This window comes from Tenrec ecaudatus, chromosome X, assembly GCF_050624435.1.
Source record: "Tenrec ecaudatus isolate mTenEca1 chromosome X, mTenEca1.hap1, whole genome shotgun sequence".
Classification (NCBI taxonomy): domain Eukaryota; kingdom Metazoa; phylum Chordata; class Mammalia; order Afrosoricida; family Tenrecidae; genus Tenrec; species Tenrec ecaudatus.
This window is the reverse complement of record NC_134548.1, coordinates 109,057,274-109,129,362: the sequence shown is the minus strand read 5'-3', so window position 1 is coordinate 109,129,362 and position 72,089 is coordinate 109,057,274. Positions and strand designations below refer to the sequence as shown.

The following is a 72,089-nucleotide window of genomic DNA, read 5'->3' as shown; positions in this document are numbered from 1 at the left end:
TAAGGGCCACATGGAAGGGATGATAAATCCTGGATGCAGCATAACACTAATGAACCGTATACCTATCCCCTAGTTCTTTAATATTTCCTCCCCTTACTATTATGTTTTTTATTTGTTTTACCTAATTAATCATGTTAGATTTTCATATGTTCATTTGTATAAGTAAGATAATTTGAGGAGAATGGGGAGAAAATGGCAACCAGATAGGACTCATCCATCTGGAGCTCCTGCTGCCAGGCCAGAAAATTGGGAGGTAAGGCAAAGGAAACGGGGAGATGGAGTACTGAAATTAGAACTAGGATACAGGGTTTCTCCTGAACCCCTTTTTGAGTGGGATTTCCACTCACAAAGAAAACCAAGTGCCTGGTCTTGGCACAAGGGACTCCATTTTGTGTTCGGCGCCTCCACCTTAGCTCTCAGAACTCAACCCTCGCTGGCCTCCCCTCCCCTCGCTGAAAACCGCAAGTTCTGAGAACCAAACATCCCCAAAGCCAGGACATTCTTTGAAGATATGGTCACTCCACCTGTCCTTGGCATATAGATAAGATTAACGACCTTCTCCCTTCTGAAGCACCTGTGTGCGCAGATCCTCCCCAGCTTTGATCCTCCCCAGCTGTGCCTGCCAGCAGTGGGCATAAAAACGCTGCCAGAATTTTTTTTCCCCAGTGGGCTTCAATAGCTCAATACCCTGAGTTGCTGAACCCACCTGCTTCTAAAACTTTGCCAATTGGATCCTTGGTTCTGTTTCGCACCCAATAAACCTTACACCAAGAACGCTTTAAAGTGCTCTCGCTTTGCGGAGCCCGCAGGCGCTGGCTGTGTCTTTGCCGGGAATAGCGATTTCTGCAGGCAGAGGCCCAAAGGGGACAGAATCCCAGACAGAGAGGAACCTCACTCCGGAGCTCTCCGCATGGTTGGCTGCCTTGAGCCCAGGGCCAGGGGAGTGGTGGCGAGTAGCCATAATTTAGAGTAAAAGAAAAAATATTGTATTACCTTAGGAAGATCGCGGTGTGGGAGAAAATAAGCGGAAAGTTGGGAGTCCAGGGAGCAAATGTAGTTCCAATTGGCCGAGAAGGAAATAACCCCCATAAGAAGCTGGAATTAATCTACCACTTTACCCTCCTGTGGCTTCCCCCTCTGGGGACCAGCCTGACAGCCCTCAAATTGGAGCACATCACAAGCCCAAAAAGGGGGTTAAATATATACTATTGGTTTAAAACTCAAACCCAAGTCTGGTTGTTCAGCTCCAAGGAACACCTAGGCCAGGGCCCTCCACATAAATCAGCATACGAAGCAACCTAGTTAAGGAATGCCAGGACTCAGCTGCAGGGCCTGGCGGCTTTTAGCATAACAAAGACCCGCTGTAGCAAGAGTCAGCTTTAAACAGCAAGGAGCCTCAGCCCAATGATTGTGAGAGACAATTACACTTGAGTATACTCCAGCAGGCCAGGGAGATTAAAAAAATAAAATCTTCAGGCTCAACGGGCTTGCTTTTTAATTTTTTTGTCTCCTCTTTGTCTCTTTCTCGGTCTCTCACATTCTACTGCTAACCTCCAGACCACTCCTCTTAGCCTAGGACATTTACACCTGTGCCACACCCAGCTAGGTGAGCTCCACCAGTATAGCTAGATAGGCTGGGGGAAACCCTGCTGACTCCCAACGGGGAATACTCTGCTCAACTTCTTACTGGGCAATTCCTGCCTGTGTGCCTGGGGGCATAAGGCAGCTTGTCCAACACTCCTCAACACTCCAAGCTGCTGCAGGAACTTCTGCCCAACCTCCGCAACACCAAAGCAGGCAACTCTTCTGGGTCACTCCTCTGAGAGGGAAGCCACAGGAGGGTAAAGTGGTAGATTAATTCCATAGTGAAAAAAGCTATAGGCAGTTCGAAGAAGCATTCCTACAAGTCTCCCAGAGAGAGCCAGTGCTCTTTGACTCCCAGGAAAATGGCACCTGGCTCATCTAAAACAAGGCAATGCAAACAGCCATCAGCCCCAATGACCTCAAAAAGAAAACGGGAGAAACAAAAGGCAATGCCAGAAGATGTCCTGAATATAATGATATGCATAGAGGAAGCAGACATTGAGCTGCCACAGCAAGAAATTTTCAGAATGCTGGAGTCATAGAGGATATGAGGTAAACAATACAGAAAAAGGATGAAATGATAGAAGAGGTAAAAGCCATAAATCAAAGAGAAATACAGGGGGTTAGGGAGGAGATAACAAAAACCAGTAGCACACTCAGGGACCTCGAGAAGTGACTAGAGGAATCAGAGAACCGCATCAGTGACTTGGAGGACAGCCAAGCAGACTTTAACAAACGCGAACAAAAATCTAATAAGATCATGAGAGAAGCTGAAGAAAACTTAAGAGCTATGTCTGATGCTATGAAGCAGAACAACATTAGAATTATTGGCTTACCGGAGGAAGACACAACAAAGAAGTCATCTGCAACAATAGTGAGAGAATTCTTGGAGGAAAGCTTCCCCAGCTTAGTGAATGAAAACCAGGCAACCATTCAGGAGGCTGAAAGAACCCCAGCAAGACAGGATCCCAAGAAGAAGTCACCAAGGCACATAATAGTTAAATTATACAACTTGGAGGAGAAGGAGAAAATTATGAGAGCAGCTAGGGAAAAACAAACAATCACATATAAAGGTTCCCAAATAAGAATATGCTCAGACCTATCAGCAGAAACTATGAAGAAGAGGAAAGAGCAGGATAACATATTCAAAAAATTGAAGGAAAACAAAGCAAACCCAAGTATACTCTACCCAGCCAAATTATCGATCAAGATAGATGGAGAAGTAAGAGTCTTCCCAGACAAGGAAAAACTCAAAGAATACATTAGAAGAAACCCAGCCCTACAAAAGATCCTTGCCGACCCAGTATGGGCAGAAGAACAACACTCACCAAGCATAAATAAGAGACCACCACAGAACAATCTCACCCAGGGGCCATAAAAGGAAAAATAAACCTAAAGATACCATTGACTTACATATAGAAAGACTTCAAAGGCAGCTGAGGTAAGCTTTTTTTTTTTTTTTTAAAGGCAAATGGGGCATAGGGGAAAAGCTACGGTATACAAATATTCCTGGGGTGAGGACCAGGTGGTGTGGCGGGGACCAGACCAAATACAGGGATACACAAGGTAGACAACTAAAAAAGGAGGTGGGGAAAGGAAAAAAATAAAAATAATAAAAAAGAAAAGGGTAGAGGGGGCACAGGGCACTAACCCACCCAAAGGGAGGATATTGTTTGTGTCTCCACAGGGAAAAAGGGACCAGACTTCAACCCGATGCTCCAAGATGTGAATTCAACATGCTGGCGTGGAGTGGGGAACCAGTGGAGAGGTCTGGGAGGCCGGCCCAAACCCCAACTACTAAGGGGACATCTGCCCCTCCCCTCAGAAGAATTTATATCAAAGGACGGCACTGAATCTACAGCTCTGGAAAAGGGACATATCTGATCAGAGCACATGGGAACTGATGAAGGGGGAGGAGGAGAGAGTGGAACACATCATGGCCCACCTGGCCAGGAGGTCAATGTTCCCAATTAGAACAGCCAGATGACAGAGAGGACCACTTGGCTGGCCCCACTATGAGACACGACGTTCCTCACTGATCCATAGCCCTACAGGCGACATCACCGGAGACACAGTGAGGGAATTGCACCAGATCAGATCCACCACACCGAGGCAAAACATCAAGGGAGTGCAGCGGAACAGAGAGAGTGGAGCGGCTAGGTCCCCAGGGAAAACTGAAGGTGGACTTTGGGGCCAGAGCATGGTGCCCCAACAGACTGGACTGGAAAACACTCCTAAGGGCCAGCAGGCGGTCCTTGAACTAACTACAAGCTCTTCTTTCTTGTTCTGTTATATTTTGTTTTTGTCATTGATTTGTTGTTGTTTTACTGTATATTGTTGCTTGGTTGTGCTCTGTCTTGTTTCTGTGCATGTTACTATCTCCACAGGTCTGTCTAAATGAGATAGGCTGGATGAACAATCGGAGGAGAAAACAATGGGACATATAGTTCTGTGGGGACATGGGAGACAGGGAGGTGGGGGGAAAGGTGGTGGTGTTAAACCCAGGGTCAAGGGAACAACAAGCGATCCAAAATCGGTGGTGAGAAGGGTGTAGGAGGCCTGGTTGGGAATGATCAAGGGTAATGTAACTAAGAGGAATTGCTGAAACCCTGTTGGGGACTGAGAATGATAGTGGGACAGGAGGGAAGTCAAAGGAAATAGAGGAAAGAGCTGAGAGGCAGAGGGCATTTATAGAGGTCTAGATAAAGACATGTGCATATGCAAATATATTTATACATGAGGATGGGGAAATAGATCTATGTGCATATATTTATAAGGTTAGTATTAAGGTAGCAGAGGGACATTGAGCCTCCACTCACGTACTCCCTCAATGCAAGAATACTTTCTTCTATTAAATTGGCATTCTATAATGCTCACCTTCCCGGCACAACCACTGAGGACAAAGTGGCTAAACAACTAAATGTGGTGAAGAAAGGTGATGGTGCCCAGCGATCAAAAGATATAGCATCTGGGGTCTTAAAGGCTTGAAGGTAAATAAGCGGCCATCTAGCTCAGAAGCAACAAAACCCACATGGAAGAAGCACACCAGCCTGTGTGATCACAAGGTAGCAAGGGATCAGGTATCAGGCATCAGCAGAACAAAAATCTTACCATAGTGAATGAGCAGGGAAGTGTGGAGTGGAGAACCAAAGCCCATTTGTAGGCCACTGGACATCCCCTTACAGAAGGGTCTTGGGGAAGCAACGAGACAGTCAGGGTGCGACATAGCAATGATAAAAAATACAACTTTCCTCTAGTTCCTAAATGCTTCCTTTTCCTTCCTCCCACTGTCATGATCCGAATCCTACCTCGCAAGCCTGACTGGACCAGAGGAGGTACACTGGTACAAATGGGGACTGGAAACACACGGAAGCCAGGGCGGATGATCCCCTCAGGACCAGTGGTATGAGTGGCAATACTGAGAGGGCATGTGACCTCCTCCCTGGGGGACATACAACAGAAAAGTAGGGGAAGGAAGACGTGGGACAGAGCAAGATATGACAAAATAATAATTTATAAATTATCAGGGATTCATGAGGAAGGGGGGAGGGGGGAGGGGAGAGGGAGGAGGAAAATAAGGACCTGATGCCAGGGGCTTGGGTGGAGAGCAAATATTTTGAGAATGATGAGGGCAAAGAATGTACAAATGTGCTTTACACAATTGATGTATGTATTGATGTATGTATGGATTGTGATAAGAGTTGTATGAGCCCCTAATAAAACTTTTTTTTAAGATAATTTGATACATGAAAGCCAAGATAGAGAACTCTTCAGAAAAAGTAACAGGAGTAATGGTTCTCTGAGGGTACTGGAAGGGGGGCTGCTGATAGCACTGATGAGTGGATAACCACATTCAAGGAGAGCAAACAACAGAATTGTAGAAAAATGGATATATTGGATGGTGTAAGATATGGCAAGAAAGGGGGTTCCTGGGAGGTAGGGTGGGGAGTGTGTTCGACAGGGTTCTCTAGAGAGACAAAACCAGATTGCAAGTAATTACATATATATATTTATATTTATAAAGATAGATATGTATATAACACAAGAAATGAATTGTTATATTATAAAGCAGTACAAATGGCTCAGAGCAACTCACTCCCATGACAGAGTTGTGAGACCCTGGCAGTCCTGTAAGTCTTGAGGGCTGCCAGTTAGTCCTTCAAAGAGAGAGCTAGGCTATATCAGCACAGGCAGCAAACAAAACGGCAGGTCACCAACCATCAGCCAGGTCAGCAACCATCAGTCCCCAGCTCCAGAGATGTACATTCCAATCGTGTGGCCTTAAAAGGACCTCAACTTACAGCGACACAGTCCACCAGCTAGGCATCCCACAGGTAGTGTAGCCTGTAAATTGAGGCACATAGCAAGCAATGCAGCCACACATTGGCCCGATGATCAAAGAGCAAGAGACAAAAAAGGCGAGGCTCATCGCGCCATTTATCTCTCCGCCCTTCAATTAATCCGACTTGTGTTCATCAGCCAAGCTGGCATAATAAACTATCTCAGGGAGGAAGGGGATAAAGGGGAGCTGATATCAAGAAGTTCAAAAACATAGAAAATGTTTTGAAACTGACTGTGGTAGCAATTGTATAACATAGCTTGGTGTGATTGAACTGTGGAATGTTGTATCTGTAACAGCTCCCAGTAGAATGATTAAAATTAAAATTTTAAAACGGAAAGAAACACTGGCTGATGCTGTCCTCATGTCTTCCAAAAGCAGCAACAGCACCCCTGAAGAGTGTATGGAGACAAGTGAAAGGCCCCAAAAGGAATAAAAGCAGAGGCCCCAGGAGTCTCCACGGAAAACGCAATGGAAGATCCATCTAGCTTTGCTCTCCCCAAACTCAAGAAAAAGAACTTTTTTTTCAAGGAGGAATTAGATAATAGTAATTTTGAAGAAACAGCTGTCCCCAAAGGAAATCAAAATCTCTCCCTAAAGCAAAGAGTAGAAATGTTCCAAAGAAAAATAAGAAGCTCTCTTCCAAGGAAAAACAGTGGATCTCAGCAAGAGCAGTAGTGCCAAAGAAAAAACACTTAAACCAACTCGCGAAGATTGCAATGGACATTCCCAACCCATCTCAATAAAAACAAAATTCAGAGAGAGAGAGAGATTAGAGTAAGGCTTATAAGCAACTTTCAATACGCAGATGGCACAATCATGCTTGCTGAAAGTGAGGAGGACTTGAAGCACTTGCTGATGAAGATGAAGGATTGAAGCCTTCAATATGGATCACAACTCAATGTAAAACAAACAAACCCACGGCAATCCCAGTCTATTCCAACCCTGTAAAGAAAACAAAAACCCTCACATCTGGACCAATAGATAACATCACTATAAATGGAGGAAAGATTGAAGTTGTCAAAGATTTTGTCTTGCTTGGATCCACAATCAATACTCATGGAAGCAGCAGTCAAGAAATCAAATAGTGCATTTAATTAAATAAATTTTCTGTAGAAGATCTCTTTAAAATACTTAAGAGCAAGAATGTCACTTTGAGGACTAAAGTGCACCTAACCCAAGTCATAGTATTTTCATTTGCCTCATATGCATGTGAAAATTGGTAATTGAATAAGTCAGACCAAAGAAGGATTGATGAATTTGAAATATGCTGACAAAGAATATTGAAAGTACCATGAACTGCCATAAGAACAAACAAATCTATCTTGGAAAAAAGTACAGTTAGAATGCTCTTTAGAAACAAGGATGTGTCTTCTTTCTTCAAATAATTGGAAAAACTAATTACCAACTTCATAAGGAGAGGGACAAAGCCCAGAATTATCAGAGAACTCCTCACGAAGAAGGACAGAGTGGGAGGGCTTGCTTTATCTGACTTTAGCACCTATTATACAGCCACAGTGGCCAAAACAGAGTGGTACTGGTATAACAGAAGATACTGAGACCAATGGAAAATAACTGAAATTCCAGAAATAAAATCATCAGCATACAGACAACTGATATTTGATAAGGGCCCCAAAAATATCAAATGGGAAGCCAATATCCTCTTCAACAAGTGATGCTGGAAAAAATGGATATCTACCTGCAGAAAAATGAAGTGAGACCCTTACCTCCCTCCGTACACAAGATTAAACTCAAGCTGGATCACAGACCTGGAGGTAAAACCATAAGCTATTAGGGCCATTAATGAGGGAATTGGGACAAACCTGAGAACCTTGGCACAGGCTATCAGAAATAGGGAAGATACAAACACAGAGGAGGCACAAACTGACAAGTGGGACATACTGAAAATAAAACACTTGTGTACATTGAAAGAATTCACCAAGAGATTAACAAGAGAGGCCACAGTCTGTGAAAACATCTTTAGCAATGACACATCAGACAAATGCCTGATTACTAAAATCTACAATACTTTTCAAGCTTACAAGGAGAAAAATACTAACTGCCTACTAAGGAGGTGGGCAAAGGACCTGAACAGAAGTTTCACAGGAGCAGAAATCCGAATGGCCAATAAACATATGAGAAAATGTTCCAGATCATTAGCCATAAGAGAAATGCAAATTAAAAGAACTATGAGATACCACCTAACACCCTCAAAGATAGTCCAATTCAAAAAAGGTCAAGTATAACATGAGTCCACTGAGGTGAGCTTAAAAAGCAAAAGGAGCCCTAGGGGGAAAACTGCTATATGCATACATTCCTGAGGTGAGTCCAGGTACTATGGCAGGGGCAGACCCAATCCAGGGATACAAATGGCAGCCAACTAAAAAGAAGAGAGAGAGAGAGAGAGAGAGAGAGAGAGAGAGAGAGAGAGAGAGAGAGAGAGAGAGAGAGAAGAAGGAAAGATATGGGTAGCAGGGTAATGGGGCACTAACCCACCCAAGGGGAGGGTATTGTTTATATCTCCACAGAAGAGGGAGAGAGGAACCAGATTTTAACCTGAAGGACCAAGATGTGAATGCAACATACCGGCCTGAATCAGCAAAATAATACAGAGGTCTGTGGGGCTGGCCCTAATCCCAGTTACATGACCCCCCACCTCCTCACCCTCCCAGCCTAGAAGAATGTACTTCACAGGACAGCACTAAGGCTACATACAGCTCAGGGAAAGGAGCTTGTCTGATCAGAGCACAGGGGAGCAAACCACGAGGGAAAGAGAAAGAGAGTGGAACACATCCTGGCCCACCAAGCCCCTAGGAGCATATTCCAGCTCAGAGCATCCAATACACAGAGAGGACCATAGGGCAGGCCCCAACACAAGACACGATGTCCCTCATTGACCCATAGTGCGATAGGTGACAACACTGGAGACACAGTGTGGGTATTGTGCCCAATCTGACCCCACCACACCAGGGTGAAACACTAAGGGCAGCAAGGGGAGCAATGAAGTCCCCAAAGAATACGAAAATAGACTTTGGGGCCAGGGTTTTTTGCCCCATCACAATCGACCAGAAAACACTCATAAAGGTCAACAAACATACCTGGATCTATTTATAGGCTTTTCTTTTTGTTGCTGTTATTTGCTGTTGTTGTTTTGGTTTGCTTTTTGTTTTTGTGCTTCTTATTGTTTTTTCATTTCTATCTAGATAAAATAGGCAGAATAAACAATCCAGAGGAGAAAACAATGGGGCGATGTTTCTAGTGGGACACAGGAGACGGGGGTGGGGGAGAGAAGGGGAATGCCAACAAATCCAGCCACAAAGGAACAACAAGTGATCTAAAACCAACAGTGAGGAAGGCATAGGATGCCTCGTGGGACTTGATCAAGTGCAATGTAGCCAAGAGAAATTACTGAAAGCTGAATGAAGGTCGAACATGATAGTGGAACAAGAGGAAAGTAAAAGAAAATAGAAAAAGAACTATGAGGCAAAGGACATTTTTAGAGGTCTAAATACAGGCATGTACATATGTAAATATATTTATCTATAAGGATAGGGAAATAGATCTAAGTACATATAATTGTATCTTAAGTATTAAAGTAGCAGACAGACACTGGGCCTCTACTCAAGTACTCCCTCAATGCAAGAACACTTTGTTCTTATAACCCGGCATTCTGTGATGCTCACCTTCCTGATATGATTGCTGAAGACAAAATGGGTGCGTACGTAAATATGGTGAAGAGAGCAAATGGTTCCCAGCTATGAAAAGATAGCGCCTCTGGTATTAAAGGATTGAATATAAACAAGGGGAGCCCACATGGATGAAGCACACCAGCCTGTGTAATCATGAGGTATCGATGGGATCAGGTATCAGGCATCAAAAACCCACAACAAAAAATCATATCATTGTGAATGAGGGGGAGTACAGAATGGAGACGCAAAGCCTATCTGTAGACAATTGGATATTCCCTCACAGAAGAGTCCCAAGGAAGAAACAAGCCAGTCTGGGTACAGTATAGCACCAATGAAACATGCAACTTTCCTCTAGTTCTCTAATGCTTCCTCCCTCCCCCAATCATGACCCCAATTCTACCTTTCAAATCCAGCTAGACCAGAGCATGTACACTGGTACAGATCAGAGATGGAAATGGAGGGAATCCAGGACAGATAAACCTCTCAGGACTAATAATGCAAGTAGTGATACCAGGAGGGGCAGGGGAAGGTGGTGGGAGAAAAGGGGAACCGATCACAATGATCTACACCTAACCCCCTCCCAGGGGGATGAACAACAGAAAAGTGGGTGAAGGGAGGCAGTGGTTGGTTTAAGACATGAAAAAATAATAATTTATAAACTATCAAGGGTTTGGGAGGAAGGGAAGGTGGGGAAGGTGGGGGAAATTGATACCAAGGGTTCAAGTAGAAGGAGGGTGTTTTGAAAATGATGATGGCAACATATGTACAAATGTGCGTGATACAATGGATGGATGTATGGATTGTGATAAGAGCTGTAAGAGGCCCAATAAAATGATTTGAAAAAGAATCAAAGATGGCAACATTTTGTCTCATGTACTTGGGGCATGTTATCAGGAAAGACTGACATCAAGCTTGGTAAAGTAAAAGGGTAATGAAAGAGAGGACGGACACAGTGGCTGCAACAATGGGCTGAAACATAGAACAATTGTGAGGATGGTGCAGGACCGGGTGGTGACCTCAAGGAAACAGTTACAAGAGAAAGTAATGGAAGCAGACCCACTATAATCAAGATTATTATAAGGAATTTAAAGAGGAATATTAAAAAGGACTTCTGGAAATATGGCAGCCTAGGCAGATGCACTGCACAGACCCTCTAAAATAAATCCCTGAGAGAACAGATAAGGAGGGAAATCCTGGATCCCTGATTCTTTTTGGAAAAGATAGATAAATAAACTGAATACTGACATAGAGAGTTGAAAAGCATAACTGATACCCCAAAGAGAAACAGAGAGTTGAATTCATGGCTGGCCTGACACAGGCCAACAAAAATCACTCTGCCTACTGTGCAAGGCCCACTCCAGTGGCTTATAACCAGAAAGTTGGGATCTCCTCTTCTCCCACATCACCCCCCATGAATAGGTGAGACAATCCCCTACCATCACATACTTAGCAACCAGTTACAACCCCCATGCCAACACCTAGGTCTGTTGAATACCTACTGAGAATAATAAGCAAAATGGGAACACAATACCTCAGGGTATAGCCTTAATAAATCATAGTGGGATGTGGCTGGAGGTGGGGGAGTCAGCCCCCCACCATGAATCACAGGTTCAATAGACACAATTGTACAGTTGAGATATGCAAATATTATATTAAAGTCATCGAGAGTCTGAGAGATAGAAGAGTCAAATAATGGAGTCAGATACATTTCATGGTAGCATCGCTCACCTCAGCCCCACTTGGTGGTCCACGTGGAGAAAGGGGGAAGGGAAGGAGGACAAGGGAAAACGGAACAGGGGAGTGAGGACAGGAGAGGAGAGGGGGAACCTAGGAGAGACCAAGGCAGGAACCCAGAGAGCTTCTCTACTGCTAACCCAGGTCTATACACCTTTGGGGGAGAGCATGCAAGCCCACTAATTACAGGTGAAGACATACATCACAGGAAGGGGTTGCACTATAGGCTATACAGCAATGAGAGGGGGGCAATCTAGGGATATACACGCAATAAGAAGAGGAGGGATTGGGGGTATACATGTGACAAGATGGACGGATCCTAGATTCAGATGGCATAATAACTTTGGATGTCCTGGAGCGGGTTTGATCTGTTCTCTGGATCTCCATAAGAACCATTATCAGGTGTGTGTGTGGGGTGGGGGGCGGGGAGGGAGAGGAAGAAGGAGGACTTGATGCAAAGGGCTTAAGTGGAAAGCAAATGCTTTGAAAATGATGAGGGTAAGGAATGTACAGATGTGCTTTATACAATTGATGTATGTATGGATTGTGATAAGAGTTGTATGAGTCCCTAACAAAATGTTTTTTTTTTTTAAAAAGAACCATTATCAGTAGGGTGTAAACTCCACCTACAGGAACCAAGCTAATGGTCACAAGCCTCAGGGAGAAGTAGTCCATTGTCCCCAGCAGCAGGGAGCAGCGCCCCACGCCCCACCCCATGGGGGGAGACAGTAGTCTGGCAGGTGATTGCCTCAAGGGAAATAACTTTTATCATTAGCTGCAAGCAGTGTCCTAAGTCTAACATATTTGGGGGAGAGGACTTGGAAGAAATCTTTGTTTCCCACAATGGGCTCCTCCATGGCTCTTCATACACCCCTGAAAACCAGCAAAGTGGCCAGCCGCCACTCTCACACACCCGACTACTGACTATCCTCCCTCTGTACACCACCATGGCTCTAGAGTACAGATGGCGAGAAGGGGTATATCCGGAATTGAGAGGCATGGTCTTGAAAAGCAAACACCAGTGGCTTACAAAAAGAAGAGTGACTTGTGGCTTGAGTTTTTTTGGTTGTGATTTGTTTGTTTGTTTCCCCTTCTTTGCCCCACCTGCCTGGAGACAACTATCTCCATATGACCTACCCAGCCCCATACCTCCAAAAGGTACACTTATTGGGCAAGGGCCATCACCTATAGAATATCATCTATTCCTCAAATAAACACAAATACTAAAACTCCACAATGTCTGAGAAAAAACATGCTAAGATACAGTGACCCCTTTTGCAGGCGAATCCTGGCCCCTCCAGCTTATTGAAAGGAGCAATGGCATGGTGGCACCACAGCGATGGAAAGAACAGGGGAGAGGGAGGGGAGAGCAGCACAGCAGGTTTATTAAACCGTAAAGTCAGTATATGCTGGGACAGACACTCTACTGAAAGGGCCAGAGGGTACTAAGATGCTCGTGGAACTGACAAGCTTTCTTTTATGTTTGGCAGGGACCAGATAAGCTCCTTGCTGATATTTTTGGTTCTTTTTTTTTTTTTTAAAGAGGCATGGCTAGGACTGAATGACTGAAAGGCTAGGACTCAAGCAGTGATCACTGATTGGCTGGGATTCAAGTTGTGGTCCCAAATTAGCTGAACTCAAGCAGTGGTCACTGATTGGCTGGGACTCAAATAGTGTTCCCTTAAATGCTGGGAGTCAAGCACTGCTGCTTAAACTCAAGCAGTGGTCGCTTATTGGCTGGCACTTAAGCACTGTGGTAGTTATATAATTTCACGTAAACTTGAAGATATATAAAAGTGTAGGAGTGGTATTCAACCTGTCAATCAGGTCATAGCCTGATGGTGCCTCCTTGTGGGCGTGGCCGTTCTCATAAGGAGGGCCCCTCCTATCTCTCTCTGCCTTCATTTTACTGCTGGCTGACCCTCTTGGATAGCAGGGACCTGATGCTTCCACTACCATTGGCTCCACATGACCTTGCACCCACCAACCTGTGATCTTCCTGCATTCTGCACCTTTGCTCATGACTACGTGAGTCTGAAGGGGGATTTATGGACTAGCATCAGGCTTATGGACTTGAGTTAGACTGGGCTCAGATGTTTATAATTTCTTCCTGATATACAGCTCTTTCCTACACATATGAGTGTCCCTAGATTTGTTTCTCTGGTCAACCTGGCACAACACATGGTACAAGGAGGGGGGTACGAGAGAAACAAATCATGAAGATGGAGAATGGGTGCCTGTCTGACCGCTGCCTCATGGTAATTTTATTCTTTGGCTAGCCGGAGGTCAGATAGGGCCACACTGTTTATTTGATTTTTTTTCTGGAAAGGACATGAGAAATGAAGGTTTTGAGTCCTAGAGGTTGTCCTTGGTTATTCCTGTCTGCAATGGCAAAAATAAATGTGATCAATGTAAATGTTGAACTCAGAGGAGGAAAATGCCCCTTGAACTTCTCTGCAGCCATGCTGCTTAGTCAAAATGACTAACAGAAGGCCTGGCCCTGGCTTGCAGTCAGAGGCTTAAGGCCATATTACATATGAATGGGATAGTTTAGATAAGAAAGGATTGAATTTGACTGTTTTAAGAATTGAGTTTAGGACATGGCTGTCTAGGATTATACTGATTTCTTTCTATTTATTGCTATTGATATAATGTGTGATAGAAGTGATGATTGGGAAGAACAGAGTTTGCAAGCCTTCAGACCTTAAACTGGTTCTGTTAAATGGGTAGAGGCAATGCCTGCAAAGAATGCTTAGAAAAGGTAAGCCCCACTCTGTGCCTTGAGTGCTCAGGACATTTACATTTGAAAAGGGTTGCCTAGAGAGCTGTTGCCAGACTGGGAGAACAAAAAAGGTATTTGGCTTTTTTGAATTTTGGACTAGCAGCTTGCACCAGAAGCTGGAAACAAATCTGGCGCCATGAAAGAACTTTTCTCTCTAGGACTGAACATTAAAGGGAGCCTGTGGGCAGCCTGAAATACTTCCTAGGTGACCACCTGGATCCACTTGTTCAGTGGAAGTGGGATCAGTGCAGCAAGAGAGACAGGGGTTGAGTCTTGCCACTCACACCATGGACTTGTTTCACAGGGACTAGCGGAGAGACAAGAGCAGATTGACTGCTCTGCAGTTGTGGTAATTAGGTAATTTCATGTAACTTGATAAATAGGGAGTAAGGGTGGAGTCTAGCCTGCCAACCAGGTCACAGCCTGATGAGGCCTCCTTGTGGGCATGTTAGGTAGCTTAGCCTAGGGAATTGGGAAGTCCATTTAAACATGCCCAGGAGAGTCAGCAAAGGACAAAAGCTGGATTTTCCCGCCGGTGGGCTCAAATGGGCGTTACACCTGGAGCAGCCCACCTGGGCCGGGTGATTGCAATTCAGCCAATGGGATCGACCTGGGGTCGTTCACCACACCTCCCCCGGGAACCCTTAAAAGGCAGGGACCTGAAGGGAGAGGGTCTCTTGGTCTTGTCTTGCTAGGGCGGTCTGGTCATCTCCGTGGGAGGGGAGAGATCCTTGCGTGTCCCGGAGCAGTCTCTGCCAGGCCGCATGGTCAAAGGAATCCTATGGGTGCCGCGTAAAACCTGATGCTTCTTTGAACTTTCATTAAATTCACTTGGATCACGAGCCTGGCTTCGGTGTGAAATCTTTCTCGCGTGGAGCCAAGGACCGAGGCTGAGATTTAGGCCGGAGAGAGAAACCTAACAGGCATAGTTTTCTCATGAGGATTCTGAGAACTTCCTCTCTTTCTCCCTGGTGGTGGGCCACTCACACTCCCTCCACTTGATCTTTCCACTCTTGAATCACAATGAGAGCTGGGGGAGCCATGTGGAGACCTGCACCAGTGCTGAGATGCTTTCACCGACACTGGATCCACAAGACTTTTCACCCACGAGTCTGCTCTTCCTGCATTTGGCATCATTGCATATGCTGCCTGAGTCTGAAGATGAATTTATAGGCTAGTATTGGACATATGGGCTAATGATGGAATTACGGACTTGATCTGGACTGGGTTGGGATGTTTTCTCAATATACAATTGGTCTTTGGTATAAAGTTCTTCCTTATACATACATGAATGCCCCTGATATGTTACTCTAGTCAACTTGGACTAACACAGAAGTTTAAAGAATTGAGCAGAACCTGAGCCTATGGCATGACCTAGCCCAAGTGGACTAGGGTTGTAGAGAATTAGGGAGGTGACCCATGGTCAAAAGGCAAGGTGGTCAATGGGCATCTGGTGAGGCTAAACGAGGCAGACCACATTGAGTTGACCAGAAACCAACTAGATGAAGATAAGATTTTTTGAGCCTGTGTATTGGTGCACATCGCTGCTGACTTTATGGACGGCCAGTCCTGATTTAACTTTGCTTGTAAATGCAGACTTACAAGGTTCCAACTGGAATAAAGATTCTTCACTTCAAAGAACATGTTTGTCTCCTCAGAGTACTTGGGTTGATAGACAGGGCAGTATAGAAATTGGATTTCCAAAAAGGGGGCGTAATGAAGTGACTGGCTTACAAACTTACAGGGGTAGGGGAAGATGCTGAGAGGATTAAGGCGTAGGTGTTCAGATAACTGCAATTATTAGGCATAGAATATTTTTGTTTTGTTGAATTATAGAATAATATGTTTAAATGATACTGGCATATTTTGAGTTGTATGCATTTTAGTTTTAACTTGTTTGGCAAAAATATTATTTTACTATTTTCCTTGTTTTAAAAATTATGTATGGCTAAAGAGTTGTATAAAAGGGGTGGTCTGTGGTAGTTACATAAATTCCTGTCAACTGAAAGATATATAAAAGTGTAGGGGTAGTATTCAACTGGTCACTCAGGTCACAGCCCGATGGTCCCTCCTTGTGGGCGTGGCCTTTTGCATAAGGAGGGCCCTGGGAACCTCCCCTCCGCCTCCTCTCTCTCTCTGCCTTCACCTTTCTCCTGGCTGACACTAGTTGCTGCCAGTGACCTGAGGCTTCCACTGCCATTAGATCCACACAACTTGGCACCCACCAACTTGTGATCTTCCTGCTTTCTGCATCATTACTCATAACTGCATGAGTCTGAAGAGGGGTATATGGACTAGAATCAGATGTATTACCTTGCCTGGGACTTGGCTGGGATATTTATAATTACTTCTTGATATAAAGCTCTTTCTTGGATATATGAGTGTCCTTCGATTTGTTTCTCTGATCAACCTGTCCTCACCCAAGCACTGTGGCTGAGACTTCAATAATGGTCCCTGACTGGGACTCAAGCACTCAAGTAGTAGTCCCTGGATGGCTGGTACTCAAACACTGTTGCAGAAACTCAAGCAGTGGTTCCTTTTTGGTCTCAAGCAGTGATCCTGGATTGGATGGGATTCAAGTACTCATCCCTGATTGGCTGTGACTCAGACTCTGTTACTGGGACCCAAACAGTGGTCCCTGATTTTCTGGAACTGAAGAAGTGGTCCTTGATTGGCTAGTACTTAAGCACTGGACCCTGATTGCCAGGGACTCAAATAGTGGTCTTTGACTGACTTTGATTGACTGAAACAAGTACTCATGTCTGGTTGGCAGAGATTCGAGTAGTTGTCCCCAAATGGCTGGGATTCAAGCACTGTGGCTAGGAAACATGTCGTGGTGCCTGATTGGCTGGGACACAAGCACTCGTCTATGGATGGGTGGAACTCAAGCACTGTGGCTAGGGCTAAAGCAGTGGTCCCTGAATGCTGCAGCTCAAACAGTGGTCACCGATTGGCTGGGACTCAAGAACTGTTTCTGAGACTCAAGCAGTTGTCCCTGATTGGTTGGGAGTCAAGCAGTGGTCCCTGGTTGCCTGGTTCTCAAGCAGTGATCCCTGATTGGTTGCGATACAAGCACTGTTGCTGAGACTCAAGATTTTCTCTGATTGGCTGAGACTCAAGCAGTGGTCCTTCATTGGAACCCAATTAGTGGCCCCTGATTCCTTGGGACACAAGCAGTGGTCCTTCATTGGATGGGACTCAATCAATGGTCCTTGATTGGCTGAGACTCAATCTGTGGTCCCTGTTTAGCAGGAACTCAAGCAGTGGTTTCTGATTGACTAGATTGTAAGTAGTGGTCCCTATTTGTCTGAGACTCAAGCAATTGTCCCTGATTGCCTGAGACTCAAGCAAGACATGGCCTCTTATTTTCTGAAACCAATGGATTGGTTCCTGATTTGGTGGACCTCGTGTAGTGTTCCCTGCTCAGCTAGGACTCAAAGCGTTAGACCTATCAGATGGCTTCCTCTGTTCTTATCAAACAGACAGATTCAATTCATTAAGAAAAGTCAGAGGGATGCAAACAATTGACCAATATACAGAAACAAAATGCCTTCTCATGGATGAAGATACATTGGAACTACTGAGTAAGGAATTCAGAATAATGGTACAGAACTCAAGTACTTTTAATGGACTAACAGAATGGTCGAGACAGTTCCAGATAATATCATAAGGGGGAAAAACCTCCAGAAGTATTCAAGAAAGCAAGGCAAAAGCAAGATGACAAAAAAATGGGAATTTGGAAACTATGCAAAAACAGTAAATAGAAACCCAGAGGACTAATACTAAGATTTTATAAATAGCTAATGCACTTAAAGAGCAATGCAGAATTGAAAACAAAGGAATGCCAAATTAAGCTTGATGACAGACTTCTCAATATCAATCTACTAGAGGGACAATTAAAATAAAGAATAAAAAAATCAGATGAAAACATAAGAATTGTGTGGAACCCTGCCAAGAGGAATAACATACGTGTTTTTAATGACCTGATTAATATCTTTTCTTATAGATCTGTTTGGGTTTTCTATACCAGTCCACGTTAGTTTAAGTAGGTTGTGTGTTTCTATAAATTTGTACATTTCCTTTAGTGTCAGGGGAAACCAGCCCCTAACACATCATTATGGGTCCAGTAGGCACAATTGTACATCGATATTAAGTAAAGATCATAGTAAAGTTATAGAGAACATGAGAGATAGAAGAGAAATATTGAAATAAATTGAGTCAGACACAATCATGGTGCATGCTCACCTCAGCCCCACTTGGTGGTCCATGTGGAAGGAGAGGGCAAGTTTAATGCTAGCCCAGGCTTTTTATATTCTCTGGGGACATGCAAGCCCCCTAATTACAGGTGAGGACAAACATCACAGGAAGGGGTTGTGCTATAGGTAGTACAGTAATGAGAGGGGGTCTAGGGACACACATGCAACAGGGAGAGGAGAGATTGGGGGTATACATGTGACAGGATGGGCGGATCCTAGATTTAGGATGGCAACTTAACTTTGGATGTCACAGAGTCAGTTTGGCCTGTTCCTTGGCTCAACTGATAGAGACCATTATTGGTTGGGTGTGAATGCTTGGTTGCAGGCCTCAGGGAGAAATAGTTTATTGTCCCCAGTAGCAGGGAGTGAGGCCTACCCTGTAGTCTGGTGACTAACTGCCCTGGAGGCCTACCCTGTAATCTGGTGACTAACTGCCCTCGGGGAGGATGTCTGTAAGCGTCTGACCTCCCCCCACACTTTAGGTTTTCAAATTTGTTGTTCAAATCGAGTTCTGTATTAATACAGTGGCAACAACAGCAGGCTCAGATATAACTACAATTGCAAGGATGGTGCCAGTCTGGGTGGTGTTTATCTCTGTTGTGCAGACGGTCACTATGAGTCAGAATTGACTTGGCAGCAACAAACTAACAACAAAGTCCTTCATAGTATTGTGTTATCTTTTTAAAATTGCAGTTGGTTTTGTTGTGATGTCGCCCATTTAATTTCTTGTACTAGTGTCTTGTAGTTTTCTTTGTTGCTCTGGTTAAATTTATTTCTCAGTATTTAGTATTTTGTGTTGCTCTTGTATGTTTCTAAAGACTAGGTTGCCTCTCCCAGGACTGTCTAGGGGAGTGGTAGTAATTCACTTCCTACAACTGATTTATTGGCAGGAAGAATTCAATGGAGGCTTAATTTATGTAAAAATTCAAAAATTGACTTAAGTCTTTCAGTGTCACTGTTGCCCTCTGCAAACCTAGTGCTCAGAATTTAAGCTCTAATACAAAGCCAATTAAAATAATTTTTTGTCCTAAATCTAAAGCCCAGTCTGATTTTTATGGAGTCTTTCTCTAAACACATTGGATTCATGCTTGTAGCAAAAGAGTCTTACTACTTTCTCTGGATAATTGATTTCATTGAAACATGGCTTCTAGGCATCTTTTTCACACCCCCCCCAAAGACTCAAGAATACTGTGGATGTTACCCCAAATTATATGAAAGCCAGAAATTTATTAGCAAATTAAGATGTAGGACAGAAATATTAATAACAGTAGATCCATTGTCTGAAATAACCCACACCACAAAACAAGTTCCACAAGCCATTTGTTTATACATAAGCAATGTTTCATTAGCAAGTACATTCATGTAAAAAGTTCAAGTTTTATATTATGAAGAAAGACACATTCATATATTAAGCTACAAAATAGTTCCTTTGGAGACATAGCAGGAAAGTTTGCCAATTCTACTTTGTAAAATCATAGCTTGAACATCAGACATTTTTCTCATCATGGTATTTATAATTTCACTAAATTTACTAACAAAAACTTCTAATTTGAGAGTTGAAAATATGTAGGCCTATTCAGAATCTAATTAGTTTCTTTCATGTAAGAACCAGCTATTTAAGTAACTGTATCCTGGCAATAAACATTGACCATGGTAAGAATTTTCTTTCATCTTTAAGTTTTTTCCTAAAATTACTTTTCTTGATTTCAATTTATATTCCTATCAGATTTAACAGGATAACAAGAGCCACTGTCTGCAACAGAGTTCTGGAAATCTTGATTCAATCTTGTAGAATTCAAGTTCAAAATGTTACAATACCTTTTGCAAGCCTAATATAGTCCATCTTTATGTAGTAATATCTTGATCACGTGGTTTAACAAGTCAGTCCAGCAAAGCCTTATCAGTATGACAAAACTTACAATGGTCATGGTTAATATAATATAGTTTTTAAGTGATGGGAATTAACTACAGAGTTAATTCAAAGTCAAAGTTTATATAAAATCAAAAGGGACTTTACACAAAAATTTATCTCTAAATAAAGCCATTTGTCTTATTTTTTTCTCGAATAATATTTTCATTGACATATCTTACTCATTCCAGTATATCCCTTCCCATACAATTATGTTGTTCAATCGCATCGGGTGGGGATATATAATCATCAATGCTATCAACTTCTCTCTCTCTGTCCTTTCTCCCCCACCTCTCACTTCCTCTACCCTCTGGGAACCCTCAAAATTCTCAGTGTCTCTCGTTGAGGGGTCATCTATCTTGACTACCATGTACAGAACGATCTTACATTAACAAATGAACATACACAAGTCTAACATGACCAATGAGGTATATCACATATGGACCATAATAGTAAGGGGAGGAAATCTTGAACTAGACGATAGTTGTGTGGTTCATCGCTGCCACACTTCACCCTGAATTTACTCTATGGGTACTTTAGAGGAACAAATCCATAAAAACTCATGTATAAGAGTTTTATATAAAGGTTAAGTGCACATCAAGAAAACATCCCAACCCAGTGCTACCCAACCCCACAAGTCCAACATTAACCCATATGTTCAACACCAATCCACATAGTCCTCCACCATCGCACAAAACAGACACAATGATGCCAACTGCAGGAGGAAAGTCGAGTCGGTGAATGTGTAAGAATCTCAGCGCTGGCAGGGGTCTCCACACGGCTGCTCCAGCACCCAGTGCTGCATCGGGGTAGGTTCATGTGGCTTCTCCTCAGGGACATCTTGTAGGAAGTGAGCCTTGCAAGCTAAAGCAGGGAACTAGCTAAGGCAGCTGCACCCTGGTCCGACCATCCGAAAGCAAGAGACCCGAGAACTAGAAAGGTGAGGCTCACTGAGCCATTTATCCCTCCACCCTTCAATTAACCCCACATGTTTATCGGCCAGGTTGGCACAATAAACTACCTCAATCCACCACTTGCCAACCTGGCACCTGTACATAATTCTTTAGCTTCACGATAGAAATGAAGTAACATTTACACCTTAATCCAAAATCCTGTGAATATTTTCCCCCACCTATGAAAGTTTGTAAGTCAACCACTTCGTGCCATTATCCCCCCAGTTTGGGGTATCCAATTTATATACTGCCCACTTACAACAACCGTGTTCTCTGAGAAGACAATCATATTTTTCGACATGAAGAATCTTAATTCCATTTGGAACCTTGTGAAGTCTGTATCCATAAGCAAAGTCAAATGCGGACAGGCCATCCATAAAGTCAGCAACAATATACACCAGTTCACAGGCTCAAAAACCTCCATCAGGTCGGGTTCTGGTCAACTCAATGTGGGCTGCCTCACTCAGCCTCCACAGGGTGCCCATTGGTCGTCTTGCCTTTTAGATCATGGGCTCTCACCAATACTCAACAAGTCTAGCCCCCTTGTGCTAGGTCATGAACCTTAGACCCAGTCAACCCGCTCTCATCTTTCTTTTCCTGTAAACCAAGTCTACAGGTGTCAGTAGCCAAACTCAACCCGTCTCTTTATTGCTGCATTTCTCCCACTTACACTCAACAAGTAGATCCAGGTGGTCACCTAGCAAGCATTACAGCCTGCTCACAGGCTCCCTTTAACAGGCCCTACTAAGATGGACTGTCCAATTGTCTTGCTGGTGGACTTTGGGTCTCCACTACATCCAGTCTCCGTATCAATTTGGATGCATGTTTTTTTGAACTTGTGATACTTCTTCCTGTGGATACCTCATGATCACACAAGCTGGTGTGCTTCTTCCACGTGGGCATTGTTGCTTCCCTGCTAGATGGCCGCTTGTTTAACTACAAGCCTTTAAGACCCCAAATGCTATAGCTTTTGATATTTGGGCACCATCATCTTTCTTTACATTTACTTATGCACCTATTTTGTCTTCAACGATCTTGTTGGGGAGGTGGGTATCACAGTGCCATATTATTAAAACAAACTATTCATGTACAGAGATATTTAAGTAGAGGCCCAAAATTCATCTGTTTCTTTGTTGCATTAACATATATATATACACATAAATACACACATTCATATATGTATATTTATACATATATGCACACACATGTATGTATATATACATATATAGAGTTTTGTTTTTTCCTCCTACCCCATTGTTATGCTTGCCTGTCATTCACCTTTCAGTAATTCCTCTCAGATACAATTCGATTGATCAAAAACACCTCTTCACAGTTCATTTTAGAACTCTTACTATTCCCCTGTACTTGTCATTGTTGGTTCCCTGCTCACCGTCCCCAACTTCTCCCCTCCCATGCCCAACAGGAATTGTCAGTGCAGCTGCTATCTCCATAAGACAGTCCATCCTGCTTTTCTTGTATAGGTCAACACCAAAAACAAGAACAAAATAGTAATAAAATAATTTAAAAACATACAGATAGCCACCAGACTAACAGGAATCATGGCATAGAGCTGAATTTGTGTCAAAAAGCAAGTTTCCCAAAGATCCACGTTGCTATTCCTATAGTCCAGGATTAAGCAGTCTCCTGCCTTACCTCCCCCCACCCCATTCTTTTATGCCTTAGACCTTCAGTGAGACCTCCTTGTGAGTAACTCCAAACTAGTTCTGATGGGGTTCCACATCCTTTCCTGGAGTCAGAAGTCCACACTTGGGGTTCCTCTGGGACATCATGGCTACACTCCCATCACTGGTCTGTTCTACCTCCCCTCCTAGTCTGTCGCCAGGAGGGCAGGTCAGGCTGGTTGCTCTCCCCGAACTGTTATCTCCAGGGCTGTCCTCTGCAACACTGTCATCTAGGGTGGGGCTGTCATGTCTCCAGCTGTGGCTGGGCCACAGTCATATCTGGGAACAAGCTGCTCTGCTCAGGAACATTGTCTTCATGGATTGTCATGCCAGAATGAAGTCCACTCCCATTCTCCCTTTCCTCTGTAGATATAAACAATACATTCCCCTTGGAATGCTTAGTGCCCTGACCCTCCATTGTCTTCTTTTTTCTTTTCCCACCCCTCTGTGGGTCTTAAAAGCATATGGGGGAGGGGAGATGTCTTTCATCACAGGTGCTATTTGCATCTTTTTCTGATATACAGATCATTGGGTTTTATCTGGCTCAAGCCTTAATATCTGGTCTTCAGCCTGAGAATTGCGCTTTACGTGCGTTTTCCCTTATGCCTATGCTGCTATTTGAGTTTACCTCAGTGGACTCATATTGTACTTGTCCTTTTGTGCTTGGCTAACTTCACTTAGCATAACATCCTCCAAGTTTTTCCACCAGATGAGGTGTTTCAGCATTTGCCACATCCCTATTTTTTAGGCATGTGTAGTATTCCATTGTGTGTATATACCAGAGTTTTTCGATCCGTTTGTCTATTGATGGAAACTAAAGACTCGTTCCATTATTTTGCAACTGTGAAGCGATGAACATTGGGGAGCAGATGACTGGTAGTGGTCTGATTTCTTCTGGGTATATGCCCAGTAGTGGGATTGCTAGGTTGTAAGGAAATTTGATTTCCGTCTGACTTAGGTATCACCAAATCACTTTCCACAGTGGTTGTACATATCTACAAGACCACCATCAGTGAAGGACAATTCCTATCTCACAGCACCAGCTCAACATTTTTTGCTTTCTGTTTTGTTGGATTGGGCTTTCTTTGTGTGGGTGTTAAGTGGTATCTCATAGTTATTTTGATTTGCATTTCCTAGATGGCTAATGATCAGGAACATTTTCTCATATTTATTGGCCATTTAGGTTTACTTCTTTGTGAATCATCTGTTCAAGTCTTTTGCCCACCTCTTCAGTTCAGTGGGCTATTTTTTTTTCTTGTTGTAAACTTGCAGGATTCTCTAGATTTTAGTAATAAGCCTTTTGACTGATATGTCATTACTAAATACTTTTTTTCCACTCTGTGGGCTCTCTTGATGAAGTCTGTTGATGTGCACAGGTATTTTATTTTTACAATGTCCCATCCATCTATTTCATCCTCTTCTGTGTGTGTATCTTTCCCAATTTCTAATACCCCATGTATTCCCTGCACTAAGGTTCTTAGTTCTGTCCCAATCCTCTCATTGATGCTCTTAATAGTGTGAGGTTTAGCCTTGAGGTCGGTGATCCACCTTGAATTCATTCTTGTGCATGGAGTGAGATAAAGGGTCTTGTTTCATTCTTCTGCCAACTAATATCCAGTTTTTCCAGCACCATTTGTTGAAAAGGGCATCTGCTTCCCATTTGATATTTTTGGGGCCTTTGTCAAAGATCAGTTGTCCATGTGATGCTGTTGTTTCTGGTTTTATCCACTGGTCTGAGTGTCTATCATTGTACCAGTAAGTACCATGCTGCTTTGACAACCATGGCTGTGTAATAAGTGTTGAAGTCAGGCAGTGCAAGCCCACCCTCTCTGTTCTTCTTAGGATTCCTTTCCCAGTCCTGGACTTCTTCCCATTCCATATGAAGTTGGTAGTAATTTTTTTCCATTTCTTTGAAAAATGATGTTGGAATTTGTATCGGTATTGCATTGAATTTATATAACACCGTGGGCAGGATTGACATCCTTACAATATTGAGTCTTTCAATCCATGAGAATGGGATATTCTTAGATTTGTGAAGGTCCCTTTTGGTTTCTTGTAATAATGTTCTATAGTTTTCTTCATATATCCCTAGATATTTCAATGTATGCTTGGCTATTGTGAAGGCTACCACCTTCTTGATCTCTTTTTCTGTAATCCCATTAATGGTATATAACGACACAATTGACTTCAGATTGTTGATCTTATATCCTGCCACTCTACCATATCCCTCTAGCCTTTCCAGCAATCCTGGTGTGGAGTCTTTGGGGTTCTCAATATAGAGAATCATGTCGTCTGCAAATAGCAATCATTTCACTTCTTTCCCCGTGTATATATCTTTGATATGTTTCTGTTCCCTTATATTATTAGCTAGTACCTTCAAGGATGTTGAATAGAAGTGGGGACGAGGGGCATCTTTGTCAGGTCCCCTTATTCAGTGGAATGTTTTCATTTTTTTCCTCCATTAATTATAACACTGGCTGATGGTTTTACTTTATAGCTTTTATTATGTTAAGGTGATTTCCTTCAAATCATATCTTCTCAAGTGGCTTAATTAGGAATGTTGTAAAATGTTTTTTCTATACCTAATGATAATATCATGAGGTTCTTGGAATTTTTCTTGTTAATTTGATAGATTATATTGATGGTTTTTCAAATGCTGAATCATCCCTGCATCACTTGTGTGAATCCCACTTGGTCAAGACGGATTATTTATATATATATATATATATATATATATATATATATATATATATATATATATATATATATATATATATAGTATTTTATTAGCCAGAATTTTGTTGAGGATTTTTAAATCTACTTTCATAAGAGTTATTAGCCTGAAATTCTCTATTCTTGTGGAATCCTTGCTTGGCTTTGGTATCAGTGTTATACTAGCTTCATAGAATTTGTTTGGGAGTTTACCATCCTTTTCTATCTTCTGGAAGAGTTTGTGTCGGATTAGCGTCAACTCTTCCCTGAATAGTTGATAGAATTCTCCTATGAAGCTATCTGGGCCGGTTTTTTTTTTTTTAGTTGGGAGTTCCTTTCATAACATTATCTATGTATTCTATTGTTATGGTCTATTTAGGACCTTGGCATCCTTATGAGGTAACTTGGGGAGAGTTTATTTTTCCAAGTATTTGTCTATGCCCTCAAATTTATTGAATTCATTGGAGTACAGTCTTGCATAATACTGTGTAATTAATTTTTAAATTTCATTAGGGTACATTGTTATGTTCCTTGTTTCATCCCTTATCCTGGATATTGAAGTCTTCTCCTTCCCAACTTCTGTTAGGGTTGCTAGCAGTTTTTCAGTTCTGTTGATCCTTTCAAAAAATCAGCTTTTTGTTGAGTTGATTTTTTTCCATTTTTTTATTTCCATTTTGTTTTATCTACGCCCTAATTTTTATAATGTCTTTCCTTTTACCATTAGGTATCTTTTTTTTTTACTCTGTTCCAACTGCTGACAGTTTTGTGATAGGGTATCAAACATGAATCTCCCTTCTTCATATGTGCATTTATCGCTATCAAGCATATTCTGATAACTCCCCTTGCTGTATCCCAAAGGTTTTGGTATGCTGTATTCTCATTAGTTGCTAGAAAATTCCTAATTTTCTCTCTAATTTGAGCCACAACCCAGTCCTTTTTCAGAATTGTCCTTGTTTTCTTTTTCTTTCTTTAGTCCACTTTTAGCACTATGGTGTGGTGGTCAGCGAAGGAAGTCTGTGTGACCTCTATGGGTTTGAATATACTCACACTTGACTTGTGCCCCACCATGTGGTCTATTTTCAAATACCTGACATATGCACTTGAAAAGTATCTGTATTTTTTTTGCATTTGGGTTCAAAGCTCTGAATGTATCTATTAGTTCAAATAGTCTGTAGAATTTAGTTCTGTAGCCTATTTGCTTAGCTTCTTTCCCACTCATCTGTCTTTCTTGTAGAGCAATGTATTGAAGTCTCTTACTATGATTGCAGATCCTGTGATTTCTTTTTTCAACCTTTGGAGAATTTGGTTGGCGAATTTCACAGGTCCCTCATTGGGCACATATATGTTTACTATGCTCACAGGCCCTTGGTCTAGTGCTCCTGTAAACATTTTATAGTGCCCATGCTTATCTCTTGTTACGTCCGGCACCTTGAGATATATTTTATCAGAGATTAAAATTGCAACTCCTGCTTTCTTTTGGTTGCCATTCCCTTGATATACTTTTCACCAACATTTAATTTTCACCCTGTTTTTCTGTGAGTTTGAGATGCATCTCTAGCAGACAGCAGATTGATGAGTTTTGTTTCCTAATTCAGTCTGCTAGTCTTTGTCTTTAATGACTGAGTTCAAACTATTGATGTTCAGAGTAATTACAACCATCTGTGGGTTCTAAGCTGCCATCTCATACCTTTTATGTTAAGTATTTTCCTACTTTCCTCCTTGTTCGATCTGTCTTTGTGTATGTGTAGAGGATTCATACTTGCCTTCTTTATTGGATCAGAGAAAACTTAGGCATTGCTTTCAGTGCCATGACTGATGGATAGTGTTGTAGTATGCAGTGGCCTCATGCTTGTGTTCTGTGGATGTTGGTCTTCTGTCCAAAGTGAGTTGGAAAGTGATCTTTCTAGTGCTGGTTTTCTTTTTATGTATTCTCTAAAATGTTCCTTGTTTGAGAAAATTCTAACCTCCCCTTCTATTTTGATGGAGAGTTTGGCGGGGTAGATGATTCTCGCGTTACAATTTTTATCCTTCAACTCTTTGAAGATTTTACTCTGTTCTCTCCCCTTCTTCATGGTTTCTGCTAATAAGTCTGAGCATATTATCTGACTACCCTTATAAGTTACTGCATTTTTTTCTCCAGCTGTCCTTATGATTTTTTTCCTCAAAGTTGGATAATTTGACAACTAAATGCCTTGGTATGTTCTTCCCGGGATTCAGTCTAATTGATGTCCTCTCTGCTTCCCAGATGATTGTCGGATCCTCTTTTATTTTATTGGGGAAGTTTTCTTCCAGGAATTCCCTCACTATTTTGGCTGTTGATTTCCTTGTTACATCTTGCTCTGGTATACCAATAATTCTGATTTTGTTTCTCTTCATAGTATCACTCATTATTCTCAGGTTTTCTTCAGCTTTTTAAATTATATTGTTTGGTTGTCTCTCATCTTTTGTGAATTCTGCTAGCTTATCGTCAAGGTTGCTGATATGGTTCTCCGATTCTTCCAGCCTGTTGGTGAGGTCTTTTATTGTTTTCTTTGTTTCTGCTGCATCACCCTTAACTTTGTGTATTTTCCTTAGCTATATAGATTCTATCCTATTATTTTATTTTTTCCTGTATTGATTCCCTCATATCCTGAATGACTTTAAGCAGCATACTGCAGATTTCTTTTTGTGAAGGTTCAGTCTGTTTCTTCTATGTACGTCATGAGGACCTCCGACATTGCATTTTGTTTCTTGGTTTCTTGCAGTGCCTGCTGAAGTGGATTATTGTCTGCAATGTCATTTTTTTTGAGCTTGGTGCCGTTTTCCCAGGAATCCATTCCAGCAAGAGTAGGGGGACCCAGGGAATGGCTAGCAAGCACAGGAAGTAACTGGTGAATTTGGGGAGCCTGGGCATGGATCATCGGATCCTGGGGATGACTGGGGGACCTGAGAAATGGCTAGCAAGTTCAGAATGTGGGCAGTGAGCCTGGGAGGTGGTCGGTAGACACAGGAGGCTACCAGCCAAAATGGAGATCCTGAGAAGTGTCATGTAGGCATGGGAAGTGACTTGACTACCAAGTGGGGCGGGGGCCAAACTCAGACTGCAGAGACAGGAAGAAGCCAATGGTTACAGGGAGCCCGAGAAGAGGCTGGTAGGCAGGGAAAATGGCCTGTGTGGCCCGGGGGCCTGGAAAGTGGCCAATGGTTGTTGACAATGGCCTCCTGGCATAGGGTGACCAGGAAGCGGCCTGCAGGCACAGGAAATGGCTGGCTGGCTTGGGAGTCCCCACTGAGCACTCTGTGGGCATGGGATAAAGCTGGTGAGTGCAGGGATCTGGAGAAGCAGCTGATGGTCACAAGAAATGACTAGCATTCCATGGGGAGGGGGGTTGTCCAGGGAGCAGATAGTGGGTATATGGAGCTGCTGGTGGGCTTGCGGAACCCAGGAAGCAGTCACCAGCAATGCTCCAGCTCCAGAAGTTCTGGGAGAGTGAGAGGGGGAGCAGAAGCAGAACATCCAATGGGTAGCACTCGGGTTCACTCAGAGGATTTTGGGGGAAAGAGGAAGGAGCGGGTGCACCAAGCTCAGAAAGTGGCCACCATGGCGCTTGGCCCAATGACTGCGGGGAATGTGGCAGGATCGGTTGCAGAATGCCTGGGAAGCGGTCACTGGCAGCACCTGGGCTCCAGGGATCCAAGCACACTGGTTGGTGGTGTGGAAACGGCAGGGCACCTCAACATGAATGTAGATGGGTGGTGGGCTGCCGACAAGTATGGCACGAGGTTCCTGAGGCTGAGGAGAACAAGAGAGCCTCAGCTGTGTCTTGCCGGTGCTGGGAGGCAATGGGTGGGTGGGTGGGGGGTCACCTCACATGTCTGTGGAGCAGGAAAACCCAGGGGAATGCATATTGTGATGAGCACAGCTTAGCCATCTGTGGGGAGCCCGCCAGAAGGTCCCTAGGGCATTGCAAGACCAGGGCTAGGTCAAAACACCTCCAAGTGGTTTCCTCCCCCAAAGATCTGGCAAATTCTCACAGGAACTACAGATGGCTAACCCTACACCAGAGACATCTTAGGCTTCTCCCATTTGTCTTATTTTCAAAGAACTTCAGATATAATATGAAATAATCTTGAGACTTATTACCATGGACTAAGACGATCAAGTATCTAAACATCTGAATTAAGCTTTCTTCATAGGTAAGTGGAGTAATTTCCCCAGGGAGACACACTGGCTTTTACGCTGCTCAATTCAAAAGAAACAGATATGACCAAGTTAACAAATTGAAATAATGGAAATTATGATATAACAACACCATGTGTTTGTTGACTAATATTAGGCAAACATAGAAGAGGAAATACTAACATATAAATTTTAATACAAAAGAGAATCAGGCATGCTTCTTATGAATATAGGACCCACTGAGGTGAAGTGAAATGTTTAAACTGGTTCTCTTTCTCTATAACTCGCTCCAAATTACTGGATGGAATTATGCAAATGTTATATGCCAAGGAGTCAGTTCCAACTCATAGTAACACTTTGTATAACAGATAAAAATACTCCCTAGTCCTACACCATACATACTCACAATTGTTATTTTTTAAACCCATTATTGCAGTCAATGTGGGAATGCATCTTCCTAAGGAGTCTTCCCCATTTTCGCTGCCCCTCTATTTGACCAAGCATGATGCCCTTCTCCGGGGGCTGGTCTTTCCTGACAGCATGCCCAAAGTATGTCATGTGCTTTGTATGAGTACTTTCATACTTTGGACATGCAAATGAGGTGAGTGAAATACTCAGAGCGGGGATTGGTCCGTTTCGCCATTACTTGGGTTATATTAATTGAGCCACCTCAGAAGCAGGCAATGGAAAAAGAATTCCATCACCACCAAGAATGAAGAACCACTGGATGACTTCCAGTCGAGAAGACTTCTTAGACAAACACGGAGACAATCCCTTCACATCAGTAGAAAATCAACATGAAAGAAAAACCAGGCTTCCTAAAAACTAGGAAAACAGCTTAAAAGCTAAGTGGACCTAAATCTGCTCCAGACACTGTGGGTGTGGGCAGACCAAGAGAAGGAAGTAGTTACGATGCTCCTGAGGCACCTCACATCTCACTTGGCTGCTGGCTGCTGCGTGTACCCTTGAGCTACCACCAGTGCTTCCTGTGCCCATGTCATGCATGCAGGTGTATTCTTTCTGATAACTGGGCACCATCTAGTTTCTTCCCCACACTTTGTTATAGCATCCATTATCTTCAGTGAGCTCTTATGAGGGCAAGTATCAAATAGGGCCACGTCGTAAGAATTGTTCTTAGATTAGTGTTTAAAGTGAAGTGGAGACTTCGGATAGGGCAAGATATGACAAAATAACGAGGTACAAATTACCAAGGGCACATGAGGGAGGAGGGAAAGGGGAGGGAGGGAAAAAAAAAAGAGAACCTGATGCAAGGGGCTTAAGTGGAGAGCAAATGCCTTGAGAATGATTGGGGCAGGGAATGTATGGATGTGCTTTATATAATTGATGTATGTATATGTATGGATGGTGATAAGAGTTGTATGAGTCCCTAATAAAATGTAAAAAAAGAAAAGAGGAGAAAAAAATGATTGGGGCAAAGACTGTACAGATGTGCTTTATACAATTGATGTATGTATATGTATGAACTGTGATAAGAATTGTATGAGCCCCTAATAAATAGTTAAAATTAAAAACAAAAACAAAAAAACCAGGGATAATAAACATGTCTCCTTCACAAAATTTTTAGAACTTAAATAAATTCATCTAGAGATTTAAAAAAAAATGAAGTGTGAGTGCAAAATTCATGCATTTTATATATATCCCTGGTTCACTTTAGAGATGCCATTATAATTTTATTGGGGGATACTAAAAATCATCCCCATGGAGCATATGGTAATTCTATTGATCTCACTCACTGCCATCGAGTGACACAATGACCCCGCGGGTTTCTGAGACTGTAACTGTTCATGGGAATAAAAAGACCAGTCTTTCTTCCCCAAAGCTGCTGGTGGTTTCGAACAGCTAACCATGCAGATTGCAGCCCAGTGTGTAACCACTACACTACCAGGGCTGCCAATTCTATTGATAGTATCGATAGTACCAATGATATGATATAGAACTTAAAACACTGTTGAAAAAAGCAAAGTATATATGTATAGGACAGCTTTTTAGACTAAAATGCATGGTTTGTTGACTTGTACAGATTATAAATTTAAGTAACTAGACATTATTACACAATGAGGACTGGAGATAGAGTAAAACTTTTAATAACACTCATTCACTAAGGTAGAACTACGGCTGCTGGACTGAGACATGTCCATATAGAAAATGAACGTTTGGGAACTGATTATGGTAGCAAATGTACAATTCTACTGGGTGTGATTGAACTATGGAATGATGAATGTATTCATTCCCAATAGTAAATTAAAACCACCACCACCACCACCAAACTCACTACCATCAAGTATTCTGACTCATAGCAGCCCTATAGAACAGAGAACTGCCCCCTGTGGATTTCTGACACTGTGTAAGACCTGTGAAATCAATACCAGCTAATACCACATGCCTCACCAAAGAGAAGCAGTACTAGCCATTGTTGTTAGCAACTGTCAAGTTGGTTCCGACTCACGAAGATACATGACAACAGAGTGAAACATTGCCTGGCCCTGCCATCCTCATATTGTTCTTGAACCCATTGTCAATCCATCTAGTCCAGGGATTTTCTTTTTCTACTTTAACATCACATTCCACCAACAGCCCCCCCCCCAAAAAAAAAAGCCAAACTCACTGCCATTTAGTCCATTCTAACTCATAATAAACGTATAGGGCAGGGTGGAATTGACCCTGCGGGTTTCTGAAACTGTAACTCTTTACAGTAGAAAGTCGCAGTGGTTTGACCAATAAGGCCTGCAAATGTTATCCACTTGGCCCTTGGCAGAAAAAAGGCTCCTCACCCCTGCTCTAAACGCTAGGAAAGTATTCTATTTGAATAAAATTTTTGAATTACCAGAAGGCGGCTGGTAATTTGAATTTTTTCCTGCCCTTTGCATCTTGTAACAGCTTATTTGGTGTGGTCAGGTTTGGTGAAAGTTAATAACATTCTCTAACCTTGACACTTGGCAATTTTTAAAAATTGCATTTAACTTTGCCATGTATGAGCTCCACCAATCTAGGAAGTTTAAAAGTTGGTGGTTGATAAGTGACATAATTAATCCCAGATGATTTTGATGATTGCAAGTGGTATTATCTCCAGGACTTAATGTTCAGAACATCTCTTTCACTCCCCACATCTCAACAGATTTCTAAGCAGGATGATTTTTAAAATAAAAATTTATTGATTAATGACAAACCATAATAAACATAAATAATGAACACAGAATTACAAGAAACCCCATCCCCATATAACACCAACGATGTACATTCTTACTGTCATTTAAAACATGGTCTTACCCAGTGTGAACAGCAATTTATGCTTTACAATTTTTTATCATCAAAAAATGAAGGATTTTCTTACCTACTCGGTGAATTTTTGTTATTTTTCCTGGGTTCTCCATTTGGGGAAGAAAATCTTGAACTTAGATTCATTATGTGTATATTGTTCTGCTGGAAATGATTGCAAAACCCTGGAACTCCATCTTTATAGTCAACAAGGGCTCTTTACTAATTTTTATTAAGGGCATTTATTAATGCCTAGCTTTTTTAGAGAGATAAAGGATTTAGCATTTTACCACATTTTGGAGTTGAGTTACCTATTCATTTAGGATTTACTCACCGAATGACTTATGCAAAATGCCTTTTCTTTCTCCCATCAAAATTCTTACTTCAACCATCTACCTACCCTGGGATGTTTAGTAGTCACAGTGAATGACTAAGAGGAAAGAAAACTCGGGCCCAAAAGTGGGGAGAAAAATCATACTTCCTTGTCCTCAAAGAAAATTTTAGTCAGATTTCTAAGAATAGTTCTACCGAATTAGCACCATAGTACCTATTTCTTTACCCTTAAGTGCCCAAGTAGTTGTTTCTAATTATTCAGAAATTTATGTGGCTTAAAATATTAGGATTTTTGTTATTACTCTCAATTGACCACAATAAAAGGGAGGTCATGAACTCGTGTTAGCTAATGAATGTTAGTTTATTCATTGAACATCAGTCAAAAAGTACTGACGGGTGTTTGTAGGAACATATTTGCATGTCGGTGCTCTTGATTTGTTCATCCAGCCTTTAGCCATTTATATTCAGCTTAATAGGGCCTTAGGATAACGCAGTGCAACCTTGAAGCTATGGTTCCCTTCAAGACAACTGCTCATCAAATTGTCATTACATCTTCAATGACCTAGATTTGGAGTATGTGGCTTCTCTTGGAACTTAGGAGTTCTGAAAGGGGAAAGCTTCATTTTCAATGTCTAAATGTGCTTTCTGTGTGACTATATCTGAATCAACATAGCAAAGTCTGAAGATCGATGGAACTATAATAAGTCCTCCTCACAATCACCATCCTGACTTGGAGTTGATTCCTCAGCTGCTTTAAGCAAGTTTTTCTTCTTAGAGTGTAAAATGAAGTACTTTATCCAGCAATATTTTGTTGTAAATGTTTATAAGTCAGATTAGAAAATCCCTCAATTTCAATGTCTCTCATGAAGTTATCTTTGTATTCTTTTGCTTTGCATGTAAGCAATATGCTATTACATTCTCTAAGCCTATGTCAGGCTTTTAATTCACCCGACCACAATCCTAACCCAGGGATAGGATTCAGAGAATATATAGGCTCAAGAGTAGTTCCTGTAGAACTTGACTATTAAGGCAAATCTCAACCTTCTGAGGTTGGTCTGATGGAGAGAACCCGTTTCCCCTTAATGCCACTATGAGAGAATACTAGGCTGAAGACCCATAGGGTAGAGCCAGTGGCGCTATTTATGCACATACCTGTCTACAAGGAAGTAGGCAGGGGCAGACTTAATGCATAACTGGGTTGCTTGTGCTCAACATTTGGTCCTCTTAAAATAAATGAGAAGAATCTAGACATTTTAGGGTTTGCTACGTTTTACCATAATATATATGGTTATAGGGTAAATTGTAAATAATTACCTGGAAGATAGGGTGAAATGTACTTTGTTCATTTATTTAATTGTTTTTATTTCCTCTTGAATATGTAAAAAAAATTTGTTTTTTTAAAGAACCGACGCATGATGTCAATAGTCTCTTATGTGTTGGCACACATTGATACCAGCGCTAACACGTCTTTGCCTTGACCCTGACCTGAATTAACTATGTGAGTGACTAGATCTACTAGTGACATAATTTATTTTGACATTGGATTTTTCTAAAGTAAACACACTGCTCGGCTAGGCTCTTTGCTTTGTTGGCCTTCTGACCATTTCACATCTCCAGCGCACTCACTACTTTTCCCCAGTAGACTCCTAAGGAAGTTCTAGCAAGTCCTCAATGGGCAGAGCCTTATTCCTGCTGAAAACAACTAAACAAAAACTAGAAAACACGGCTTCTGAGAAGCTCAAATTCTTTCATCAAGCAAAATAAATGATTAATGTACACGTAAAAGCAGAGCTCTGGCAATATAACATTAAGAATACAATACTGTGGTGAGGGTAGAAAACAAACAAAAGTTTCTCCCTTGGTCTTCACAGCTTTTTAACAGCAAAAAGGTCATGTGCATCAATTTGCAGGGTACTAAAATTATGTTCAAAGTTTATTTCAGGTCACAGAAAATACACAAACTAAGACAACAGAAATGAAGTGATTTTGTTCTGAGAGAAGGTGATGAGAATCCTCCACCTGGCACCAATTTCAGGCATTCAAGGGTTAGGGTGTAGAAGCCATCTTTTCAAGATTTCAGCAAAGTTATGGAATTATTTTCCACATTTGTGGCCAGGTAGTATTTGAAAACCTGTAAAAAGCCGGGAGAAAGTCATTAAGAGTGGGGACAAAGTTCTTTTTTCCAAATTTGAGGAAAAATAAAGAAATAAAAACGCTGGGAGGAGGGTGTGCAAAAGAACACTCCAAATCACCAGGGTCAGGTTTCCAAGGTATCTGCTTTCTGTCTTCCAAAAGCAATCATCCCATAAAGCAAGCAGGCAACCTCAGCACCACTGACATTTGGGGCTAAATAATTGTTTGGTGTATGCGGAAGTCCTATGCACAATAGAATGTTTAGCAGTAATGTCTGGACTCATTAAACCCTGCTCTATTTGTGGTAACTAAAAATATCCTTAGACAATGCCAAATGTCCTGGGGAGGGAGGGGGAATGACGATGCTGCCTCTGACCGAGAGCTACTGATCTAATGAGAGTGACAGATAATAGTCTGTCAATGATGACCGAGATGAACCATAATTAGCTGGACATAGGATGAAGGAAGAGCTAACATTTTGTCCACAATATGCAAACACCATGGCCTCTTAAAACTGCAATGAACCACACACAGACAAATGAGTAGTTTGTTTAAAAAATGGTAAAAGCTGAATGGGGTCTTTGGTCTAGTTAGCAGTCAAGTGCAGACATGAATTTCCTAACTTTGATACTGTATACAGCTATTCAAGGTCTCACTGTTGTGGAAGGATACAAGAGACTCTTTAAGCTACTTCTGCAACTTCCAGTGAATCTGAGTTCAAAACCCAAAAGCAACAAACAAACATAAAACCTTTCCCTGTGGTTAATGTGCAAGACAGAAACAAGCAATTATTTTATAAGCATGAATACTTCATGGGAGAACCTCCAGCAATACCAGGGGGCTTCAAGAAGTTCATGGAAAGTGGAATTAAAGGACAATAGAATTTTCCCACGAACGTTTTGAAGCCCCCAATACACGACCACTCTTATCCAAACACAGTAATGACTGTTGCACATTGGAGGAATGCCTTCAAAAATAAGCTAGAAGTAGAAGAGAGGAAAAGTTTATTAATTCATCTGAGTTCGATAGCCCGTTCATTCATGTAGTGAAGAAACCAGAGCCCCTGGGTTGTCTGGAATGAACTGTTCAAATAGCAGTCTGATCAAAGGTATAGCCAGCCAGCCTCTATGCCTGCTTCCCAAAGTACGGTCATTTCCTGTCTACATTCAGATGTCTTAATGACATTCACACAATAAACAACAATGTGCCATTTTAACCATTTAAACATGCACATTGCAGGAACATTCATTATAGCCATGATGTCGTTTACCAGTCACCACCTATCCGTTTCCAAAGCATTGTCATCACCCCCAATGCTCTGAACTCACTATGCTCTGACTCCCTGGTTCTCTGAAATGGCAGTTCAGAATATCATTTATTAAGACTGAAAATTAGTGCAAATGAGTTCAATATTAAATAATAACATGTGGGTGGGTAGGAAAATATTATGGATGGGAAAAAATAGAAATTCAACAGGTGATTATTCCAGTTGATACTGGAAAAATGTAAACTATAAACAGTTTCTATAAAGTGGAATTGTTTTGAACCACAAAGATACTCGGGGGAGGGGAACATATTTAAAAGACAATCTGTAATCATTAGGTCACATGATTCTTTCCCAAGACAGGTTATCTGGATCCTATTTACCTGATTACTGAGCAAGGAAAATTAAGAGTGGCAATGTACCTCAATGTCTAGAATATATAGAAATTGGTAGTGACAGTGGATAATTGCTACCTTATATGCTTTAATAGTTTAACATCAAAATATTCAATATAAAACAAATACTGGGAATGAAAATATTGGTACACTTTATTTACATGCTTTGTATTTTCTATATTTGGATGCGACAATACAATGATAGAACAATACAACGAATACTGAAAGGTTACACACCAAACTATGCAGAGGCAACGTCTGAAGAATGAGACTGAGAAAGATGAGCCTTTTAACTTTCTCCATTTCTGGATTTCAGAAATTTGGTTACATTGGTCACTTCTTATGTTTGTCATTTGGAAAATAAATGAACAAACCACAGCCATTAAGACGATTTGGGCTCATGACAACTCTAGGACAGAGTAGAACTGCATCACTGTGTTTCCTTGGCTGTACATCTTTATAGGAGCAGACAGCCTCATCTTCATCCTATGGAGTGGTTGGTGGGTTCGAACAGTGGACCGTGCAATCAGCAGCCCAACATATATAACCAACTATACCCTAAAGTTAAAATCAGATTATTCTGAATTCAATAACTGAAAGAATGTTCTATGGCTTGAACTTATCCTTATAGGAAAAACGGTTTGTATGATGAATGAGGGTCTTAGAGAAAATAATCTTGTTGGATCAAGCTGAAAGCATATCCCCATAATGCACAAGGAATATGTCTGCTTCCGGTGGGTACTCACCAACCTCTCAAGGTGCACCAGTGGACTTCTGTATCTGCTCTTTTAGGATCAGGATACTCTGCCTTTGCTCAGGAGGCAGCATGGCAATCTGGTCTGCAGTTAACTGAAGAACCTGCATAATTAAGGCAGCCTGTGGAGAACAAATGTAATGTGCTTTAATAATAATACCTTAAAAACAAACAAACACACTACCAGCTTCTGCCCCAACTACTACTGTAGCGAGATGCCAATCAAAATGGGGAATGGAGGTATTTAACACCCAGAACAAACAATAGTCAAAAAGCAGCGATTGAGAAAAGACATAGTGAGAACAATGTGTACAAATAAAAATCCTAAGATTAGAAGAGGTGAAACATACATCTTCATGGACCCAAAGTTCCTGTAGACCAGTGGTTCTCAACCTGTGGGTTACAACCCCTTTTGGTGGTTGAACGCCCCTTTTAGGGGTCGCCTGATTCATAACAGTAGCAAAGTGATAGTTAGAAAGTAGCAACGAAAATAATTTATGGTGGGCAGTCATCAGAACATGAGGAACTGTATTAAAGGGCTGTGCCATTAGGAAGGTTGAGAACCACTGCTGTAGACTAATATGGTTATCACGGAACCCCAGAAAATGACATTCATCCCTCTTTGAAAGTCTCCCTGATCCAACTTTTTCCATTAGACGCTAGCTCCACCATAAAGTCAGAACAAAAACAGAAAGATATGTTAGATATGGGGATTCGATTCATAATGTTGAGGGACAAAGACAAATGGCCTTGGCCTTTAGGCTCAGTGGGGCTGGCATATCCATGAAAAAGTGGGAAGTGGCACAGAAGTGTAACATGTGGAGTAAGCTGTCGTTGACAGCCAGTAGAGAAGTATAGGAGCAGGCCCACAGCTTTCATGTAAGCAGATGACAAGAGTTCTGCAGTTGTAGTTAAGCCACACTTCCAAAGGGATTCTGAGAACCCAGCACCCTCCACATGGCAACCATAAAAAACAGAGACTGAATCATGCTGCTTACCTTCTCATGATCCTGTGGAGTGACTTGGTTCTGCCCAGGACTAAAACCACCAGGCTGGCCGCCACTCTGCATGCCTGCTCCTTGCATGCCAGCGCCCTGCATGCCTGCCCCTTGCATGCCGGCTCCTTGCATGCCAGCTCCTTGCATGCCGGCTCCTTGCATGCCGGCTCCCTGCATGCCTGCTCCTTGCATTCCGGCTCCTTGCATTCCGGCCCCTTGCATGCCGGCCCCTTGCATGCCGGCTCCTTGCATTCCGGCTCCTTGCATGCCGGCTCCTTGCATGCCGGCTCCTTGCATGCCGGCTCCTTGCATGCCTGCTCCTTGCATGCCGGCTCCTTGCATGCCGGCTCCTTGCATGCCGGCTCCTTGCATGCCAGCTCCTTGCATGCCGGCTCCTTGCATGCCGGCTCCCTGCATGCCTGCTCCCTGCATGACTGGGACCTACATGTACAGAGAAAGGCGATGAGAGATTTTTCTGAACTTCTCACATATGGGTAACCACAATCCAGTATTAGCCATGTAAAAAGTAAGAGCTGCAAACGGATATGGAAGGAAAAATAAAACCAAGAAATTTATGACTCTGGAGATTATTTCCAATTAGCAATGACACTAACTAGCAAGTTTAGACACACCTACTTACAACAGCTTCAGCATTATGAGCAAATATCATACAGGACAATTGTATTATCAAATCAAGCAAAAGCCAGCCAAACAAGCAGAGGGAAAACCGGGAACACCCTGGAAACGCGCTCTCAGTGGAAATCCAAAAGAAACCCACCAGATGCTAAGAGATAACCGAGGCTGGTCCACTGGGGAAACTACATTCCCAGTGACACTGCCTACCTCGAATTCAATCAGCCATGGGGGCAGTGTGTCCCAAAGGGCCCTCTCCCGCAAAGCAGAGGTGATCGCAATGCTGAGAGTTGGAAAGGAAATGGTAAAGTGTCTGGGGGAAAGATTACTATTAGCCCAATAGTTGCCTTTTATAGCTTTTCACAAAAAACACGCTGTGAATATATTTTACTAAATAGAGACCACGAAACATGACTGCCTTGAGCTAAAAAGAGCAAAGTTCAATGACACTCATGCTTGACCTACAAACAAAATCCTTAAAGCATCACTTGGAAAACAATAGAGAACAGGGTCTTCACATACAAGGAAAAAAAATCCGATTTCACATTAAGTGGGGGAGAATACACATACATACACACACACACACACACACACACACACACACACACACCTACCACCACTCCCAACCCCCCAGATAACAGGACAGAAAAGTTCAGTGGAAAAAATTGTAGGCTCTGTTCTTTGGCGTAGGAGCCCTAGTGGACTGCTAATAGCCAGGTCAGCAGTTTGAAACTACCAGTTGCTCCAAGGGAGAAAAACCAGACTTTCTACTCCTGTAAAGAATCAGTCTCAGAAATGCACAAAGGCATTTCTACCCTGTCCTATAGGGTCGCTATAAGTTAATACTGATTTGATAGCAGTGGGTCATTTTCCTTGATTTGTTCCTTTTTAATGTGAACTTGGAAAGTGGTGCTGTCATGTTATGTTCTCGACTGCTAACTACAAGTTCAGAAAAAGGGACAGACTTCAACCTGGTCTCCAAGACTTGAATGTAACATACCGAAATGAAGCAGAGAATCAATAGAGAGGTCTGAGGGGCGGCCCCAAACCCAACTACATGGACAGCCTCCCTTCCCCCAAGAAGAATTCACTTCAGAGGACAGCACTGGCTCTAAAGCTCAGCGAGAAGGACATGTCTGATCAGAACACACAGGAGCAAAGGGGGAAAGAGAGAGTAGAGCATATCCTGACCCACCAAGTCCTGAGGATGATATCCCTGCTCAGAGCAGCCAATGGACACGGCTGGCCTCACCAAGAGACATGATGTCCCTCACTGACCCATAGCACTATGGGGGACAACACTGGAGACATAGTGTAGTAATTTGCCTGATCTGACCCCACCACACTGAAGCAAAAGACTAAGGGCGTGTAACAGAACAGCAAGGGGAACAGAGCAATGAAGTCTCTGGGGAATACCAAAAATACTGTGGGGCCAGGGTGTGGCACCCCATCAAACGTGACCGGAAAATACTCGCAAAGGTCAACAAACAAACCTTGAACTATTTAAAGCTTTTCTTTTTTTGTCGTTGGTTTTTTTCCTCTTTTTTGGTTTTCTTTTTTTCTTTTGCTTTGTTTTGCTCTGTCTTGTTTTTGTGCATTATATTATCTCAGCAGGTCTATCTAGATAAGATAGGCGGGATAAACAATCTGGAGGAGAAAACAATTGGACTCATGGTTCGGGGGGGGGGGGGGGCATGGGAGATGGGGGGGGGGGGGAGAAAGGAAGTGGGTGTTAACAACCCCAGGGACAAAGGAACAACAACAAATGATCCAAAATCCATGGTGAGGAGGGTGTAGGAGGCCTGGTAGGGCTTGGTCAAGGGCAATGTAACCTAGAGGAATTACTAAAACCCAAATGATGGCTGAACATGATAGTGGGACAAGAAGAAAGTAAAAGAAAATAGAAGAACTAGGAGGCAAAGAGCATTTATACAGGTCTAAATACAGATATTTACACATATAAATATATTTATGTATTTCGATGGGGGAATAGATCTATGTACATATATTTCTAGGTTTAGTATTAAAATAGCAGATGGACACTGAGCCTCTATTCAAGCAGTCCCTCAACACAAGAACACTTTGTTCTATTTTTTTTAGTTTGTTCTATTAACCTCTACACAAATACTCTCTCAATGCAAGAACACTTTGTTCTATTAAACTGGCATTCCATGATGTTCACCTTCCCGACACGATCGCTGAAGACAAAACATGTGTAAAAGCAAATGGTGAAGGATGCTGATGGTGCCCAACTATTAAAAGATATAGCTTCTGGGGTCTTAAAGGCTTGAAGGTAAATAAGCAGCCATCTAACTGAAAGCAATATAACCCGCAATGAAGAAGCACACCAGCCTGTGTGATCATGAGGTGTCAATGGGATCAGGTATCAAAGACCCAGAACAAAAAAAACATATCATTGTGAATGAGGGGAGTGCGGAGTAGAGACCCAAAGCCCATTTGTAGGCAAGTGGACATCCTCTTACATAAGGGTTGTGGGGAGAAGACGAGCCAGTCAAGAGTGCAGTGCAGCACCGATGAAGCATACAACTTTCCTCTAGTTCTTGAATGCTTCTCCCCCTCCCCACTATCATGACCCCAATTCTACCTTTCAAATCTGGCAAGACCAGAGCATACATGGGTATGGATAAGAGCTGGAAACACAGGGAATCCAGGACAGATGAACCCCTCAGGACTAATATTGAGAATAACTATACCAGGAGGGTAAGGGTAAGGTCAGGGGAGAAAGGGGGAACTGATCACAATGATCTACATAACTCCCTCCCAGGGTGTTGGACAACAAAAAGTAGGTGACAGGAGACATCAGTCAATGTAGGACATGAAAAAATAATAATTTATAAATTATCAAGGGTTCATGAGGGAGGTGGGGTGGGGAATGAGAAGCTGATACCAAGGGCTCAAGTAGAAAGAAAATGTTTTGAGACTAATGATGGCAACAAATGTACAAATGTGCTTGACACAATGTACGTATGTATGGCGATAAGAGTTATACGAGTCCCCAATAAGATGATTAAAACAAACAAACCCCACCAGCCACTCTGTGGGAGAAAGTTGAGGATGTCTGCTCCCATGAAGAATTATAGCCTCAAAAAACTCTGCAACACGGGCTGCTATGGGTTGCAATGGACTCAATGGCAGTGGAGTTGGTTTGGTTTCTTTGAATTTGGACAAGTCATCTGAGTTTTTTGGCCTAATTTTCATGTTCCCCTTCAGGTCTGATAAGCAAAATTAATCTCGCTCTCTTACACACACACACGAAAAAATAAGCATAAATAAAGGGGAGGAGGAAAAAAGACACAATTAAATGATATACGAGACATAAAAACAGGGGCAGTGGAAGGGCTAGAGGGAAATGAAGGAGCTAGCAACATCTAAGAACTCAACTAAGAGACACATATACCACCTTCCCACAACCAACTTAGAGGGAAGAGGGAGGGGATGTCAATACACAAATCAGAGTGGGAAAGAGCCAAGTACAGATAAGAGAGAGAGAGACAAGAGTTCAATTCCATTGTCTTAAGGTAAGCACTAGCAAAGTGCAATTTAGAGCCCACCATTCAATCAGGCTGTGATATTAGTAAATGAACATAGGTTTCTAAAAGCCTAAATTTGTCTAAATGACCAATCACAGCTCTCCGCATTCTCTAATCTAGCAGGGTCTCAATTAGTATACATAAGAATCCTTGGGAGTGGGGGAGAGTTTATACCTATGGGTAGCTTTAAAAGGGTTTTGAAAATTAAGTCCGAGGTGAGGTCCAAGCAAGTATTTTGGGGAACATGTCTGTGATGTGAACTTATGTCTCTATAGCTTTTTGTTTCCAACCTGTTTAGTCTTATTGAGGAACTCTAGTGGTTGTAGGGTTGGCCACCTAGCCAAAAGGTCGGCGACTCAAACCCACCAATGAATGGCTCCATGGTAAAAGATGAGGCTTTCTAATCACATGACTAATTATAGTTTTGGAAACCCTAAGGATCAACTCTGCTCTTACAGGGTCAGTGAGGTGGAAGTGACGCGACGGCAATGGGTTTGTCTCGGTTTGGGGCATGTGTGTGGGAGGGTGAGTGGGCATGTTTTTATTATCTTGTTAGCATCAGTACACTGTTGTTTTCCTCCATTTTTGCTTTCACTGATCTCCTAGTTTGTTCTTTGCTTACATTGTTCTGTTATAAAATTTAACTTTTTATCATATATGTCTCTATATGGGGCAACAAAGAATGGAATCTTTACTGAACTTATGAGATACAGTGACTTTTGGATTATAGTCTTAGTAGCTGGAAAATGACTGTGCTAAGTGACAGAAAAATTAAGGGAAAGAAATGCTAGGCTTTTCTTTGTAAAAAGCTTAAGACACAGCCAAATCAGATCATTGAACTCAATAACCAATTTTTGAATAGGTGAAATTTCATATGGAAGTTAAAGTCAGTGTCATATATACCTGTCTCGGACCCTGAGGACCAACAGCCCCCATGTTCATTGGCCCAGGACCCTGGATTCCACCAGGCATAGGGCCTCTAGGCCCAGGGACTGGGCCCCTGGGATCCAGGCCTCTGGCTTCCATTCCTCTAACTTCCATCACACGGGCCTCCATCACTCGCGCCTCCATCGCTCGGGCCTCCATTGCACGAGGGTCTAATCCTCTAGCTTCCATGGCTCGTGCTTCCATCGCTCGAGCATCCATGCCTCGGGGATCCCTTACACCTACAGAGGGAGTTGTAGAAAAACTATTATAATGCCACTCACCTTTACAAATAGGTTAATAAAGGTAAAAATCTATTCCTCCAGTCACATCTCTATCTAGTTATGACAAGGTTTCTCTGATATGCTAACAGACCTTCGAAATCCTTGCCAACCCTACAAGGGGGGCTTCAGAAAGTTTTAGAAAAAATGGAATTAAAATATACCTTTTCCATGAACTTTTGGAAGCCTGCTTATATTTCCCCAGCACTTGTCACCTTAGAATCTAGGACAGTTAGGGTCATTACCAGCCCACATATACCAGTTAGCCTCTTGAAGGGGACTCTTACCTCTGCCATCTAAGGGCGGACCCCTCTGATCCATCATAGGTCCTCTCGGCTCTGCCATTAAAGGTCTGGGGTCTGTTAATGGACCGCCTCTCATCTCGTGTGGGGGTGGGCCTCGGGTGTCGTGGCCAGGGACATGGTGCATGGGTGGACCTTGATGGGGTGGTCCCATGTAACCTCTAGGGATGGAGAAAAGGTTTTATTTAAAAAGAGAACAATACAAAGAGAGTAAACCAGGAGGGTACTTAAGTACAACCAAAGAATTGATACTAACAAAATAATAAAACCTAACAAGTTGAAGAAAAGCTGTAGAGACATACATTTATGGATTCTGTAGTTTCCTATTTGGTTGAGGCACTCATAATTAGGGGAAAGTTAATGACTAGTTATCAATCTATAAATAAGGCAATACATTATAGGGAGAAAGAATATTGGTTCTAGATTCAGATTGTATAGTTTCAAATCTACGCTTGATCACTCATAACTGTGATCTTGGGCACATCTACTTCATGCCTCAGTGGCTTCATCTGTAAAATAGAAGGAATGGTAAAACGTACCTCAAAGCATTGTTGTGTGATTTAATGACACGAGCTAAGTCAGTGGTTTTTAACCTGTGGGCCGCGACCTCTTTGGGGGTCAAATAACCCTTTCACAGGGGTTACCAGATTCATAACAGTAGCAAAATTACAGTTAGGAAGTAGCAATGAAAATAATTGTATGACTGGGGGGGTCACCACATGAGGAATAATTGTATGACCGGGGGGTCACCACATTGGGGGGTCACCACATAAAAGGGTTGTAGCATTAGGGAGGTTGAGAACAACTAATCTAAGCACTTCAAGTAGCATCACAGGCACATACATACTCCATTAATGCCAATGATTATTCCTACTATTAGCATTACTACTGTTAAATAACACACATTTTCTCACAAAGGTATCTGTGTTAAAATTTCTGAGGACACAATTGTTAATGTCGGCTCAAAATGATGTATTCAACTATGCAGTTCTGCCCTCCAGGTGCTTGGTCTTATATGGCAGCCATGACTATTTATTGCTCTTTTGAAGTGGGCCAACAGGTACTACTGGTAATGAACGGCTTCATTTCAAAGCAAGGGAATGCTCAAACTTTTCCAATCTTTTCCTTCTACCTTAGTGCTCACCTAGGCTCAACCTCTCCTGTCACAGTAAGTAAAGTGCCTCCACGTGGGTCATTTGGAGCATCTCCTAACAGACCTCGAGGAGTTGGAACATTGGCAGGCATGGGTCCTCGTTGCATAGCTGCTCTGGGGTCTTGCATCGGCACTGACAGGGAAAGAAACAGTGAGTCACTGCTGTGAAGGACACATGAGGAACCAAGAAGTGACCAGTCATACACCACTGACAACACAACTCGGACACCCGAGAGTGGGTGAAGCCTCACCATAACAGAATCCTCTTGAAGCTCAAGAACAGAAGCAGGATGCAGGCACAGTCTGTACCATGTCAGAGGGATGGATGGAATTATACGAAGAGAAAACTGAGGTGCAACCTGCCAAAGATTAGCACTGCAATTTGAAGGCTTAGGCTCTTGATTTTCTTTACAATCAATCTTACTCGTTCAAGGGCCAAAATCACAAAATAGGTAGGGTTTTGGCATATGTGAACACTGTCTTCTATTCCATCCAAGCCTCTTAACACCAGAAGGGAGAGAGTATAACCTCGGACAGATGCCCATTATCATCCATGGTCTCTGGCCCCAACAGGAAAAAAAATGAGAGAGAAAAAACTCCAAACACTATACTCTTTTGAGTTTTGAACCTGAGAATGACTGCCAGGCAGCTCTCTTTTTTTTCTCAAATGTCCCACCCTGAACACCACAAGCAAAAGGAAACTCGTAGTTACAATTGGGTACCTTGAACTCGCTCAATTGATGCAGGCCCGGCAGGTCCCACGGGCGAGTGCTGTAAGGTTCCTAGGTAAGCAGCAAGTTCAAAAGGAGAAACAGCAGGCACTTAAAATAGCTTGCATGCATACGCAGAAATATACATGAACAGAGACTGGAGATTTATACTTGTAAGTTAAATAGCCAAGAGCTCATTAGCATGCTCCAGGCTACCAAATCTTCCTAAACAGTATCAGTTCCTTTGGATCTTTGAAACCGAGCTCCACATTGACAAAATAGCTTCTGGGATTAAACTTAAAGACCAGTGATTTATTAGCAGAAACAGCAGCTTTTGTCAATTTTAACCTCTGCTATTATTGTTTGCCCCAAGTATCTTTATGACACCATTAAGTATATATTTAAGTAAAATTAAAGGAAGATTTTGAATTTCTATATTCAAACTGTCCGTTACTTATTCTAAAAACTTACAGCCATCGAGTCAATGCTGATTCATAGTAACCCCCTATGCGTTTCTGAGACTCTAAGTGTTTATGGGAGTAGAAAGCCCAGTTCTTCCTCCTGCGGAGCAGCTGGTGGTTTGGAACTGCGAAGCATACTGTTGCTGCTGGACCTTATAGGCTTGTCTTCAATTGGAGGAATTTAAGTGTCTCAGGTTGATCCCTAAGATTTCCAGGAAATGTTAAGATAAGCAATACAAATTAAAAGGTGCTTACTTCCTTTGCTGGGTACTGATAGGAGCCCTGGTGGTGTAGTGGTTATGAGTTGGGCTGCTAACTGCTGGGTCAGCAGTTCAAAAACACGAGCCTCTGTGGGAGAAAGATGGGGCTTTCTACTCCCACTAAGAGTTAGCAGTCTCAGAAACTCACCAGGGCAGGTCTACCCCGTCATGTAGTCACTATGAGTCAGCATCTACTCAATGGCAGTGAGTTTTGTTTTGAGGGTAGGAACAAAAACTTTATCTCATCTTGTCTCTTTATGATGATATCTCTGATATACCTTCAAAACAGGAGTTGTTCCCTTTTATTAATTTTTGACTAGAAAAACCAAAACCAAACCAAACTCACCACCATTAAGTATAGGGATAACTAGTAGAAAGATGTCTTATGGAAGTTTTGTGAATGAGTGCTTCTGAAAGTTTTACCTTCTCTCTCTCTCACACACACACACACACGTTTGTGTAAACTTAAGCATTTAATCAGTACAAGTCAACAATTCATGCATTTCTGTCTGAAACCAGCTTGTACTTGTATAATTTCTTTTTCTCAACTATTTTAAATTATATATCATTAAAAAATAATAAGCAAATTGTGTATCACTGGTTAAATTAATGTAACTTTCAAAAAAGAAAAACAAAAAAATAAATTAATAAAACTATCAACAGAAGTATCTTATAATGTTCTTTATCATAAAATGATAGTGTGGTCTCTCAATTGAACCAGAAACATATACAAATCAGATACATGCATGGATTTTGGGTTCACACTTAATTCTAGCTCTGGTCTAAAAACAATCAGTTCTTTTAGCATGCCCTGCTTGCTGCTCACCCTCATAAAGAGATCACTGAGGACATGGCAACTGAAGCAGAATGTGGAGAAGAAAACAGATGGGGCCCAGTTATAAGAAAAGCTTCTGGGATCTTAAAGACTAGTCTTCAAATAAGTCATCATGTGTAAATGTGGCATCAACAAAGTCCACATGGAAGAAGCACACCAGCCTATATGTTCTGATCCAAGAACTGTAAATAATAAAATCCAAATACGAAGGAGAGAACAATATCAGAGCGTAGAATCTCAACATGTGGTTAAGAGAAGGCTATAGATGACAACAGAAGCCCAAAATCCATTTGCAGGGTCCCCATAAGCCTTCAGTGAATCCCCTCTGCCCATAATGGAGGGATGTCAACAACCTTGCTTTCAGACAGAAAACAATGGAAGTTGATTATGGATGAAGTAGTTAGGTTGAAATTTAACACTTTATCTTTTATCTTCCTTTTGTTTGTATTTTTAGCTTTCTTTTTGACTGAAGGTTTTCTGTTGAATTTGTTGGTTTGTATGCTTCCTGTCTGTGTTTTGTATGATTTTCTGTACACGAAATCTAAGATAGCTAGCTCCATGTAAAGAGACGTAATGGGGTTTCTAAAGGCCTAGGGACCTGGCGGGGGAGGCTGGGGAAATGAGCATGAGAAGACAATGCTCTGAAATGGATGGCTGCACAAAAATGTGACGGAATAATCAAATCACATGATATGTGAACTATATACCAATAAAACTATTAAAAATAAAAGAACTATTCAAATAAAGGCCCAAGGAATGGGCAGAGTATGACTGAAATCCAAATATGTCCTCACTAATGCAAAAACTACTTTGGGTGTATATAAATGATCTTTTGATGATGGCTAGCAGTGGAGGTTGAGTACACAACAACATAGGCCTTTAAAGATGAGGTATAAGGCCAGGAGCTTGTCCGGCTGCCAGCTATTTGTGCAAAACATAGGATTAGTTCTGTCACTTCAATGATCAGCTTCAGCATGCAATGCCATAGAAAAGGAGCATAGTAATATATTGTTTTTTAAAAATTGGCTTTATACTTACAGTGTAGTCTTTATTAAGCTTATTAGCACTTCATCCACATTATACAAGTCAATAATTCAATTATATCAAGAGTTGTACAACGGATCTACGATTCCAGGGGGACATGGGAAAGGGAAGGCGGGGGAAAGGAAGTGGAGTTAATAAACCCAGGGACTAGGGAACAAGTGATCCAAAATTGATGACAAGGAGGGTGTAGGAGGTCTGGTAGGGCTTCATCAAGGACAATGTAACCCAGAGGAATTACCGAAACCCAAATGAAGGCTGAGCATGATCGTGGGAAAAGAGGAAAGTCAAAGGAAATAGAGGAAAGAGCTGGGAAGCAAAGGGCATTTATAGAGGTCTAGAGAAAGACATGCACATATGCAAATATATTTATATGTGACCATGGGGTAATAGATCTGCATATATTTATAGGTTTAGTATTAAGGCAGCAGATGGACATCGGGCCTTCACTCAAAGTACTTACTCAATGCAAGAACACTTTGTTCTATTAAATTGGCATTCCAGGATGCACACCTTCCTGACACGATTGCTGAAGACAAATGTGTGCATAAACAAATGTCTTGAAGAAAGCTGATGGTGTCCAGCTATCAAAAGATATAGTGTCTGGGGTCTTATTAAAGGTTTGATGATAAATAAGTGGCCATCTAGCTGAGAAGCAACAAAGCCCACCTGGAAGAATCACACCAGCCTGTGTGATTAAGAGGTGTCAATGGGATCAGTTATCAGACCTCACAAACCCAAAACAAAAGAATCATATCATTGTGAATAAGGGGGGAGGACAGAGTCGGGACTCAAAGCCCATCTGTAGACAACTGGACATCCCCTTAGAGAAGGGTCATGGGGAGGAGACGAGCAAGTCAGGGTGCAGTGAACCACCAATGAAACATAAAACTTTCCTCTAATTCTTTAATGCTTCCTCCCCACCCACTATCATGATCCCAATTCTACCTTGCAAATCCAGCTAGACCAGAGGATGTACACAGTTACAGATAGGAACTGGAAACACAGGGAATCCAGGAGAGACGAACCCCCCAGGATCAGTGGTGAGATTGGGGATACCAGGAGGGTTGAGGGAAGGTGGGGTAAAAGGGGGAACTGATTACAAGGATCTACATTTAATCCCCTCCCTGTGGGATGAAAGGGAGACGTTGGACAGAATAAGACATGATAAAATAATAATTCATAAATTATCAAGGGTTTGTGAGGTTGTGGGTCCAGGGAGAGGGGAAAAATGAGGAGCTGATACCAAGGGCTCAAGTAAAAAGAAAATGTTTTGAGATTGATGATGGCAACAAATGTACAAATGTGCTTGACACAATGGATGTATGCATGAATTGTGATGAGTCATATGAGTTCCAAATAAAATGATTAAAAAAAAAGAGTTGTACAATTACCACATTCAATTCTAGATCATTTTCTTCTTCCTTGAACCCATTGTTATTCATGTAATTTTTGTTTTCTACTTGTGGCAAAAATGTATACAACATTCTCCAATTCCATAACTTCTACATGTATAATTCAATGCCAATGATGTGTAGTCTTTTTTCATCACAGAGAGACCAAATGAATAAGAACACACAGCATAAGAGAATATTTGGGGATGTCAATAGAGCCAGTGTAGAGTGACAAAAATGGATTAGCTATGGAGTTAAGAAGCTTCTGAATCCTAAGCTCTGCCACTTACTGGGAAGAGAAGACCAAGGCCAGTTCACATTTACCACATAGCAGTTATTTACTTAGCTCCTTAATTAAGTGATTTAAAAGTTTGGAGCTTCCAGCTCTACCTGTAAATGTAAGGTGCTACCGCACTACTTAAAAGGTTGTTTATAAAGATGGAGGTATACAGCATAAAGTAAAACCTCCCAAAAGGAAGGAATTAGAGTTCAAATTGTGGAAGCCTAAAATCCACGTGCAAGGCCGACACATAGATTTAGCCTCCAGGGAATCCCTTCAGACCACAGCCCAGGGATGTGAACAGCCTTATTATCAGACAGCATTGTAAAGTTGATTGGAAGATAGAGTTGGACAAAAAATGTAATACCTTAATATTTATAAAACAAATTTATCTCCATTTTTATGTTGTTTCAGTTACAAATAAAACTGAAGAGGCAATGCACATGGATTAAGCCTACAGGGCATTCCCTATGCCCATAGATCAGGGATGTGAACCTTGCCATCATGTACTGGAAATGAGAATACTGCATATGCACTTAGTTTAAAATGAAACACTTTATCATTTGATCTCCCTTTTGAGTCATTTTAAACTTATTTTAGTTTTTAATCATTTTTTGTTTTTTTATTGAGGCTCTTTTTTTGATTTGACATTGTTGTTTTGGGTATGTTTTTCTGTATATGAACTATAGAAATGATTCCTGAAAGTATAGTCTTTGTTTTTCTGTATATGAAACCCAGGATAGGTGAATCGAGAAAGACAGTAACTGGATTAATGGAAACTTGGGGGTATGGCAGGGGAGGCTGGGGGTAATGGAGAACTAATTTAAATGAGTACAAGAAGGAATGTTCTAAAATTGATTATGCTGATGATTATACAACTTTTAAAATATGACTGAACTACTGAATTGTATATGTGAATTGTGTCAATAAAGCTGTTAAGAAAACAAGAAAAAAATCTCCACTACCATTGTTTCTCTATATAATAACTCTATATAGGGTTTGACACTGTAATCTTTATGCAAACAGACCACCTCACTTCTGGGGTTACTAGCCCAAAACCTAACCCATAATGCCTTCATGGCTCCTGCCCACTGCCATTTACCTGATTTTCCAACTACCGGGACCCAATATAGCAGTGGTTCTCAACCTGTGGGGCCGCGACCCCTTTGGGGGTCCAACAGCCCTTTCACAGGAGTCACCCGATTAATAAGAGTAACAAAATTAGTTATAAAGTAGCAATGAAAATAATTTTATGGTTGGGGTCACCACAACATGAGAAACTATGAAAGGGTTGCGGCATTAGGACGGTTGAGAACCACTGCAACACAGGATTTCTGATGCTGTAAATCTTTAAGGGATCACATAGCCCCATCTTTTTCCTGCAGAGCAGCTGGTGGGTTTCATTCCCTGACCTTGCAGTTACTATAAAGCACCACTAGGGCTCTTTTCAGGGCTCCTTAGTGGTTTCGGAGCCCTGGTGACATAGGGAGTTCATAACTGCTAAGTCAGTAGTTAGAAACCACCAGCTACTTCTCATGAGAAAGATGTGGCTTTCTACTCCCATAAAGACTTAGAATCTTCGAAATCTAGAGGCAGTTCTACTCTGTCTTACAGAGTCACTATGAGTCAAAATCAACTCAATGGCAAGAAAATTTTTAGTGGCTTCCATATTAGACAGTATAGGTAAAGACGAGTACCATATCCAACCCACATTAATTGGATATTAATATTTATTTACCTCCCCCCCCATGGCTCAAGTTTCAACCAAACAGTAAGACAGGCCTATAAGGTGATGAAAATGAAAGTTTGCAGCCTTTAATATGGATTACTGTTCAATGTAAAGAAGAATAAAATTCTCACAACTGGCCCAATAGGAGAAAAGATTGACATCAAAGATTTTGTCAAGCTTGGATCCATATTCAAAGCTCATGGAAGTAGTAAAGCGATCAGGACACATTACGTTAGGTAAATCTGCTGCGTAAGACCTCTGTAGAAAACTGAGAAGCAAAGATGTTACTTTTGAGGAATAGGGTGAATCTGACGAAGGCCAGGGTATTTTCCATTGCCTCATGCACAAGTGAGAGCTGAATTTTGAATAAGGAAGGCCAAAGAATTGCTGCATTTTTATTGTGGTGCTGGAAAAGAATATTGAAAGTACTATGGACTCCCAAAAGGACAACCCAATCTGTCTTGAAAGAAGTATGGCCAGAGTGCTCCTTAGAGGCAAGGATACCAAGACTTGGTCCTTACATATTTTGGACACGTTGTAAAGGAAGACCAATCTCCGGAAAGGGACATCATGCTTCACAAAGCACAAGGGCAGCGAAAGGAAGGCCCTAGATAAGATGGATTGACACAGTGACTGCAACAATGGCTTCAGACATAGAATTGTGAGGATGATGCAAGCAGGACTGAGTAGTGTTTAGTTCTGGTGTGCATAGGGTCACATTGAGTGTGGAACCTACTCAAAGGCACCTAACAACGTAAGGTAAAAGGCTGGAGCCCAGGTGCACAGTGATTATATTCTGGCCTGCTAACCATAAGGTCAACAATTCAAGACCACCAGGCATTCCATGTACTCTACTCTCCTGTAAAGAATTAGTCTTAGAAAGCCACAGGGGCAGCTCTGCCCTGTCCTATAGGGTTGCTATGAATCAGAATTAACTCTATGCCATGGAGTTTGTGTTTTTCAGTATAAGGCAAATAATCCCAACAGAGAGGTACTCACTCCTTGGACTAATCGACCAATAGATCAAAGGGGAATCAGCTGCCCAAGAATAAGGCTCAGATGGCAGGAAGGGGCAGGACAGGAGAAATGAAATGCGATTCCCAGGAAGAAGTGCAGCAAGTACTGTTGCATTCTGGGGACCACAGTCAACACCACAAAACAAAATACATTGTTGACTAGAAAACCCATTTATTCTGTACACAAAATGTTTCAAAAGAATTTTTATATACCTTGTCCCCGCTCCAAGGATACTGGTCCACTTCCCGGCAGAACTTGGCCCTGCATTCCTCCTAAGAGGATGGGGGAGAGGGAGACCACAAATTAAGACACTGGGTGAGTTTACATATTTGCTCACTCTGCCCAGAAGCAGAGTTTACAAAGATCCTGTCATGAAACAATACAATTACACAGAAGACAGAATTTGTCAGTCTCCAGGTGGCACAACTTATGAACACACTTGACTGCTAACCAAAAGGTTGTCAGTTTGAGTCTACTGAGAGGTACCTCGGAAGAAAGGCCTGGTGATCTATTTTTAAAAAAACTCAGTTCTAATTCTTATACACATGTAGACACCAGGCGCTGGAGTCGACTAGGTGGCAATTGTTTTCTTAATTTATGTGCGTCAAAAAGTGAATTAGATAAGAATATTTCAATCGTATTCGCTACCAAAACCTTGGCAGGAAGCTCTTCAGCAATACAGCAAAACAATATCCCTTATTCAATATTCTCATGGGAGGCAGTATTCCCAAGGATTTTGAAAATGTGCGAATCCAGTTTTGATTATGATAATGATTTGTGAAAGCATGACTGACATTTACTGCGAAGGCACCAGACACATTCAAGACAAAATATGCCAAACAGTACCCATGCTGTCAATTCGAACTAACTAGAATGGAGTGGCTACTAACCTGGTGGCACAGTGGTTACAAGCTAATCCCAAGGTGAGCAGTTAAAAAAAACACCAGCCACTCCTTGGGAGAAAGATGGAGCTTTCTACTCCCATAAAGAGTTACAGTCTCAAGAACCCACAAGAACAACAGCTCTACTCCGTCCTACAGGGTTATTATGCGTCAATATCAGTGGCAGTGATAATCTTTACGAAAGCAGACTGCCACATCTTTCTTTCACAAAACAGCTGGTGGGCTTGAACCACTAACCTTTTGGCTAGTGACTAAGCATTTAACTACAGTGCCACCAGGGCTCCTTCCAGAGACACTAATCAAAAACACTCACTGCCATGAAGTCAATTCCAACTCTTAACAGTCCTGTAGGACAGGGTAGGACTGTCCCTGTCTCTTAAGACTAGCTCTTTACATGAGTACAAAGTTCCATCTTTCTCCCGATGTCCTGTAATACTTGAGACAGTCTCACAAAATTGAGAATGACCCTGTAAATTTACATAAATGAAGACCTGCTTATAATTATCCCAACTTAGAAACTTAAACTGGTTTACTTGTAAACACCTAAAACTTCTTGCACTGAATTTTCCTGAAATGCAATTGCCTAGTAAATGAAACCCCACTCATTGCCACTGAGTTGGTTTCAACTTGTAGAAGACCTATGCAGGGTTTCTGGGGCTATAAATCTTTACAGAAGCAGATGACCTTATCTTTCTCTTGTGGAGTGACTCCTGGATTTGAACTGCTGACTTTGAGGTTAGCAACCCAACGGGATCTGGCAGAGCTACCAGTTTTGTCTCATTAAGAACTTTACAAAGGGTTTTCATGATTTTTGAATAGCACCTTACCAATGTGACTAACACTTCTGATAAACAGAGCTGCCAAACACAATATACTTCTAGGTATGCATTTTGGATTCATGATGGGGCTATATGCATGGGTGCAAGCCTCTCACTAGCATATTTTTTCTACTGCAGTTGTGCTTAGTAATGCACATCTTCAAAACACATTAAAATTTCTAAATATCCTTTTTTCTTCTTTATATTACAATTTTGAGCATTACATTGATTCTTTTGGTAATCATATTAAATACAACCTGTGAATATCATTTCAGAATAATAATGAGTCATCATAAAGTATGTTATCAAAAGGGGACACTGAGTCTAATAGGTTGCGAACCACTGGTATACTTTAATGCTTTGGAAATGAATACACCAGAATTCCTGGTCTAGTCTTTTCCACATTGCCATAATTCTCTTTTCTTCAGAAAAGCAATGTATGTTACAAACGGAGAGAAAAGGCAAATGCAGTTCATTAATGTTCATAAAAAAGCAAGCACACTTGATATTCCTTTATTCCATTTAAATATCATGCACCAAGAACCTATGCATTGAGAACCCAAAGAACTGGAAGCTAATCTTGGCTCTGCTGCCAAGTAACTGGAATTTTAAACAAGTGATTTGCTAAAATTAATATATTCGGAGGCTTCCTCCTCTGTAAAATGACAGAATCGGGCCACATCAGTGGTTTCAGAATGTGTGGTACCCTGATCATCATCATCTAGGAATTTAGCAGAATAAAAATCCTCAGGCACCATACCAGACCTACTCAATTAGAAACCTCTGGGGTAAGAGCCATTAGCAATCAGTGTTTTAATAGTACTTTTGATGTGTGGTACACACTGAAGTTTGGGAGTCTACATGATTCCAAGCTCTCGTCTAGCATTAACATACTACGTTATGTCCAGACCATTTACCAACATGATACACATAAAGATTTAGGATCTCAAGACCTGTGGCAGAAAGAATTATGGGAGATAGCTGCTTTTATTACGGGTACCACAATTTGTAAAAAAAAATGCAAGTCAAGGATAATAAAATATTCCACAAACTTTTGGAAACCCTCTTATAATACTATATAATAGAACTGTTCATATTCCATAAGTAGAATTTGTGGGTCAATATGTGTATGAATTTTTAATATTAACAATGACAGATGACTTTCTAGAAAAGCTGAAAACTTCACATTTTCATTAATGATATGAGTACCACTTTTCTACCAATATCAGGATTCGTTTCTCTTTAGATTTCTTTTACTCTAATACATGTAAGTAGATTGAAGTTTCATTGTCTATTTACTTCTCTGACTAGAAATGAGTTTGTTTTTGCTGGCCACTTAGTATACTCTCTTTGAAATATCTACTCATATTTGTTACATATTTTCCACTAGGTAGCTTTCTCCCATATGGATCGCCAGAACTTTGTATAGCAACCCTATACAAAAAAAGAATGAAACACAAATGATGTGCTCTGGAATTTCCAGTCTTCTAAAAGTGATCCATACTTTGTTAGGATCTATAGTCATATGCCTTGCCACAGTCAATAAAACACAAGTACACATCTTCCTGGTATTCTCTGCTTTCATTCAGGATACATCTGATATCAGGGTATTCAATGTCAATGCCCAGAGTAGCTTTCAAAATTGCAACTTGAGGCTTGAAAAATCTTAGCGGTACTACAAGTTCTAATTACTTCTGAACTATAAATGCTACAAGCTTACCAAAGAAATCATCTGAAAGGTTAATTACTTAACTGTTTTAAATTTACTTTCAACTTTTATTTTTATTACTCCCTATTCTTGGGTACTTCTCGTTTTTCTATTTTTCTAATTTCTTAAAATTAATCTTTTTTTAACAACACAAATTTCCTTCAGAAAGGGCTTTTCCCTATTACTCATACTTTCTCATATTAAGTATACTTCTCTTATACATCTTATAAATTTCTTTATGTTTTAAATAAACTTTTCTCATAGACCACCCTGGGTGGTTTACAACTCATGTGAATCATACATATCATGGACTATAATCATATTACAAGGCAAAACATTTTAATATTAGTGTGGCACCTATCACTCAAAAAGATATAAAATACAGAATATATTTCTTTCATTGAAAGATAATTTACTGTAATAGTATAAGTGAAATTCCTGAGTTTGTAGAAATTTCAACTTAGTAATGGGATTTACCGTGTATACTCGAGTATAAGCCGACCCGATTATCAGTCAAGGCACCTAATTTTAGCACAAAAACTCCATAAAAATGTACTGAAATTTTTGGCTTACACTAACCCACGCAAGGGGAGTGTATTGTTTGTATCACCACAGGAGAAGGAGAGACCAGGCTTCAACCCAATGTGCAAGGATGTGAATACAACATACCGGCATGTACCAGGGAACCAACAGAGAGGCCTACGGGGCATGCCCCAATACCAACTATGTGGATACTCACCCCGCCTCAGAAAAATGCACGTCAGAGGACAGCACTAGAGACAGCTTGGGGAGAGGGTTGCGAAGGATTAGAGCACACAGGAGAAATGCAAAGGGATGGAGAGGATGGAGAGAACATCCTGGCCTACCAAACCCTGAGGATGATGTTCCTGCTCAGAGCAGACAATGCACGGAGAGAACTGGAGGGCCGGCCCCACCACAGGACATGGCCTCCCTCACTGAACCATGACACTATGGGGGACAGCTGGGGTGAGGTACTGAGGGCATGCAGCAGGGGGAGCAGACTGATGAAATCCCCAAGGAATACAAAAAATAGACTTTGGAGACAGAGTGGGGCACCCCATCAGACTCAACTGGAAAACACTTTTAAAGGCCAACAAACAGACCTTGAGCTATTTATAGGCTTTTCAATTTTGTCTGTTACTATTATTTTGTTTTCTGTTGTTATTGTTTTGTTGGTTTTGACTTCCTTTGTTGTTTTATTTGGCTTTGCCTGGTTTTTGCACTTATCTACATGTCTATCTAGATAAGCTATGCGGGATAGACAATTTGGAAATGAAAAGAACAGGACCAATGGTTGGTGGGGGGTATGGGAGAAAGGAAAGGGGGAGAATCAAGCCAGGGACAAGGGAACAAGTGAACTAAAATCAATGGAAGGAAGGTCATAGGATGCCTAGTGGGGCTCAATCAAGGGCAATGTAGCAGCGAGGAATTACTAAACCCGAATGAAGGCCGAACATGACGGTGGGATAAGAGGTATGTAAAAGGAAATAAAGGAAAGAAACAGGAGGCAAAGGACATTTATAGAGGCCTAAATATAGGCATATACTCATGTAAATATACATATAACAAGAGGTGTATAGAACTATGTACTCATATCTATATGTTAAAAATTAAGGTTGCAGATGGACATTGGGCCTCACTCAACTCAAGTACTCCCTCAACACAAGAACACTATGTTCTAACAATCCCGCATTCTGTGACGATCACCTTCCTGACACGATCGCTGAAGACAAAATGGGTATATAAGAGAATGTGGTGAAGAAAGCTGTTGGTGCCCGGCTATCACAAGATATAGTCTGGGATCATAAAGGCTTGAAGATAAATACGCAGCCATCCTGCTGAGAAGCAACAAAGCCCACATGGAAGCAGCATACCAGTCTGTGTGATCATGAGGTGTCGATGGAATCAGTTATCAAGCATCTAAGACCCAGAACAAAATCATACCCAATGGGGGAGGGGGGCATGGAGTGGAGACCCAATGCCCATTTGTAGACAACTGGACATCCCCTCACAGAGGGGTCTCAGGAAAGAGATGAGCCAGTCAGAGTACAGCATAACACCAATGAAACACACAACTTTGCTCTAGTTCTTTGGTGCTTCTTTCACCCCACCATCATAACCTCAATTCTATCTTACAAATTGGGTTAGACCAGCGCATGCACACTGCTACAGATGAGAGCCCACAAACACAGGGAATCCAGCATAGATAAATCTCCAGGGCCAACAATGAGTAGAGATACCATGAGGATTAGAGTAGGATGGGGGAAGAGAGGGGAAATAGATCACAAGGATCAACCTAGAACCCCCTCCCAGGGGCATGAGTAATGGAAAAGTGGGTGAGGGGCGATTGAGGATGATGTAAGATACGCAAATAATAATCTATAACTTATCAAGGGTTCCTGAGGGAGGGCCAAGAAATGGGGAGCTGATATCAGGGGCTCAAGAGGGAAAAGAATGCTATGAAAAAGATGATGGTGGCTTATGTGCAAAGGTGCTTGATACACTGGATGAATGTATGGATTGTGATAAGAGATGTAAGAGCCCTAATAAAAGTATTTTAAAAATAAATAAATAAGATAATTAATTTTAAAAACTTGGCTTATATGAATATTTATGTTAGTTTCTTTACAAAACAGAATTGAGATTCCTATTATCCCTCCTAGAGTAATAACTCTCAGTCATATGATATAAATTAACAACAAACAAGTTTGTCACATTAAAAATACTAATACTGATACCTAACCTTGCCTTTTATTTATTTATCCTAGCCATGTTTTTCGAAGTGTTCATATGGTTGTGAAAAGTGCAAAAATCATTGTTTCATTAATTATTTAAATTTAGGAATATTTCAATCATAACTACTGAAAAGTAAAATTATAAGTATAATGACAAAGCTCTATGAATTGCCTATAGATATACTTTCAGTGAACATGTAGTTTTGAAAATTTCATTTGGTCTGATTATCCTGAAACACAATTCTATGTGTATCATACATGATAAAAATGGGGCCATATATTCTGAGTCTATTTTATTCATATTTTTTAACTTAAGTCTGGATTTTGAGAGAATTCAGTCCATTTACATTTGGTGGAATGACAATTATATTTGATTTTATTCCTTCCATCTTACTGCTCCACTGACTTACCTTGTCTACATTTTCCTTCTCCCTATTTTTCTTTTCTGGTTTGATTAAGTTTCCATTCATTCCATTTTTCCTGTTTTTAATTAGGAAATTTTACAGTACTTTTTCACTATGTTTTCTCTGCTTTATTATTCAGATAGGATTTATATAGAAGAAAATCAACTACTTCTTTCAACTAGGATATAAACTTTTTAGATGTGTCCTTCTCATTCATCAAATCCTTTTGCCACATAATAGTCTGGGTATCCTGGAACATTTGCTGCAGTAACACTTGAGCAAAGTACTCTATATGAAATTTACCTCCGGGAGGTAAGGAGCCAGGGCCAGGTCCTGGTACAGCAGTTGGTATTTGCCCTGGTGCTGGAACGCCACCCTGCATAGAAGCTTGCATCATAGGCGCACCATTGACATGCATTCCACCCTGACAAAGAGAAGAACCAGAGTATGTACCTGCCTTCACAGAGATTCAATATACTAAGTATGTGACTTCAAAATCCACTGCAAGTTGAAAACTCGCCAATATTTTACCCAACATCTTTTTTGTATAGCATTACATTTGTAATGTATTAGATACATAGCATTAGTTTTGTAATACCTTCAATTCCACAGAAGCAAATTATAATATGTGTGAGGAATCTGGTTATACGTATCGTGGTTTCAGATGGAGAATATTCTTGAAATGCAATGTTGAAATCACCAATTCTTATCTATGGGACAAGGCAACATGTAGTAGCTGTGCCTGACTTCACAACTAGGACCTGGTAATAAGAGTTTTAAAAATTCCCTGAAGAAGAGAAAGCCAGGATTACTTCTGAAATAACTTCTGGCAGTCTAAGTTTTTTTTAGATGAAATCAGACTTTTGACCAATCCTTTCTCACCTTTGTCTCAGAACCAGACATAATTCTGGGTTTGAGAGGACACAAAGAATTCTTTCAATGCTACAATTAAGGTACTTGAAGGAAATGGAATGTCACCTTTTCATCTGTGTATTCCCCAAAGAACTGAGCAGCCTCTTAGAAGAGCTCAGTAAAGAATAAAAGGTAAGTTACCCCCTCCCCACCAAAAAGTACATACTGGATATCCTCAGAAATACTGAACAGAAACAAAACTCTAAAATAACAGAGAGGAAACCCTATAGGGAGATAGTTATGAGAAAACTAGGTAAAGACAGAGCAAGGACCAAATTCTAAACTTGTCTCTTACAATTATGTTAATTTGAACCAATAAATCTCATCCAGCCTCAGCTTACTTCTGAACTTTTAAAAATCCCAAACTAACCCACTGCCACTGAATAGATTTCAACCCCTAGTGTTCCTACAGGACAGAGGAGACGTGCAACTTAGGGTTTAGAAGACCCTAAATTTTTATGGAAGCAGACAGACTCATCTTTCTGCCTCAGGAAAATTAGAGTTTGCGCTTTTAACCTTGTAGATATAACAGCCCAATGTGTTTCCTAAGTGGAAAATACTGCTCCTGAGGAATACTGGAATGATCCGGAGGGGCTGCAAAAGCAGTTATCTACACTTTAATGTGCTATACCACAAAAGTTTTCAAAGGCCAGGGGGGCACCGAGTAATTTTTTTTTTCTGAAAAAGGAGGTGATAAGCCAAGCAAGTTTGAGAACCTGTGCATCACACCAGTGTTTCCCAAAATGGGCCATACAACTCCTTCGGGCGGGGGGGGGGGGGCTGCAAAAAGCAGATACCAACACTTTACACTGGATTATGGGAGGCACTGAGTCATTTTTTCTACAAGGAGACTATAAGCCAATAATTTTGTACATTTATGCACAACACTATCAAGGTGCATCATGTATGTATTATTTTATAGCAGGAATTGCTAAAGTATGGTCCATAGACCAAAGCTGCCTTTTACAAATCTTATTGTAGCACAGTCACATCTATTTATTTATTTGAAGTTGCTTCAACACAAGGGCAGAACTGAACAGTTCTGATACACAGCATGTCCCTCAAAGCCCCAAATATTTACTGTCTGGCTGCCCTATACCTTTGTACAATCCAAGTTGCTTACCTGTCCATCTGATAGGTAAAAATGGATAGATCGCTCTTTACAGTTATCCTATTTTGAAGTGACACTTTTTATACAATGTGTATCTCTACTTTTATGTCCTTTGCCACTTTTTCTATTGGGTTATTGGTAACTTTCTTATTAGTTTGTGGTTAGGTCCCAGTGAGTCGGTTCCGACTCATAGTAACCCTACGTACAACCAAACAAAACCTTGCAGTCCTGTGCCATCCTCACAATTGTTGTTTGAGCCTACTGTGCAGCCAGCCACTGTGTCAGTCCATCTCATCAAGGTGCTTATTTTTCATTGTCCTTTAACTTTACCACGCGATAATTTACCAGAAGCCTTTTTTGTCTGCTAAGGAAAATCGCAGATATTATAGAAATCATATAGAAAACAACCAGATGAGAGTTATGTAACCCTCTATCTCTACACAATTGAAGTCTCCTACATGGTCTTCTTCAATTATACCATCTCCTTTCCTTCCTAAATAATCACAAAGAATTTTGATGGACATTTTAAATGTTTATATAAATCATCAAACTATCTACTTTTGCTCAACTTCCTCAATATGCTGTCAAGATCTATACTAAAATATATATAGCCTACTACATTCACTTATTTTACTTTTGAATGGTAAAATAAGTTTACTCAAGTTTTGGAGTTATCTGTGTCAACACTACCTATCCTATTCCATCTAACTGTCACACACATTGTTTCTGAGTTATTCATGTTGATGGATGTGTGATAGAATAACAATTATAGAGTATTCCAATGGATAAACAAAACGTACTTGATGCTTCTAGCGACTGCACATTTAGAATGTTTGTAATTTTTCATTGTCCTAACTAATCTGGCTAAGGGCTCGTCAATGACACCTGTGACAAATTCTCTTTAAAAATTTATTTTTGTCTTTGGTTGGTTATATCTTTTTTATACAGAATTCCTGTTTTTATCAGGATTGCATTTTCTGGTTTCGGGGTTTTATGGCCTGCTTAGAAAATTAGCTTTACTTCTGTCATCAATAAGTGTGGCAATAAGGACGCCAACTTCATACAACTACTATACAAATGAAGTGAGGTAATGCATTGGAGTGCCAACCACAGTGTGAGGCCTACGCACGCGCGCGCACACACACACACGCACACACACAGAGTAGACGGAATTTATAGTCATTTAGTTGCCATGTACTCCGTAATATGGATTTTTTTAATGCTTGGAAATAAAAATGATTTTCTCTCAATCAATGGCTCATCATTCTGCTTCCAATATGGCCTCCTGGTTTTAAATAATGTTCTAAGGCAGGTAATGGAAATATAAAGAGAGAAAACCCTACCATAGACTGGCCCTGAGGAGCCTGAGGATTTTGCTGATTCAATGACACACTGGATCCTGGTCCAGGACCAGCGCCATGGACTGCCTGAGGATTGCCTGCCATCAGCGTTGGGATATTTGTCTGGCGATGCAAGATTTTCTAAAAAGTAAAAAGACAAATTCATGAGTTGTTCACCAATCTACACAAGACTTATCCTACCACATTCATAAAAGAACCAGAACAACTCACCAGAGCAATCTCCGGATCCACAATTCTCATCACCACCTGTGCTTGCAGCAAGGCATATGCCAGTTGAGGGTTCTGCAGCAGCATGTTCCGTGCTTCCTGAGGACTATTCTGGACACAAAGCTGAGAAGATACACATATTTCATTACTGAGTTCCTTACTTGCTACTTAGAGGTCGATAGTGACTTAGTGCCATCCCCATGTGAGAAAAGTAATATTCCAAAAGCTCTTTATCCATGGTTTTTGCACAGTGTACAAAAGCTTGGCCACATCAGGCAAGAGTAACAGGAGCTTTCCAAACCAAACTCACTGCCACTGAGGTGATTCCAAATCATAGTGACCCTGTGGGTTTACAAGACTAAATCTTTACAGGAGTAGGAAGCTTCATCTTTCCCCCACAGAACAGCTGGTAGTTTCAAACTGCTGACCTTGTGGTTAGCAACAAGTAACCAACTACACCACGAGGGATCTGATAAGAGTGGGAAGAGGCATTTTGGATTCCTTAATACTGTTATTTAGGAGTAACAGACAGCAACCACATTTTAAGAATTTATATTTGACTCCCAGCAACAACAAAACTCGGTCAGATTGCTTGTTATAGGTGTGTCTTGGTACAAAAATAGGAAACTCTTTCGCACAGTACATAAAACATTCACTGTGTATACAAAATATAGAAGGAATATGAAATGGTGGTCTATAGGTATACCTTCTTTGAGGGAACCCATTTCCATTTAATGAATCATCCCATTAAAAATCTGACATGATTGTACTTGTTCGTAAGCAAATACATCCTCCCACCTTCATTTGTTTCATCAGCTCAAACATCTGTTCTGGTGGAAGACTGGCAACTGCTTTGCTGATGGACTCGGGAGCATCCTCAGGACTGATGGTCTCTCCATACGGTGACTCAATGACAGGCGCACCAGTGCCAAGGCCTGATTGGGAAGTTAAAGAGACAAAATAAAGAGTTAAATCATCTTCCTCCTTAAGTATCTACTTTCCAGGACCAGCTAATAACTTAAAAATTCCCTGGAGCTGAGAAACAGGTGATTTGCAAGACTTTAGTTTCTGTGGAAGTGACAGAGTATAATTTCTACTCTCACTGGAAAACGGGGGATCATGATTGTGTAGGAAATGAGGCCTGTGAATTTCTCCTGATAAAACATTACAGACGAAAATGTTTTCAATAAAAGATGCTAATTCGAAAATAGAATTTTCAGTTCCATTATTTCATGGAGAAGGGATAATGGCTTAGTACCAATTACAGATCTGGCAACACTGTCTAAGACTATACACACTAAAAACATGATTTATATCTACTGATGGCTTGGTGAGCCTGAATAAAGTCATCTTTACCTGAAAATCAATGTCTGGAAACAGTGAAGATGACTTTTATTGTCCACTTTACCTCTTATCTGTAAGACACCATATATATCTCAGTATAAGCCAACCCGAATATCAGCAGAGGCACCTAAGTTTGCCACAAAAACTACATTAAAAATGTGCTGGAAAACTTGGCTTATACATGAGTATATACAGTACATACTTCATTAAGGTACCTCAAGTCAGTCAAGTAAAGATACTGTGTGGGGAACCATCTCATATTCTAGAACACACCCTAAAAAGAAAATCTCCATGGTTACATCTTTATGAGCATGTATTTCACACACCTTGGGTTTATACTTACTCTTCAGCTCTTCTTTGTTCTTCTCACTAGCAGCATTATCCACTCGAAGTGCTCTACCACTGAATTCTCGCCCATTCAAGTTCCGCATGGCACTAAGGGCTGTCTCCTGGTCTTGGTATTCACAGAAGCCATAACCTTTTGGTTTTCCGGTTTCTCTGTCATATACTAATCTGGAGAACAGAACCAAGTATCGGACACAAATGTTACACACACATACAGGGTTCCTGCTAACATCTCCATGCTGTAATCTGGCTCACCATAGCACCAAACCATGTAATTCTGCCACTGCCTTCCGAAACCCTTTGAACCACTTTAAATTACACATGTCTTTTAGATAAGAATGTGTATGGATTTTACGGTAGTTTTTAAAATGCACATTAAAAAGTCTAACTTTAAAAATACACATTAAAAAGTCTTTATTAAAAAACACAACTTAAGAAAACATAGCTTATTATTCCTTATGGCCAAAGCTGTGGCAATTTTTAAGAACTACACCCCGCCCCCCATCAAGAGGCAAAAGAATGGGGCTCTTACCGGAAACTCACAACAGGCCCAACCTCAGAAAAGATGTCTTTTAGCTGTTCTTCAGTAGCTTCATAAGGAATGTTCCCCACTAAGGAAGGAAATATCAAACTCCGAGTTTGCAACATAGATCTTTTGTGAGAAAGTCAGCAAATAAAGCTACTTTTAGCATTGAGAATGTAACAGATCTCTCAAAACACCGAGTGCACTAAATCCTAGTTCTAGGGTACTCCCGATAAGATTCCTAATTGTGTCTGTTAACAAAAACCAACCATTCAGGAGACTAAATAAAACAGCTGCTGGCACTGCTAAATATTAGTTCTCAGACTGATGTAACAGTGTTAGAATTTGCTTAAGCTCAGTGAAAATATGTGAAAGTCCCAAAGCTTTATTTCCCGCCCAATAACTACTCCCCCCAAAGTTAAAACAGGTTCAAATGTCCACATGTGGACACACACAGAACATTTAGAAGAGAAAGCCCAAGAATGAAGTTGAGGGAATTAAAACAAATTATTCTGCCTTGTTCAGTTGTGACCCTTTTCAAAAGGTGCTTTAAGGCACCATAAATCCTGACAAGAGCAACTTATTTCAGCTGGAAAATTTTTACTCAGAGCTTATCAATCCTTTTCAGAATTCTTCTAAGAGGTCTTACTCGTTCGTTCTTTGTTTATTCATTCATTCGTTCATTCATTCATTCATTTATAACCCACCTTAGGACACCAGGTGGCTGCTACTCTTTATCACTGAACTACATTACAGGAAACAGGCAAAGGAAGGAGAGTTCTTATGGGGCCAGGGTGGGGGTTGGGGCTGGGGAAGACACAAGGATATGTACGCCTCGGCAGCTAATCTGCACCACGGAATAGGGGGGTGAGAAGCTCTATGGGGCGGTAAACGGCTGTCACCATGAGCCCTCGCTCCCAGATAATAACTGAACCTCAAGAAGGATTAGCATAGGGAAGCCGAGCGCTCGCCTAACTCCCTCAACAAGGTCGCAGGAAGGCTGCGGGACCTCGGGCGAAGGGAAGCGTCTCTTGGCCCATAAATCCACCAGGCTGACCGCCCAGAGGCTAAGCTAAGCGGGCTCCGCGCCCGATCCCATCACCGGTTGGGGTTCAGAAGATGGCAGAGCGGCTGGGGGGACACGTTTCGCCGCTGCCTGCCTCCTTCTGCCCTTCCCCGCCGCCGGGCACCCTTCAACTTACCGAACACAGAACGCAGTGAACGGTCCACCGCAGGGTCCCTCACCGACAAACCCGCCATGGCTCTCTCCCGGCGGCTTCCGGTGCGCTGAGCGTACTTCCTCACTGCGCCTGAGCGCTGCGCCGAGCGCGCTTCCGGCCGGCGCGTGAGCTGGAAGCTTCTAGGCAGGCGCACGCCGGGTCCCGCCCTTGGCGTCCTTCCGTCGGCCGCAAACTTCTTTTACGTACGTGAGCGCCTTCACCCTCGCCGCATCTGGCTGCCGCCCGGTGATGACCGAGCTGCGAGCTGGATCCCGGCGGGGCTCGGCTAGATGGAAAGCTTTCGTCTGGAGAATTCCGGGTGGCTCTTCAGTTTCTCTTCGTCCACCGCACTAAACATGGCAACAGCGGTTTTACCATGGCAACAGGGAGCTCCTTAACCAACGCTCTAGAATCTAGAGACCAACGGTTCCCAGCCTGTGGGTCGCCAACGGCCCTTTCACGGGGGTCGCCTAACGCATAATGACAGTTATGAAGTTGCAACGACGGTTGAGAACCGCTGCTCTAGCCCTGTAACGCCGAGCACGACGTTTTCATGACATTTAATTAAACATTTAATTAAACTTATTAATATATATTGATAAGAATGAAAAACAAAATCCTGAAATTAAAAAATCAGGGTCTAGGGGCCTTTAGTTTAGTTTCACTTTATTAAGGGTGGGAAATGCAGCTCTCTCCCCAGCAACGTGCCTACTATAATTTTATAATTTTGCTAAAGCTGCGAAGGTACACCTTCAGGCTAGGAAGCACAGGCTTGCAAACGAACAGACTTGAGGTTTAACACGAAGGCGCCAAGGTAGTTGGGAAGGTATAGAGTGTGTGTGTGTGTGTGTGTGTGTGTGTGTATAATATATATATTATATATATATATATATATATATATATATATATATATATATATAGAGAGAGAGAGAGAGAGAGAGAGAGAGAGAGAGAGAGAGAGGTGGGTGCTATAATACTTGGTGGGACTAGGAGTGAAGCACTAGTGGGAACTAGATTGTAAACAACATAAAGCAGCATTGACCAGGGAACATTCCTTATGAAGCTACTGAAGAACAGCTAAAAGACATCTTGACCAGGGAGAAGAAAAAAAGCAACTCTCTCTTTGAAAGACTTTTTATTCAGAAAAAAGGCAGGGATGCTATCGTATGTATAGATTTTGAGACATTAATCCCTGTGTGTGTCTGTATAAGTGGGTGCAGTTCATTGCTTAGAATATGAGAAATTTAAAAGAAAAAAAAGAATTTTAAAAATAATATGAGAAATATTTTGGGGAAAGTAAGTGCTACTTTACACCATGGAGCATACCTTTTCAAGTAGTAATTTGGATAAGAAATTTGGAAAAGATCTCCCACTTCCTAACTCTAAATTCCCGTTTGCAATTACTGTGTGACCAAGAAAATATCTTCTGTAATAAAATAGTCAAAAACAAGATTTACAGCTTTTAAAGACAGTTTCAATGCACTTTGGTGAACCCTTGCTCCAGTGTGGGAAACTTTTGATAAATGCATGTATGACCATATATTTCTCACCTCGAACCCCAAAGTAAACTCAGTGCAAGCAAACTCACTGTCGAATGAATTCTGACTTTAGAGACCTTGTGGGACTGGGCAGAACTTCCCCAGTGAGTTTCCAAAACTGTAGTAAATCTTTATCAAAACAGAAAGCATCATCTTTAACCCACCATGCCCCTAGGGCTCCTATTTCTGACCTCACTGCTAGCCTCTTGATGCTGACTCTTGGCAACCTTCAGGGCAGGATAGACCTGCCCCTGTGATTTTTCCAAGACTGTAGTCTTTTAAGAGAATAAAGAGCCTTGTCTGTCTCCTCAGGAGCAGCTGGTAGTTAAGAACTGCTGACCTTGTGGTTAGCAAAATTACAAGTAACCACTGTGCTGCCAGGGCTCCTCACTTTTCACCTAAATTTAGGCCCAAACTGAAGGAAACAACATGTAAAATCCTTCCAGTGCTTTCCCTCTAACATCCTCTTTTGCCACCAGAAAATTTAGTGTGTGATTGATTTAGGTGCACCCAGTTAATCTTCCTACCTTAAGATCAACTGTGTCATGTAACATATCTTACTCGCTAGAGTAAAACCCATCATATTCACAGTCCTGGGGGTTCCAGAGGACTCTGACACTTGGTGGTGGGGATGAGGGAGATCTTGGAAATTTTTTAGCATTCTTCCTACCACACCCATCTTATTAAAAGACATGTTTACAGAAGTTTAAGTAACTTGCGTTTTCCAGCAATAAGTAGCTAGGGCATGATTTCAGTTCAAGTTCTTCTGGCTCCAGGTACTACATGCTTAACTACAGTATGAGTAGCAACTACATCCCAGTATAATGGAGAAAATATGGATGGCTTAAAATTTTATTACCATTTTGGGAAAATAGCTCAGAATGCTTTTTTCTTCTCCTTTCTCTCCCTCTGATAATCCCATTACTCATTGGTATGTTATTAAGTGTCATATTTCTCTGAGACTCTATTCATTTTATTTTATTCCTTGTTCTTTGGCTTAAATAATCTCTTGGTCTATGTTCAAGTTTGTTCACTTTTTTAAGGTGACTGGTGCCTTTTATTTATTTTATTGAGCTATAATGAACACATTGTACAATAATAGTTCAATCATTTTCAAGAAATTTTGCAATCATCGACACAACTTTGGCAAAACTTTGAAACCTTTTGCTTCCTTCTTGTACCGGTAGATATGTGTACTCATTCCCCCCACTTCCATACCCCCAGGAACCTATTTATCTGGCTACTATCTTCATATACAGTCCACCCATCTTGGTTTCCATATACAGAGAAACACAAAAAATTAAAGGCAAACAACAAGCAAGGACTCAGCAATGCTGATGATTTAAACCAGAGAAATACATCAATGTAAGAGAAAGCAATGACTATTGAAAATTTAGAATAAATTCCATTGTGTATATAGAGAGAGCAAATTATAAGATGTTACATTCCACCCTACAGGTATTACATTTTGATTTATCATGCTCTTTGTCTGATATTGGAACTGTAACATTCCTTATCTATGGGCATTGGGGATTCACCAGGGCCTCACTCCAAGTAGGAACTCTGCAAATGAAATTTGGGCTACCACTATCATCCATAGCGTTCAGCAGACCCAGTGTGTATTTTAACAAATGATTGCTTCCAGTCTGATGATACATAGGTGAAGTATTTCACAAGTATGTTATAAAATGCAAAAATAGAGATGATTCACAAATCAATAGAAGAATGATAAATGAATATATTATGTGATAAAATTAAGTACTACAGTAAAATGTTGTTGATACGCTTATGGGGAATGGTAAAATTCTTTCACCTTTCATCTTTATTATATGTTAAAAATTTTAAATAGAATGTTTAGGAAAAATTTTTAAAAAATAATTTAGGTGCTGTGGTAGTAGAGGATCCCTGGTGGTGGCATAGTGGTTACAAGTTGGACTACGATCTGCGAAGTCCACAGTTTGAAACCACCAACAGTTCCTTGGGAGAAAGAAGTGACTTTCTACTCCTGTAAATAGTTAGTCTCACACTCACAAAGGCACTTCTGCCCTGCCCTATTGGGTCACTGTGAGTCATCAATGACTCCATGGCAGTGAGTTTGAGTTTTTGATAATTAATTACCGCTATGTCAACTTGACATGCCTGACTAGGGGCAGAGTTCAGCCTGTCAAGTGGTAGCTTGATGACACTTCCTTAGGTGATTGGTCTATTGCATAGAATCAAACAGACACTATTTCTCTCTGCTATTTCTTCCTCACTGGGACTTTGCTGGGACTCAGTGCCACCACCAGGGGTCGCACCGTATGGGCTCCCTGATTTTGAGAGCTGTGGGGGCCCTGTCATGCTTCCAGCCACCTTCTATTCATATGACTGCAGTCACTGGTCTGTGATCTCCCTGCTTTCCACTTCACCCTTTGTCATCATCCAGCCTACAGCTACTTCAGTCTGAAGAGGAATTTAGAGATTAGCATTGGATTTATAGACTTGTGTTGGAGTGGGCCAGGATGCCTTCTTGATATATAACTATTACTTTGACATCAAGCTCTTTCATATACATATATAAGTGACACTGGATTTGTTTCTCTAGACCAGTGGTTCTCAACCTGTGGGTTGCGACGCCCTTGTGGTCGAAAGCCCCTTTCACAGGGGTCACCCGATTCATAGCATACAGTTAAGAAGTTAAGAAGTAGCAACAAAAATAATTTTATGGTGGAGGGTCACCACAACATGAGGAACTGTATTAAATGGTCAAGGCATTAGGGAGGTTGAGAACCACTGCTTTAGACAACTTAGCCTAATACAGGCATTGGCACCATTTCCTTCTCCAGGTTTGGATTTATTATTTACAATCGTTTGGTGACATGGGCTGGTGTGCTTCTTCTCTGTGGACTTAGATGACTCCTCGCTTAGATGGTTGCTGTTTTGAGACAATCTTTAAGATCCCTGAAGCTTTTTTACGATAGACAGGCACCACCTGATTTCTTCACTACACTTTGCTGTAGCACCCATACCTTCAATTATTTCCTCATGAAGGGGAGAACCAAGTCAAGCCATGTCATAAGAACCAATTTTCATATATTAGGGCTATGATCAAGTAAGAATTCAAAACTCATTTATTTAGTTTCTATGAGTACTTGGTTCACTTTTAGAGACATTGTCATTTTATTATAGTGCGTCATGAATCATCCCCATGAGGCTTAAGAGAATTCTATTGACAGTAACATAATTTTAGTCAATGGTAAAACACTGTTGAGAAAAGGGCTTTATACACATGTAGGACATTTTAGACCTCCATACATGAATTGTTAACTTGTATATTTTCAAAACGTGGGTGACTTGACACTAGTTACTCATACCATGAGGATTAGATATGTAGCGATACTTTCAATAACACTCATTTATAAAGGCAGAAGCATGCCT

The 72,089-nt window shown here is 41.4% G+C and overlaps 1 protein-coding gene across 3 annotated transcripts; it reads right to left on the bottom strand.

The window, feature by feature from the left end:
* Window positions 1–32,949: 32,949 nt before the first annotated feature.
* Window positions 32,950–67,247, bottom strand: CSTF2 (cleavage stimulation factor subunit 2). 3 transcript variants are annotated; one of them, XM_075539675.1, is made up of 15 exons: window positions 67,117–67,247; window positions 65,924–66,002; window positions 65,390–65,559; window positions 64,501–64,637; window positions 63,706–63,825; window positions 63,478–63,615; window positions 60,415–60,535; window positions 53,736–53,795; window positions 46,519–46,578; window positions 45,788–45,929; window positions 44,629–44,804; window positions 44,040–44,302; window positions 38,953–39,393; window positions 37,947–38,076; window positions 32,950–35,539 (listed from the first exon to the last, which is right to left on the bottom strand). In XM_075539675.1, exons 1-14 carry the CDS (start codon window positions 67,172–67,174, stop codon window positions 37,954–37,956), a joined length of 2,088 nt encoding a protein of 695 aa, XP_075395790.1. In that variant the 5' UTR covers window positions 67,175–67,247; the 3' UTR covers window positions 32,950–35,539; window positions 37,947–37,953. The 3 variants fall into 3 exon arrangements, with proteins under 3 accessions (XP_075395790.1, XP_075395791.1, XP_075395792.1); XM_075539676.1 differs by having other exon boundaries at window positions 37,951–38,076; XM_075539677.1 differs by lacking the exon at window positions 46,519–46,578.
* Window positions 67,248–72,089: the final 4,842 nt, after the last annotated feature.

Bases quoted from the DNA above. Each gene is read 5' to 3' on its own strand.
- CSTF2 (XM_075539675.1), bottom strand. From the start codon at position 67,174: ATGGCGGGTTTGTCGGTGAGGGACCCTGCGGTGGACCGTTCACTGCGT. The intron at 60,536-63,477 runs GTAGGGTTTTCT...TCTCTTTGTCAG, and splicing joins CTCCTCAGGGCCAGTCTATG to GGTGGAATGCATGTCAATGG. The intron at 39,394-44,039 runs GTATATATGACA...CTGTACATGTAG, and splicing joins GTCCTCAGGGTCCGAGACAG to GTCCCAGTCATGCAGGGAGC.